The 72089-nt window shown below is 37.4% G+C and overlaps 1 protein-coding gene across 1 annotated transcript; it reads right to left on the bottom strand.

Moving 5' to 3' along the window:
* Positions 1-32030: 32030 nt before the first annotated feature.
* On the bottom strand, positions 32031-71657 carry SERPINI2 (serpin family I member 2). The gene is made up of 8 exons (XM_021934685.2): positions 67159-71657; positions 56426-56656; positions 54851-55045; positions 54578-54770; positions 42666-42763; positions 39063-39149; positions 36461-36550; positions 32031-32272 (listed from the first exon to the last, which is right to left on the bottom strand). The coding sequence occupies exons 1-8, from the start codon at positions 67403-67405 to the stop codon at positions 32196-32198; spliced, it is 1218 nt and encodes a 405-aa protein (XP_021790377.1). The 5' UTR covers positions 67406-71657; the 3' UTR covers positions 32031-32195.
* Positions 71658-72089: the final 432 nt, after the last annotated feature.

Below are 72089 nucleotides of genomic sequence, written 5' to 3'. Positions count from 1 at the left end.
TTGAAAATAGTAGAAAGTGATCAGCTAGATGTTTGACACAGGGGAGAGGTGGCAATAGGAAGACATCTAAAATGTTTAAGGGTTCTTGCTAGGAGACTGGATGGATGCTTTTTATTAAAAACATTGTGAAGAAGAAGAAGCACATTTGAGAGGAAAGGGAATGAGCTCTCTTTTGGACACCTTTGAAATGTCTGTGAGACATTGTTGAAAATGTCTACAAGGCAAGTCAACACGTGAGTATGACATCAGGAAAGAGGTCAGGTTAGAGGTAGTTGCAATGGTTGAAATCATTGAAATGGTAGATATACTCCAATGAGGATAGACAGAAGGTCAAATACAGAAGCCTTGACCTCTGACATAAACAGTGCAGACAGCAGAAGAAGAAATTGCAATGAAGACAAAGAAGAAAAGGATGAGATAATGAGACAGGAACCAGAAAAAGTGTGTCATAAAAAGCAAAGAGAGATAGGAATTTAAGAAGATAATGCGAGATAACTGGTACAGAAAAGGTGAATACTGAAGCACAGTCATTGCATTTGGTGAATAAAAGGTTACTCCTGACTCCAATAGTTTTAAAGATAGGAACATGGCTGCATTAAATTGAAAACAATAAAAATATGAAAGTGAAGAAAAACTTAGTATAGGTTATTCTTTCAGGGAGCTTGATATTTAAGCTAAATAGGAACTCTTAATCTGAAATTAGTAATTGAAGAAGGTATTAGTGGTAAGTTGGTATCACCAATAATTTAAAAGCCTATTGCTTGAGTTGTAAGCAAGAAGCAATAGGTATTCTCTTCAGCTTAAGAAACCAATAGGCCGAATGTGGTGACTGACGCCTGTAATCCCAGCACTTTGTGAGGTCGAGGGGTGGATCACTTGAGGTCAGGAGTTCAAGGCCAGCCTTGCCAACATGGTGAAACCCCGTCTCTACCAAAAATACAAAGTCCTAGCATGGTGGCAGGTGCCTGTAATCCCAGCTACTTGGGAGGCTAAGGCAGGAGAATCACTTGAACCCGGGAGGCAGAGGCTGCAGTGAGCCGAGAGAGCACCATTGCTCTCCAGCCTGGGTTGCAAGAGCAAGATTCAGTCTAAAAAAGAAAAAAAAAATTAATAAATTCTTCTCAAATAGATTATTGTAGTTTCTTTCATTATTGCAGTTCAGTTGATTTTCAACCTAAGCTGCATCTTCAGAGACAATAGTCTTCAATAACATTTTTTATAAGCAGTACTGTCTGTGTGAATGGTACAGGTAAAACATAAATCTATAAAGAAGAATGTGATAAGCCCTTAAAGGCAATTTGGACAAAAGCCTACTTATATTTTTCACCACAAACAGTGGTAAGGTTTGGCACAGAGTTCTTAGTAATTTATATAATTGGAGACACTCCCCAGGGAACTTAAGAGATTAAACAGTGTGTGGAAAAAATGTAAATGGTAGAGAAATCTAAATCACAGTCTTGTAAGATATTTCCCGTTGGGTACAGTGGCTCATGCCTGTGATCCCAACACTTTGGGAGGCAAAGGCAGGTGGATCACCTGAGCCTGAGTTCAAGACCAGCCTCGGCGACATGGCGAAATCCCATCTCTACCCAAAATACAAAAATAATTAGCCAGTCACATAACTCAGTCTCAAATAAATACATAGATACAAGTTAAAAATAAAATAAATTTTTAAAATATTTTCTCTTTAGAGTAATTCCCTGTTTGAGCACCATGGACATAGCAAGGAAAGTAGTTTACAATTCAAATTTGATCGCAAATGAGTAAGCCCTCTCAGTTCTCTACCATGATCTCCAGAAATGTAGGTGAAGGGATTGAAAAGGATCAAGGAAGTTGCAAACAAAGAGCCAAATCCTAATTCTATTCTTGAAAATGGGGGAAGAAATGGAAATAGGGCAAATTGGGAAAAATTTTTAATTTGTATGTAAGATTTGGCATTTGAAAAAATAATCTAACTCGAAAGATCAGTTTTATCCAAGTAGTTCCTGAATAGCCTGACTGCCTCCTGACAAGACCCGGGAGAACAGTCTGTTGTTTGGGAAGACTGACTCACCACTGTGAAAGCCACGCTTAGCCCGTATTTTTCAAGTTGCCGCAAAGTCAATGCTCACCCAGTCTGCTGGGTGGCACCAGATCATCATATAACTAAAGAATCCCAGCTGCATCCAGCATTTCAAAAACCTGAAATGAATAAATATAAATATGTGCTTATCATCCTCACTATGCATTTTAAATTTATCTAACAAAATCCAAATAAGGATGTGAAAAATTAAAAAGCAAAAAATATCTCAAGGGCAAATATATTAATTTTAAATGATTTTTTGATATTAATGCTAAAATATTTTATATGTAGAAATGTCCAATGCTAATGTCCATACCTCTATGTCTTTTCCAGTTGGAGAAACAAAAATAGGTACAATACTGTTTGCAAAAACTGAATATGGAAGTACAGATGCCCCTTGAACAATGTGGGGATTAGGGCTGCCAATCCCCTGCACAGTCAAAATTTTTCGTGTAATTTTTGACTCCCCCAAAACTTAAGTACTAATAGCCTACTGTTGAATGGAAGCCTTACTGATAGCAAAATGTCAATTAACACATTTTTTATTACAAAATACAGTATACACTGTATTCTTACCCACAAAAATCGTTAGGAAAAAGAAAGTGTTATTAAGAAAATCATAAGGAAGAAAAAAAATTTTTTTTCTTCATTTTTGTCTTCATTTTTGTCTCTACCTTGAGTAGGCTAAGGAGGAAGAGGAAGAGGAGGGGTTGGTCTTGCTGACTTAGGGGTGGCAGAGGTGAAAGAAAATCTGCCTGTAAGTGAACTCATGCAGTCAACTCTGTGTTGCTTGGGGGTCATCTGTATTCTAATTATTGATGTGCTCACAGCTCTGAGATGATTTTGACTTTGTTATATCACCAGCTCAGTATAATATCTCCACTGTGTTCCAAGATGATTCCTCATTGTGCCTTCGAGTTTATCTTTAGCTACCAAACTCTTCTCCAAGTTTATTTTAGGTGACTACTGTTTCAATTCTGCACCCAACTCACAATCAGGCCCAACTATCCTGCAGAGTGCCTACCGACTCTCCCCCTTTTAAGAATATTCCGTTGTATGTCTTATAACCTTGAGATTTTACTAGAACAATAGCTAATTTATTAAATGGACTATGCAGAAAATGCTGAAGTTTTGAGTGATTCTTTGGTGGAGACTGCTAGTTGGTTTTCTATCAAAATCCATACTGCTATTCTCTCAGAATAACAGAGTTCAAACAACGTATGTGGCCACCCAGCTGGAGCCTACATTTTCCAGACTCCTTTGCAGCTGTCTCTGCAATGTGACCTAGTTATCACCAAGGGAATATGAATGGAAATGATAAGCGCAATTTCTGCTTCGTTGGTTTAAAAGCAAATTTCTTGCCCTCAACATCTGTTCTTTTCCCCTGCTGTAAGCCAGAACATGGACATGCCTGCAATTCAACTTTGATCATGCAGATGAAAACATTTGCTAAGAAATTAAAGATCTTTTAAAGCCACTGCATTTGGGATCTACCTTTTTTCTTAAAGAGCAGCTTAACTTATACCTGACTAATATAGATTTTAATAGACCAGTGAGCTTCATCTCCTATGTTTGCTTTTTTAACATGGGCAGCGTGGAGACCCAGTTACTTAATGACAAGGAGCTCCTCCACTATGAGAATTCTCCACACTGCAGCAAGCCAATCATGTCTGCCACTCTCATCGCTCTAATGACTTGGAAGGCCAACCCTATGTCTTTCTAGCAGTAGCATTTAGCACAGGTTTTAGTACAATGATAGATGCAGAATAGATGTTTAAAAATATTAGGAATAGAAAAGCTTTGCAAGCTCTGAAATCAGGTCACAGAAGTAGCCACCTAACCTGCTTACACAGAGGGTGAGCCCGGGAAATATTAAGCTTTATGAGCACTAATGTTGCTGTGTAGCAAGATATAATATCCAACTTGAAAGTAGACCACTTGGATAATGCTTAAATCTGCCTTCAACATTTTGGCCTGCCGGAAAATATGGCAGTTCATTAAAAGATCAGTAGTAAGTAATACTGACTTTGCTAACTTTATTGACATCTGAACTGTGCCTTAATATTGAGTGTCACAAGATTGCAGAATGGTGAGATATCTCAAGGTTTAATTTTTTTAAAAAAAGAAGACTATGGAATTAATTTACCAGATGAAGACAAATAAATTTGAATATGTAGTATTCATGTTGTTGCTCAAATGCTGTGTAAAAGCAAACCTTGCTCTCCCTGTGGCATCATCTCAGACTGTGTTAGTGTAAGTTAGGGCACATCTAGGTTGACACTGACTTCATTGAAGCATTATTTTGTAAAGGGCACTGCTTGAGAGCATTTCTTGGCCTGCTCTATGCATAATAATCTTAGCTGTAGTTGAATGTTTGTCTGCCAAATGTAGATACCCCTGTAGAAGAAGGAATTCAACCTATAGCTTTTCAAACCAAATAAATATCCAAGAAATACAAATAATACCTCAGTGATAATATTTAATGCCTCTTCACTAAGAAATCATAGTCAAGTGTAGACAGATAAAATGTCTATCAGGAACCAGGGTAGTTCTCAGATAAGAAATCCTAGAATAGTTGGGTTTTATCTCCTGTTCTCTAAGTCTTAAAGTGAAACTTTTCTCCACCACACTTGTTTGGCAGGCATCTCTTTAGATTTGCCTCCCCTTGCTTTTGAAGATTGAATACAAAGGGATAAAATGTGGATCTGGGCTTGAGAGAGATGTAAGCAAACTGCTCTGCTTGATTTCATTCCAGTTTAGGCTGTCCTATCACAGGCTGGAAAATGTTTCTATCTCTTTCTGTCCAGCTCTGCCTATGACACAAATACTTTAGAGTCGGGACAAAAGTTATATATTAATAAAGCATTTGAATTTTCCTGGAAATTGTTAAGAATCTGGGTGTGCTGACCTCAAATATTTGTGGGTTACTGGGCAAGAGTACAAATGGAGGCCCACATATCATATATCTAGGTATTTAAAAGTTGTAAGTCAAGCAAAAAATGTAAAAGAAATATGTCTATTCTTCCACTTCAATAAATAAATCTTTATAACACCTGGAAGGCCAAGTTTGCATTTAGAACTCTTGTATTAGTTGGGTTTCTGAAAAAAAAAAAAAAATTGGTAGCATAATAAGAACCAATTCTTAATCCTCAGTAAGGTGTAACTTACCTCTTTGTCTTCCATCCCTACCTCCATCCCACACAAGAAAAGGCCTGGTCACATGCTCACCCCATACTGCAAGTCCAAGTTCTATCTCTGCCCTGTAAACGTTAGTCCTTTGGCTATTTCTTGAATTTTGGGATGGGTCCTTTCATAGTACAGTATTTCCTAAAGAGGATGCCCTCTAGGAAATGACCTACATAAACCTTGGAAGTTGGTTTGGGGCTGTTTGGGAAGCAAATTTTAGGGTTCCAGGCATTCAAAGAATGGTTATAGAGAGAGAGTCCCAAATTCTGAATAGACAAAATACCCTTGACTTTGAAGACTTTTAGCTCTTTGGAGAGAGGACATGGCTATAGGAGGGCCTGCAGAGGTTTACAATTGGAACACAGACTCACTTGCTTTGGTCTGAGGGTGACACTGAATCCAGAGCAGCAGTAGGCAGCCAGGAGAAGATTTAAGAGATTTGAGTTCTTGTCCTATTTTCTATTACCACCACCTGATGTCAACATTTGAAATAGTATTCTTTTAGGAACACCACTTGTTAGCTGTGTTATACAATGGTATGGAAGTTATTCCCATCAGATCAAGTCCCTAGATCTCTGAAAGACCAGAAAGATACAATTTCTGTGGACAGCTATGATAAGCATTGAGAATGGGGATTTTCAATGAATTTTTTATAAAAAGAACTATCACTGCAGCATATGTCATATTGCCCTAGTTACTAAGTTAGTCTGATTAAGATCAACTTTCCAGTTTCAAAAGTGGAGCTATAGAAATGATTATTTCCCTTTAACTAAGTGAATATCCACATAGAGACACATATGCACAGATGTTGGCAAGACATAGGCAAGCTTTAATGCCACTTCTAATTTCTCCCATTAACTATGAGGACAAAAGACATGGTTCATGACCAAAAAAGAAGAAATGTTACATTTTCTCAGCATTTTCTAATCAGGGTTGATGGGGAGCAGATTGCATTTCCTAGAAAATAGGTCCATCTTTTGACTGTTCCAGGAAAGTCCTGTTGTTGCATGTGAGAACTGGTGGTGTATGTCTCATGAACTCAGGCTATCGGGGAGGGATAGCATTTAGGCCTTCCATTGTGTGGATGCAGTTGGATATGGTTGTAACATACCAGTAGTAATCAGGTCTTCAAAGAACACTCCAGACACAGTACTTCAATATTAATCTCAATTCTAAGCCAACTGGGAGATTCCATTACAGACCTACGCATATCCACGTTATTTTCTCAGGTCGTATCAGCTCCCATTTATATACAGGTTAATTTAGGTGAGTCTACTGCCCAAAGAAATACAGTTCATTACAATGTAGCAATGGTTTCGGAGCCCCAAACTTCATAAAGAGAATTGTCCGGGGGACTTCTATCAAGACAGTTACCTAGCGTTATATGTAAAGAGAGTGTTTACACCAATCACTAAAGCTGTGGTGATTACGTGTTGAAATTAGGTTGGCTGAGACACTGAGTAGGGTAACTAAATTATCTAGAGATAAGTAGAAATTTGTTGGATATACTTACATATCTTTTATTGCTACTGAAATGCAATGTTTGTCTAGCTTACAAGTCATTTCTTTGAGAGCTAACACAGTCTTTCATAAGCTTCAGTGCCCAAACACTTCTAGGCAATAACTAACTTGATCAAAGTTGGACATATACCCTAAATTGGGCCAGTCTGACTATTCTAACCATTTGCAGTCAGAATTTAATGATACTAGCCAACCTCTGCTGGTGGCTTATCTTGTAAACATGAGAACTTGCATGGGTCACATTCAGCCATATGCATGAAGTAGCAAAATAGGCAATCTACAGAAGCAAATGAATTTATCAGGATCCCAGAGAGAAACTAAGATATTTTTTAAAATGTAGTTTTCCAAAAAGAAGGACAATAACTTAATAACCTCCTGAGGACTTGATGTTGGTCACCTCCAGGTTCTGATCCCTCCTGAAGCTTGGTTATACTTTCTCCCTTGGTAATCAAACACCCCTGTATCCTCAAATAAATTTTTCTTTCTTGTTTAGGTGTGAGTGAGTTTCTGTAACCAAAAAGCCTTCACTAAACATTACTTGAACTTCTTATTTACTCTGTAAAGATTTTTGTAAACACTGAGAAAATGAAATATGTCTTGCTCTTCTCTTAATTTATGTTCTCTAAAAACAATTTCTATGATTTTATATTCCCTAAAAAAATTTTGTTTTCAAATGTGCATTGATTCTCTGTGGACCTTCCTACGGCTATATTCTGCTTTCACCCATCTGTCTGTAGTCACACAAAGAATTTTATAGTTATTCTGTCTTCTTTTCTGGTGTGAGGGAGAAAAAAGGTTTTGATGCTGTAATGTCTGATATAGTTATTCACATTGCACAGATATCTTCTGTGATGTGTCTGTTTCAGTGTCATACACTCTCAGTTTTGCAGAAGTGTGCTTCCACTTCCCCCCCCGTTACTCATTAAGATTATTCTTTTAATGTTTAACTATTTAATGTCAATGTGGCAGATATATATATAAAATCAGGGTTTCACCAACTTTTTGGTATCAGGATACCTTTCCACACTTAAAAATTACTGGGCATGCCAATGAGTTAAATATTTCTCATATTAGATAATAAAACTGAGCAATTAATATTTATATTAATCCATTTCAAAATAACAGTAATAAATTCAATGTATGTTAACATAAGTAATATATTTTTAAACTGTGTTCTTCAAATAAAAATCACAAAGAGTAGCATTTCTTCATATTTTTCATATCTCTTTAATGTCATGTGTAATAGAAAATAGCTGTGGAGTCCTGTCTGTCTCTGCATTCAGTCTGTTGCAATTTTACACATCTTGTAGCCCATGGAAACTGCACTGTGCACTCATGAAAGACTGAAGGTGAAATAGGCAAAAAAAAAACTTTGAATAATATTATGTAAATAGTTTTACCTCAGAGAGTCTCAGGCACCCCCTAGAAATCCCCGAGCTATACTTCAACAAGTGCTGTACATTATACAATCACAACTTTAACCTAACAATTGAAAAGTAAATAATATTTTTACCAAAAGAAAATATTTTTTGTTGTGACATTTAACTGAATTGACCAAATTTAGATATTTTTGGCATCCTGTGCCAAAAAAAATTTTGAAGAGGAAATCACGGTCCTATTTTAAGATTGCTAGTGTGTAAAACACTGTGGTGAAATTTAAATTGAATCTGAAAGTATCTATGAACCATGCAGTAGACTGGTTTATTTTTTCATCATATTATATATCATTATACATCTACTTATAGTGTAGACATACTTAATAAATTAGTAACTGACTTTACTTAAATGCCTTATATTACTAACATTACATTTTCCTTTGAATGCCCACATATACAATTGGACTATTCTAGCATTTTTCAGTTTTAATATTTTTTATCTTAACTTACTGGTCTAATAAAATCTAGTCAAAATCAAATTACAGAATTCTACATATCTATAAAAGAAAAAGAAGGTACGCCATAATTTGGTATGTTTGAGATAGCTCAAATACTCCAACTTACAAATTATCTTTCTTCAATAATCTCTAGATGGTTTGATTAAGTAAAAATTTCTTTTTATAATCTCTTGAAAATGCACCAGAGTAGCACTCATTTAATCATATCCTATCTGTTCTTAGATTAGTAGCTCCATGTCAAATTCAGTATTTCCCATGATATTTAAAGTTATCTCCTTGTTCTTTTCTCCACTATGGTCATTCACAAACTTCCAAGGTAATGTTAAAGGTAGGAAAAGCAACTCAAGAAAGAGTTTGCCTGAATTGCACAGGGTGCTGGGAGACAATATGTAGCTACTTTTTCCTGGTTGGGGTCTAGATTTTTGCTGTTTTCTGCCAAGGAATGACGCTAATGTGAAGACATAATGAAAAAAAAATGTGTATGTAAAACTAAGGGGCTATTTATATTGACTTTAATAATCAGTGGGAAAAGAAATCGATCAGTAGTTCCCAGAAGTTCTCTCAAGACTTTACCCTTTTACATATAAATCATATCCTTTCCTTTCATGTTATCATTTTTTGTACATAGGTGAATTTTTTATCTTTGGCCTTGAAAAGATCAAGTTGATCCGAAAGTAATTTCACTAGCTACTAAAATAAAACTCAACTTTCTTTAAAGGCAATCAATAAAATTCAGAATCACAACATAATAATAATAGTAATAATGTCCAGTATCCAGACAAAATTCCTACATATGCAAAGAAATAAAACATGGCCAGGAGCGGTGGCTCAAGCCTGTAATCCCAGCGCTTTGGGAGGCCGAGACGGGCGGATCACGAGGTCAGGAGATCCAGACCATCCTGGCTAACACGGTGAAGCTCCGTCTCTACTAAAAAAAATACAAAAAAAAACTAGCCGGGCGAGGTGGCGAGCGCCTGTAGTCCCAGCTACTCGGGAGGCTGAGGCAGGAGAATGGCCTAAAACCCGGGAGGGGGGTTAACAGGGCAGAGAAACCCCCCCCACACCCCCACCCGGGGAAAAAAAGGGGAACCCCACCTCCCCAAAAAAAAAAAAAAAAAAAAAAAAGAAGTAGTAAAACTTGTGATCCACAAACAAATAAAAGAGAAATAAGTAAATAGGAAGACAAACCTTAAAATGACATTAATAGTAGATTTAGCTGATAAGAGCTTAAAATAGATTTTGTAAATACATTCAAAAATTTAAAGGATAACCTTAATAAAAATTGAAGAAAAGGGAAATATATTTTTTAAAATAAACCTTCTAGAACTCAAAAATACAATATCTAAAGTGAAAATTTTACTGGATGAAACTAAACAGAAATTAGAACCTACTAAGTTAAGATAAATGAACATAAAGGCACCATGAAAGAAACTATACTAACTCATACACAGAGAAAAACACAAACAAACTACAGTGTTCTGTGGAGGAATGCAATATAATTTATCATACAAGTAATTGAAGACCAGAGGAATGGAGAGAGAAGAAAAATATTTGGAAAAATAAAGGTCACAATACTCCAAATTTTATTTTAACTATTTACACAAATTTTATTTTAACTGTTTACTATTTATAAATCCAATAAAGACAACAAACCCCAAGCAGAGTAAACACAATGAAAATAACACTGCAGCACATTGTAATCAAATTGACAAAAAGCAGGTAGAAACTGAGACACACTACTTAAAGGGGAATAAAGAATACCACCACGCAGAACACAGTGCAGCAATATCTTTAAAGTGCTAAATTATCAACCAAGAATTCTATATCCAGCAAAATAAAATTTCAAAAATTTAGGCAAAAAAGAAAAGATATTTTAAGACACAGAAGCTGAATCTGTCATCAGTAAACCTTCACTATAAGAAAATTTTTTTAGGTTTAGGTGGAAGAAATGTTATACCAAAATGTAAATACACATCTAAATAAATAAATAGAAGAGCCTTGGAAATGGTAAATACATGGGTCAATATAAGAGATTTTCTTATTTTTTAATTTTTGACAAAGTTAATTGACAGCTTAAGGCAAACATTTAACCATATATTATAGGATTCATATTATGTGTAGAAGTAAAATGTATTAGTACTATCCACAAATAATGGTGAGAGTGAATGGAAGTATACCATGGTTAAGTTGTTACCTTATACATCAAGAAAGAATATTGGTAAGTGACAGATGAATGTTGTAAAGTAGAGTAACCACAGAAAAAATAAAGAGGTATAGCTGATTAATCTACACAATAATGTTTGCACAGGCAGGCATGCATCTAACCAATATGCTATACCTGGTGTTCTTTGCTCCTTGCTATGTACTGGTCTGGGTTCTTCTGGTCTCAGGTAATGAAAAAAAAAAAAGAAAGAAAGAAAGAGAAACGACTGTCTCTTAACTAAAAAAACGAGATACTGGGTCCTCCACACAGTCAACATTTTTGTCTCCAACAATCTCATAGCTGTACTTGGCTCTGTTTTACAGAGGTGCCTTTGGTGGATAGAAATGGCCATTAAGGAATCTCAGCCTCACATCCTTTCTATTTAGAAATCTCAGAAGAATGATATTATTTCTTGTTCAACATCCATATAGCAATCTAAAGGAAGGAATTTGTTGGGTCCTGCCTAGAATTATTATTTCCACTGAACCAATCTCTGTGTTTAGGAAATTATGACTGGCTGGGCCTTTTTTTAACTTTTGTTTTAGGTTTAGGGGTACATGTAAAGGTTTGTTACATAGGTAAACACATGTCAAGGGGGTTTGTTGTACATACTATTTCACCACTCAGGTAGTAAGCCCAGAGCCCAACAGTTATCTTTTCTGTTCCTCTGCCTCCTCCATCCTCCCACCCTCCCTCCTCAAGTAGACTTATTTTAAAAAGTCAAAAAATAACAGAGATGCTGGCAAGGTTGTGAAGAAAAGGGAACCAGTGTCTGTTATTTCCTTCTTTGTGTCCATAAGTTCTTATCATTTGGCTCCTACTTATAAGTGAGAACATGCAGCATTTGGTTTTCTGTTCCTGCATTAGTTTGCTAAGGAAAATAGCCTCCAGCTCCATCCATGTTCCCACAAAAGACATGATCTCATTCTTTTTTATGGCTGCATAGTGTTCTGTGGTATATATGTATCACATTTTCTTTATACAATCTGTCATTTTTGGGCATTTAGGTTGATTCCATGTCTTTGCTATTGTGAATACTGCTGCAATGAACTATGCAGCCATAAAAAAGAATTGAGTTCATATCCTTTGCAGGGACATGGATGAAGCTGGAAACCATCATCCTCAGCAAACTAACACAGGAACAGAAAACCAAACACCACACGTTCTCACTCATAAGTGAGAGCTGAAAAATGAGAACACATGGACACAGGGAGGGAAACATCACACATGTGCATGTGCATGTGTCTTGATGGTAGAATGATTTACATTCCTCTGAGTATATAACCAGTAATGGGATTGATGGGTTGAATGGTAGTTCTGTTTTTAGTTCTTTAAGGAATTGCCATACTGCTTTCCACAATGTTTGAACTGAAGTGTCCCCTTTTCTTCACAACCTCACCAGCATCTCTTATTTTTTGACTTTTTAAGAATAGCCATTCAGACTGGTGTGAGATGGTATCTCATTGTGGTTTTGATTTTCATTTTTCTAATGATCAGTGATACTGAACTTATTTTCATCTGCTTGCTAGCCATACGTATGTCTTCTTTTGAGAAGTATCTGTTTAGGTCCTCTGCCCATTTTTTAATGTTGTTTTTTTTCCTCGTAAATTTGTTTAAGTTCTTTATAGACGCTGGATATGACACCTTTCTCAGATGAATAGTTTGCAAATATTTTCTCCCATTCTGTAGGTTGTCTGTTTACTCTGTTGATAGCTCCTTTTGCTGTGCAGAAGCTATTAAGTTTAGTTAGATTACACTTATCAAGTTTTGCTCTTGTTGTGATTGCTTTTGGTGTCTTTGTCACGAAATCTTTGCTCATTCCTGTGTCCAGGACAGTATTACATTTTGACAGCTTTGTCAATCAGATGATTGTAGATGTTAGTCTTATTTCTGGGCTCTTTATTCTGCATTTTAATAAGTACCTTCTAGCCTTATAACACTTACCAAATTTGAAGAGCATTGTCTTAAAGTAGTAAAACTCTTTAAGAAATAATGCTTTTCCCATTATTATAATTAAACTGTAAGAAAAAGAGTAGGAGAGATCAAGAATAAAAAGTCTTGATAAATTGTGCTATGCTAAAGATAGAATATGATTTTGTTGAAGAAAATTCGAATACATTAAATTGTGATTTTCTAAATATTTCCTAAATACTGACAAATAGGTAGAACGTTAACTTTAAACCACGGAAATACAGACCATGACTAGAATTTTGATGATATCATGGCATATTATACTCCAAGGTTGAAATACAAAAATCATTTTTATGGTTATATCTTGAAAAGAATGTTAGAAAATGTCTTCTTTATTTTGGTAAAGTATGAATTTGAATATTGTAGCAGAGATTATTTGGTATGTTGCCTATCAAATCCCCATTCTTGCATTCTCTCAAGTTAATTAAACTCTGATTATTTTCAGTTTTGTACATTGCCTAGCCTTCCCCACACCCCTCCAAATTTAGGAGTAATGATGTGACTAGGAACTGCCAATGTGTTGTAAGGGCAGGTTTTGTATGGAATATTTTTAAATCTCCTAAAGGAAGGGTATGAACCTTTCTCTTCTGCTTCCATCTTACTTCTTAGAATATTGATTTGATGACTTGTGCTCCAAAGACCACCTCAGATCATGAGCATAAAAGCAACACCAGAGGGACAGTGTTACCAAAGGGAATTGAGTCTCTGATAACTGCTAAACCACTGTGCTGAGACTTCCTTTACTTGACAAAGTAAACTTCTGTCATTTTTAAGTCATTTTGGGGGTCGCTTTTTTGAGTCACTGTTACAGTTGAAAGATACCCTAACTTATACAATGTTCTATAACTTTTGGGCCCTTATACAGACTAATAAGGCAAACATGTACCTGAATTAGTAAACAAAGTTTTTTATTTACTTTTTTTAAATTTTACTTTAAGTTCTGGAATACATGTGCTGAACATGCAGGTTACATAGGTATACATGTGCCATGGTGGTTTGCTGCACCTATCAACCCATCATCTAGGTTTTAAGCTCCACATGTATTAGGTATTTGTTCTAATGCTCTCCCTCCCCTTGCTCCCCAAACCCAACAAGCCCTAGTGTGTGATGTTTCCCTCCCTGTGTCCATGTGTTCTCATTTTTCAGCTCTCACTTATGAGTGAGAACGTGTGGCATTTGGTTTTCTGTCCCTATGTTAGTTTGCTGAGGATGATGGTTTCCAGCTTCATCCATGTCCCTGCAAAGGATATGAACTCAATTCTTTTTTATGGCTGCAAAGTATTCCATGGTGTATATGTGCCACATTTTCTTTATTTACTTTGTTAAAGAAAAATAAAAATGGAAGCCACGGTTTAGATATACCCCAAGGTCAACTTCCTATAACCACGGAGCCAAAATTTAAGTCAATCTGATTCCCCAAAATGCTAACTTAAATTATAAACACAAAACATAAGCTTTGCATCCTTATCAGCATGATTCAGTGAAACTAAACGCTCTGTTTGCCTTAAAAAGAATGTTAATGTATGGCAGTCTATCACAAAAAAACAGTCAAAAATAGTTTTTCCTTTATGCTATAAAAACTGTGTTGTAATTGCTGTAAGGCAAGCCTCTTATCAAGTCATTTGAAATCTCCCAGATCACGATATATCCTTTCTGTTTGACAATAAACTAAGTTTCTCCTAACTTGATCTGATTTTGTTTTTGACAACTTCAATTTGGTAACCCACTGCTGAACAGTGTTTCCAGGATGCATCAGAGTCCTAGATCTTATGGGAAATGTAAAGATGATAAGATCTCATTATAATTCAGTTAGAAAGAAGATATTATTCATTCTTGTCTCATTGTGATATGAGCAGCTCAAAAAGTAACTATTATGAAATAGAGAGAAGTGTTAGAAGAAGTAAAGCTGACAACACCTTGGATGGCTTATTTGGAAAGGAAATATTTAAATTAGGTCTTGAACCCAAATTAGAGTTTTTTCAGAAAAATTTTGCAGAACGGGAAAGACAAGCATCCCAAGGCAGAGGAAGCAGCTTAAACAGTCACCCAATGTGGGAGATTGTGGGTGTGCTGTATACCAATCACAGATGAGTAAAGATGAGGTCTAGAAATGTGGGATAAAATTGTAGAAGGCTTTGGATATTGGCTAAAGATTCTTGCTTTTATTCTTCATGCAATAAGTAATCATCATCTTTATCATTTGTTTATATTCTTTCATGTGGATTTCTTTTTGAGACAAGATGTCACTCTATTGCTCCGACTAGAGTGCAGTGGTACAAACATGGCTCATTGCAGGCTCAACTTACCACGATCAAGCAATCCTCTCACCTCAGATTCCCAAACAGCTGGAACTATACATGTGAAACACCACAACTGGATAATTTTGGGGGGTTTTTTGGTAGAGATGAGGTCTCACTATGTTGCACAGGCTCGTTTCAAACTCCCAGACTCAAGCAATCCTCTCACCTAGGCCTCCCAAAGTGCTGGGATTACAGGCGTGAGCAACCATGCCTGGCCTCATACAGATTTTTAATGCGATCTTTTCTAATTAAATTTGTTTTCATTAAATTTTGTGCTCTGGTGGCTTTTCTTCTATCACTGATTATTAGATCATTTTGAGTATAGCAAATATATATACATATACGCATACATATATATACACATATATATATACATATATATATATTTAAAAAAATCAGATAAGAGAAGCAGTATACCTCATTTCAGTTGTTCCCAAAGTGTGGTTCCCAAACCAGTAGCACAAGCATCTCCTAGAAACTTTTTAGAAATGCAGATTTTTAGGACACATCCCAGACATGCCAAATGAGAAATGTGGGGATTGGGGAACAGCAATCTGTAGGTTTTTGGATTTTTTTGTTTTGATGGAGTCTTGCTCTGTGGCCCAGGCTGGAGTGCAGTGGTGTCATCTCCAGTCTCTGCAACCTCCACCTCCCAGGTTCAAGCAATTCTCCCTGCCTCAGCCTCCCGAGTAGCTGGAATTACAGGTGCCCACCACCACGCCCAGCTAAATTTTGTATTTTTTAATAGAGACAGGGTTTTGCCATGTTGCAAGCCCGCAGAGTGACTCTGACACACAGCAAAGGGTGAGAACTACTGGCTTAGTGATTGGAGATGAGATCTTGAGACAAAGAACCAGAGTTCAACAACCGATTCTACCATTTGTCCTGAAGCAAAGTTCCTTACCCTTGTGGAAAGTCAATCTCCTCATTTTATAAAGGGTGACAGAGATGTGAGGTTTATGTAAGACACTGTATGTATTACTCAGAAATGGTAAGTCTCTCTAAATATTAGCTATTGTTAATTACTAAAAAGGAAGCTTATTGCAGAAAATTCGCTCTGTATGTTTTCATGGATATAAGAATATGTACAATGTGATAAAAACCATGACACATCAAATTATTCAAATCTAATATGTGAATATAATCTAACAGAAAATCTGTTTTGGTCTCCACAGATCCCAGTTGAGAACTTGCTCAGATCAGCTTTTATTCTGTAATTTTCTGTGGAGCACTAAGCACATGATTTTAAATATCATTGGCAAATCAATGTCTTCACTCCTTGCAAAATTTTTTATATTAGTCAAAAATTTGTTCAAGATAAATATTTTTAAAAGATGCCACTTCACTTCCACCACGCACACACCCACACACACACACACACACACACACACAGAGAGAGAGAGATTGAGAGAGAGAGAGAGAAATGAGAAGGTAAATGTTGCTTTTTGCTTATGGAAAGAATTTCAACCAAGAGACCTGTATGGGTGTAGCCAGCAAATCATCACATTAGTGGGGCTTTTTGTGTTCTGTTCTTTCTTCTCTTTTGATGCAGATACATTATTATTATGGATCTGAGTGATTTTCATAGGCAAATATGCTGAAATATCACTCCTGACCTTCTTTCACAGAATTAGGCCAATTTAATAAGCATTCCAGAACTTTGTTTTACCATGTCCAGAACTAAGATAACATACACTACATGCTAATATATTTAAAACATGTATAAAGAATATAATTGTATTACTTATATGAGTACTAGCTATCTAGTTCCTATAGCCTAGCACTATCTGGTGTATTTCTTCCTGGAATCCTTGGTCAATGGTGGTGACACAGGGGATAGGATGGATGTCATCCACATAATCATTCAGGGACCATGGCTAGTGCAGCCTCCGCCATCTTCCATAAAGGGCTTCCATCATCACCCTTAATGCTGAAATTCAGCTAATGGAATGTGTTTTGTTTCTCTTTTACTACTATTAATAGACGCAAAGACTAAATATCAATAAAGGCCAAAATGAGCGAAGAAAGTGGCAGCCTTTTATTTGCAAATATGCATACACTCTTGGAGGAGGTTCTCTGGTCCTCAGGTGTGGGGGGCCAGGGAAGTCCCGCTGGGGCTCTCCGGTGATGTTCTCCGGTCCAGGAATGTGGGGGGCGGAAGAAGTCATGCCGGCTCCTGCCCCCGGCGGACTTTTATGCCTGGGAGCTGGAAGGGGAGGAGTTTGGGGCGTGTGTGTAGGAGTGGCTTCTTGTATTTCGGTGTCCCCGGCTTGACCTCATTCTGCGCAGGCTCAGTTGATTTGGTTCTTTTCCCGGGCGTGGGAAAATCTGTGATGAAGAACCCGGAAACAACAGGGACTGCTCCATCTTATTCACCTTCCTCCATCTTGTCCCTTTTCCCTCACCCAAACAGAATGGACAAAAGACAAAGAAAAGTAGGCAACTTCTCTTCCTAACCACTACAACCAGAAGTAACAAATATCATTTCTGTTTATACTTCACTGGTGAGAACTGATCAAGCAGTGCACCAGGTTCAAGGGAAATGGAAAATGTAGTCTCTGGCTGGATACTGGGTCAGTATTCACATGGTGTGTTTCCAAATTATCACAGGCAAAAATTTTACCAAATATCTCCACAACTAAATAGCTTTCCTGCCTTCTAGCCTGCTATTTCTTTGTTTTTGTTCTTGTCGTGGCTGTCCAACTTCAAATTATGCCACATATTTTGCATTTGGATATAGAAGCCCCTATTTAAAATACCAAATTACCATCCACTACTGTCACCAAAACAGCCCCCAAAATATCAATGAAAATATAACGTTCTCAGATTAAAGTCCAATGCAGGTGTGACTGATTTATTTTAGCCAAAGCTGCAGAGGGACTTTGTGACACACAGAACTAGTAGAAGGTCTGTCATCTTCTAAATATGGCTTACAGCGTCACCTTGAGCACTGGCATCAAGCTGGTACCAGAGAATGAAACAGGAAGGCACAATTGTTTCTTAGTCATTTGGGCTCACAGGTGACACACTCATCTCTACTACATTCCATTGATGAGAACCAATTATAAGGCTCCACTTGTGTAAAGGCAAGTATAGATGAATAGAATTTCCTGGTGAGCCCACCACTGCCCAGCAACAGCTCTATATTGCAAAATGGCAGTCAAAAAGTTTTACTAGATATAGGTCTCTGACACAAAAGTAAAATTGTGTATACATATATACGTGTGTGTGTGTGTATATGTATACATATGTATACATATACACACACACACGTATATATGTATACACACACACACACATATATGTAAGGTCTCTGAGCCCAAGCTAAGCCATCGTATCCCCTGTGACCTGCACGTATATGTCCAGATGGCCTGAAGCAAGTGAATAATCACAAAAGAAGTGGAAATGGCCGGTTCTTGCCTTAACTGATGACATTTCACCACAAAAGAAGTGAAAATGGCCAATCCCTGCCTTAACTGATGACACTACCTTGTGAAATTCCTTCTCATGGCTCAACCTGGCTCAAAAGTTCTGCCACTGAGCACCTTGTGACCCCCACCCCTGCCAGCCAGAGAAAACCCCCTTTGACTGTAATTTTCCACTACCCACCCAAATCTTATAAAATGCCCCACCCCTATCTCCCTTCGCTGACTCTCTTTTCAGACTCAGCCCGCCTGCACCCAGGTGATTAAAGAGGTTTATTGCTCACACAAAGCCTGTTTGTTGGTCTCTTTACATGGATGCAAGTGAAATTTGGTGCCGTGACTCGGATCGGGGGACCTCCCTTGGGACATCAATCCCCTGTCTTCCTGCTCTTTGCTCCGTGAGAAAGATGCACCTATGACCTCGGGTCCTCAGACCAACCAGCCCAAGGAGCATCTCACCAATTTTAAATTGGGTAAGTGGCCTCTTTTTACTCTCTTCTCCAAGCTCTCTCACTATCCTTTAACCTCTTTCTCTTTTCAATCTTGGCACCATCTTTCAATCTCTCCCTTCTCTTAATTTCAGTTCCTTTCCTTTTGTGGTAGAGACAGAGGAGACACGTTTTATCCGTGAACCCAAAACTCCGACTCCGGTCACAGACTTGGGAAGACAGTCTTCCCTTGGTGTTTAATCACTGTGGGGACGCCTGCTTGATTATTCACCCATGTTTCAGAGGTGTCTGATCACCGTGGGGACACCTGCCTTGGTCCTTCACCTTTAGTGGCAAGCACCACTTTTTTGGGGGATGAGCACCCCCTGCCCCTTCTCTCTGTGTCTCTACCCTCTCTTTTCTCTCCACTTTCCTCAGGGGGACAAGCACTCACCACCCCTTCTCCACTTTCCTGGGGTCAAGTACCCCCCTCCCCTTCTCTCCATGTCTCTACCTTCTCTTTTCTATTCACTTTTTTTGGGGGGCAAGCATCCCCCACCCCTTCTCTCTGTGTCTCTACTCTCTCTTTTCTCTGGGCTTGCCTCCTTCACTATGGGCAACATTCCACCCTCTATTCCTCCTTCTTCTCCCTTAGCCTGTGTTCTCAAACACTTAAAACCTCTTCAGCTCACACCTGACCTAAAACCTAAATGCCTTATTTTCTTCTGCAACACTGCTTGGCCCCAATACAAACTTGACAACGTCTCTAAATGACCAGAAAATGGCACTTTCGATTTCTCCATCCTACAAGACCTAGGTAATTTTTGTCGAAAAATGGGCAAATGGTCTGAGGTGCCTTACTTTCAGGCATTTTTCACACTTCATTCCCTCCCTAGTCTCTGTTTCCAATGCGATTCCTCCCAGATCCTCCTTCTTTCCCTCCCACCTGTCCCCTCAGTCCCAACCCCAAGCATTACTGAGTCTTTCCAATCTTCCTTTTCTACAGACCCATCTGACCTGTCTCCTCCTCTCCTGGCTGCTCCTCACCAGGCCAAGTCAAGTCCCAATTCTTCCTCAGTCTCTGCTCCTCCACTCTATAATCCTTCTCTCACCTCCCCTCCTCACATCCGGTCCGGCTTACAGTTTAGTTCAGTGACTAGCTCTCCCCGACCTGCCCAACAATTTCCTCTTAGAGAGATCGCCAGTACTGAAGGCATAGTCAGGGTACCTGTGCCTTTTTCTCTATCAGACCTCTCTCAGATCAGTCAGCAATTAGGTTCTTTCTCATTAGACCCCACTAAATATATACGGGAATTCCAATATCTAACTCTGTCCTACAATTTAACCTGGAGTGACTTAAATGTCATCCTAACTTCTACCCTCTCCCCAGATGAACGGGAAAGTTTTTTCTCCGGCCCAATCGCATGCTGACAACCACCAGCTCCATGAGCCAGACCTCCAGGAAGGCATTAGAGCAGTTCCCCGAGACGATCCCCCATGGAACTATCAGGCAGATTCCTCAGGTATAGCTAGGCGAGATTACATGATTTCCTGCCTAGTTTAAGGGCTTAAAAAGGCAGCTTACAAAACTGTTATTATGACAAGCTTAAAGAAACTACCCAAGGTAAAGATGAAAACCCAGCCCAGTTCATGTCTCATTTGGCAACAACCCTGACATGTTTTACAGCCCTAGACCCTGAAGGGTCAGAAGGCCATCTCATTCTAAACATGAATTTTATCACCTAGTCAGCTCCTGACATTAGGAAAAACGCTTCAAAAATTAGAATCCAGCCCTCAAATCCCACAACAGGAATTAATCAACCACGCCTTTAAGGTGTACAATAATAGAGAGGAGGCTGCCAGGCTGACTTACAATTACTTGGGGGACAAAACCCAGCCGCACCTCCAGCACACAAGAAGTTCAAAATGCCTAAGTCACACACAACTAAGCTGCAGCAGTCAAGCATTCCTACAGGACTTCCTCCATCAGGATCTTGCTTCAAGTGTCAGAAAACTGGCCACTGGGCCAAGGAATGCTCACAGCCCAGGATTCCTCCCAAGCCATTGTCTCATCTGTGCAGGAACCCACTGGAAATCAGACTGACCAGCTCTCCCAGCAGCCACTCCTAGAGCCCCTAACGCTCTAATCCAAGGCTTTCTGACTGACTCCTTCCCAGATCTTCTGGGCTTAGCAGCTGAAGACTGACACAGCCCGATTGCCTCGGAAGCCGCCTGGACCATCACGGACACCAAGCTTTGGGTAACTCTCACAGTGGAGGGTACGTCCATCCCCTGTTTAATCTATATGGGGGCTACCCACTCCACATTACCTTCTTTTCAAGGGCCTGTTTCCCTCGCCCCCATAACTGTTGTGGGTATTGATGGCCAAGCTTCAAAACTCCCTAAAACTCTCACACTCTAGTGCCAACTTAGACAACATTCTTTTACGCACTTTTTTAGTTATCCCAACCTGCCCAGTTCCCTTATTAGGCTGAGACTTTTTAACCAAATTATCTGTTTCTCTGACTATTCCTGGACTACAGCCTCGTCTCATTGCCACCCTTCTTCCCAATCCAAAGCCTCCTTTGTGTCTTCCTCTCGTATTCCCCCACCTTAACCCACAAGTATAGAACACCTGTACTCCCTCCCTGGCAACCAATCACGTGCCCATTACTATCCCATTAAAACCTAATCACCCTTATCCCACTCAATGCCAATATCCCATCCCACAGCACACTTTAGAAGGATTAAAGCCTGTTATCACTCGCCTGCTACAGCATGCGCTTCTAAAACCTATAAACTCTCCTTACAATTCCCGCATTTCGCCTGTCCAAAAACTGGACAAGTCTTACAGGTTAGTTCAGGATCTGTGCCTTAGCAACCAAATTATTTTGCCTATCCACCCTGTAGTGCCCAACCCGTTCACTCTTTTGTCCTCAATACCTTCCTCCACAACTCACTATTCTGTTCTTGATCTTAAAGATGCTTTTTTCACTATTCCCCTGCTCCTCTCATCCCAACGTCTCTTTGCTTTTACCTGGACTGACCCTGACACCCATCAGTCCCAGCAGCTTACCTGGGCTATGCTGCCGCAAGCCTTCAGGGACAGCCTTTGTTACTACAGTCAAGCTCTTTCGCATGATTTACTTTCTTTCCACCCCTCCACTTTTCATCTTATTCAAATATTGATTACCTTCTACTTTGTAGCCCCTCTTTTGAATCTTCCCAATGAGACATCCTCCTGCTCCTTCAATATTTATTCCTCAAAGGATATCAGGTATCCCCCTCCAAAGCTCAAATTTCTTCTCCATCTGTTACCTACCTTGGCATAATTCTTCATAAAAATACAGATGCTCTCCCTGCCGATTGAGTGTGACTGATCTCTCAAACCCCAACACCTTCTACAAAACAACTTCTTTCCTTCCTAGGCATGGTTGGATACTTTTGCCTTTGGATACCTGGTTTTGTCATCCTAACAAAACCATTATATAAACTCACAAAAGGAAACCTAGCTGACCCCATAGATCCTAAATCTTTTCCCCACTTCTCTTTCCATTCCTTGAAGACAGCTTTAGAGACTGCTCCCACACTCATTCTCCCTGACCCATCCCAAACCTTTTCATTACACACAGCCGAAGTGCAGGGCTGTGCAGTCAGAATTCTTACACAAGGACCGGGACCGTGCCCTGTAGCCTTTCTGTCCAAACAACTTGACCTTCCCGTTTTAGGCTGGCCATCATGTCTCCGTGCAGCCGCTGCTGCCGCCCTAATACTTTTAGAGACCCTCAAAAGCACAAACTATGCTCAACTCACTCTCTACAGCTCTCATAACTTCCAAAATCTATTTTCTTCCTCACACCTGATGCAGGTACTTTCTGCTCCCTGGCTCCTTCAGCTATACTCACTTTTTGTTGGGTCTCCCGCAATTACCGTTGTTCCTGGCCCAGACTTCAATCTGGACTCCCACATTATTCTGGATACCACACCTGACCCCCATGACTGCATCTCTCTGATCCACCTGACATTCACCCCATTTCTCCATATTTCCTTCTTTCCTGTTCTTCACCCTGATCACATTTGGTGTATTGATGGCAGCTCCACCAGGCCTAATCGCCACTCACCAGCAAAGGCAGGCTACACTGTAGTATCTTCCACATCTATCACTGAGGCTATTGCTCTGCCTCCCTCCACTACTTCTCAGCAAGCCAAACTCATTGCCTTAACTTGGGCCCTCACTCTTGCAAAGGAACTATGCATCAATATTTATACTGACTCTAAACACACCTTCCATATCCTGAACCACCGTGCTGTTATACGGGCAGAAAGAGGTTTCCTTACTACACAAGGGTCCTCCATTATTAATGCCTCTTTAACAAATACTCTTCTCAAGGCCGCTTTACCTCCAAAGGAAACTGGAATCATTCACTGCAAGGGCCATCAAAAGGCCATCAAATCCCATTGCTCTAGGCAATGCTTATGCTGATAAGGTAGCTAAAGAGACAGCTAGTGTTCCAGCTTCTGTCCTTCATGGCCAGTTTTTCTCCTTCTCATTGGTCACTCCCATCTACTGCCCCACTGAAACTTCCACCTATCAATCTCTTCCCACACAAGGCAAATGGTTCTTGGATCAAGGAAAATATCTCCTTCCAGCCTCATAGACTCATTCTATTCTGTTGTCATTTCATAACCTCTTCCATGTATGTTACAAGCCACTAGCCCATCTCTTAGAACCTCTCATTTCCTTTCCATTGTGGAAATCTATCCTTAAGGAAATCACTTATCAGTGTTCCATCTGCTATTCTACTGCCCCTCAGGGATTGTTCAGGCCCTCTCCCTTCCCTACACATCAACTTGGGGATTTGCCCCTGCCCAGGACTGGCAAATTGACTTTACTCATATGCCCTGAGTCAGGAAACTAAAATACCTCTTGGCCTGGGTAGACACTTTCATTGGATGGGTAGAGGCCTTTCCTACAGGGTCTGAGAAGGTCACCACAGTCATTTCTTCCATTCTGTCAGACATAACTCCTTGGTTTGGCCTTCCCACCTCTATACAGTGCAATAACGGACCAGCCTTTACTAGTCAAATCACCCAAGCAGTTTCTCAGACTCTTGGTATTCAGTGGAAACGTCATATACCCTACTGTCCTCAATCTTTAGGAAAGGTAGAACAGACTAATGGTCTTTTAAAGACACACCTCACCAAGCTCAGCCTCCAAATTAAAAAGGACTGGACAGGACTTTTACCTCTTGCCCTTCTTAGAATTAGAGCCTGTACTCGAGATGCTACAGGGTACAGTCCATTTGAACTTTTATGTGGATGCACTTTCTTGCTCGGCCCCAACCTCATCTGAGACACCAGCCCTCTAGGCAACTATTTTCCAGTCCTCCAGCAGGCTAGACAGGAAATTCGCCAGGCTGCTAATCTTCTCTTGACTACTCCAGATTCTCAGCCATATGAAGACATCCTAGCTAGATGATCAGTTCTTATTAAGAATCTGACCACTCAAACTCTACAACCTCAATGGATCAGATGCTACTTAGTCATCTTTAGTACCCCAACTGCCTTCTGCCTGCAGGATCCTCCCCACTGGGTTCACCGTTCCAGAATAAAGCTATGTCCATCTGACAGCCAGCCTAATTTCTCCTCTTCCTCCTGGAAGTCGCAAGCACTTTCCCCTACTTCCCTTAAACTCACTCACATTTCTGAAGAACAGTAATCACCCTTATGAGCCTAATAAATCCCTTCATTTTATTAGGTCTGTTCATCCTTACCCTACTTTTTGCAACAGGACTTTATGCAGTCACCCCCACTACTTGAACTGAGCCCCCAAAACTAGTCATCCCTACTATCTTCTGTCTAGTCATACTCCTATTCACCCTTCTCAACTACTCATAAATGCCCAACTCTTGTTTACACTGCCGGTTTACACTGTTTCTCCAAGACATCACAGTTGATATCTCCTGGTGCTATCCCCAAACTGCCACTCTTAACTCCCTCTTAGAGTGGATAGATGATCTTTGCTGGTAGGGCACCCTCCAATACTTTCACCCTGATGAAGTTCTATTCTTTACTTTCATACTCACTCTTATTCTCATTCCCATTCTTATGCCAACCTCTACCTCTCCCCAGCTATCTCCACCACACTATCAACCTGACTCACTCTCTCCTTTGCTTTTTCTAATCCCTCCTGAGCAAACAATTGCTGGCTTTGCATTTCCCTTTCTACCAGCACCTACACAGCTGTCCCTGCCTTACATACAGACTGGGCAATATCTCCTGTTTCCTTACACCTCCGAACTTCCTTTAACAGCCCTCACCTTTACCCTCCTGAGGAACTCATTTACTTTCTAGACAGGTCCAGCAAGACCTCCCCAGACATTTCACATCAGCAAGCTGCCGCCCTTCTCTGCACTTATTTAAAAAATGTTTCTCCTTATATCAACTCTACTTCCCCCATATTTGGATCTCTCACAACACAAACTACTATTCCTGTGGCCACTCCTTATGTATCTCTTGGCAAAGACCCACTGGAATTCCCCGGGGTAACCTTTCACCTTCTCGATGTTCCTTCACTCTTCATCTCCAAAGCCCAACAACACACGTCACTGAAACAATTGGAGCCTTCCAGCTCTGTAATACAGATAAGCCGTCTATCAATACTGACAACTTTAAAACATTAGCAGTAATTATTGCTAAGGAAGATACTTTTTCACTCCATCCTTGCTTACTTTCCCCTTGCTCATCAGACTCTCCTCCCAGGCTCTCTTCTTGTTTACTTATACCCAGCCCCATAAATAACAGTGAAAGATTCCTCATAGACATTCATACACCATGAAAATCGAACCTCCCCCTCTACACATTTACCCCATCAGTCCCCATTACAACCTCTGATGGCTGCCACCCCAGCTGGATCCCTAGGAGTCTGGGTACAAGACACCCCTTTCAGCACTCTTTCTCATCTTTTTACTTTGCATTTCCAGTTTTGCCTCACACAAGGTCTCTTCTTCCTCTGTGGATCCTCTACCTACATGTGTCTACCTGCTAACTGGACAAGCAAATGCACACCAGTTTTCCTTACTCCCAAAATTCAATTTGAAAATGGGACTGAGGAGCTCCCTGTTCCCCTCATGACACCAAAGCAACAAAAAAGAGTTATTCCACTAATTCCCTTGCTTGTCAGTTTAGGACTTTCTGCCTCCGCTATTGCCCTCGATACTGGAATAGCAGGCATTTCAACTTGTCACGACCTTCTGTAGCCTCTCTAATGACTTCTCTGCTAGCACCACAGACATATCACAAACTTTATCAGTCCTCCAGGCCCAAGTTGACTCTTCAGCTGCAGTTGTCCTCCAAAACTGCTGAGGCCTTGACTTACGCACTGCTGAAAAAGGAGGACTCTGTATATTTTTAAATGAAGAGTGTTGTTTTTACCTAAATCAATCTGGTCTGGTGTATGACAACATAAAAAAACTCGAGGATAGAGCCCAAAACCTCGCCAACCAAGCAGGTAATTACACTGAACCCCCTTGGGCACTCTCTAATTGGATGTCTTGGGTCCTCCCAATTCTTAGTCCTTTAATACCTATTTTTCTCCTTCTTTTATTCGGACCTTGTATCTTCCATTTAGTTTCTCAATTCATCCAAAACTGTATCCAGGTCATCACCAATCATTTTATATGACAAATTCTCCTTCTAACAACCCCACAATATCACCCCTTACCACAAAATCCTCCTTCAACTTGACCTGTCCCACTCTAGGTTCCCATGCCACCCCTAACCCCATTCAAACCAGCCCTAAGAAACATCGCCCATTATCTCTCCATGCCACCTCCGCCAAAAAAGTGTTTCACTGCCCCAACACTTCAATACTATTTTATGTTATTTTTCTTATTAATATAAGAAGGCAGGAATGTTAGGCCTCTGAGCCCAAGCTAAGCCATCGTATCCCCTGTGACCTGCACATATATGTCCAGATGGCCCAAAGCAAGTGAAGAATCACAAAAGAAGTGAAAATGGCTGGTCCCTGCCTTTCCTGATGACATTACCTTGTGAAATTCCTTCTCCTGGTTCATCCTGGCTCAAAAGCTTCCCATTGAGCACCTTGTGACCCACCACCCCTGCCAGCCAGAGAACAATCCTCTTTGACTGTAATTTTCCACTCCTACCCAAATCTTATAAAATGGCCCCAACCCATCCCCCTTTGCTGACTCTCTTTTCAGACTCAGTCTGCCTGCACCCAGGTGATTAAAAAACTTTATTGCTCACACAACGCCTGTTTGGTGGTCTCTTCACATGGACATGAGTGAAAAAATATATATGCTGTTTTTAAAAAATAAATCTCAAACCTATAAAGAGACAACTATTAATAAAGAATGTAAAAGATCAAGATCCTTGTGAGAAATAAATGTGGAATGTACTTTTGTTTTGTGCAAAATAACTGCTTATAGACAATAAAAACTCAAAAGATTATTTCAAAGGTGTGTCTTTGAGGAGAAGCCCAAGGTTTGCCAAGATAGAACTTTGGAATAAAGACTTGAAATAGGATTAGTCCAACCAACCCTTCATTTTATAGGTGAGAGCATTGAAGCTCCAGAGAATTGATGTGACAAGCCAAAAATTATAATGTTGGACAGTGAAAAATATCTCAACTTTTGATTCCTTTTTTATCATCAGAGTGATCAGTTGAGGAATCAAGAGGAGAAAGAAAAGAGATTATTGACATTTAGAATTTTAGGCTTCAGATTTAGAGATTATCCTATGAGGAACTATGAAAATAAGGGGAGAAGGGAATCACAAAATCAAATGCTCTTGCAAGCAAACAAATTAAGTAGGCCCACACTTCTACCATGTGCATGTAGTCAGACTCAGGCCAATCCATGGCTCGCGGGTTAGTCCTTCATAGAATATGCTTCAATGGTATAAGGCTACACAGTGAGGAAGTATCTTATTTCCAGAGGTCTAAGACACAGACTTTTAATGAAACCTGCCTAAAGTTTTCTCTGTACTTTTGAAGGTTTCCATCTCATCATTACCCAATTCAGGAGATTTTATAAGCCTCTCCAAAGAAAGAAATTGTTCCTTTTCTCAGGTCTTTGGCCTTTCAGTTGTACTGCGTGATGTGGCAGATTCTGAGATGAAGCAGGGATCCCTCCTACGGGCCTGCCACCCACAAAGCATGGAAATAAAGGAAAATTTTGAGTTCTTTCTGGGGAAATTCCAGTCACTGACCTAGCCCTGAGAAGTAAATGAGCAACCTGATAAGGAAGAATACAGTAATATCTGAAAACAATAGCCAAGGAAGCTAGAGCCACAGTGTTTGCTTCTCTGTAGAAAGTAAAGGTAAAGTCTTCACACATGTCCCTGAGTTGTTTTTCAGAAACCTGGACCCCTCACCACATGGAAAAGCCATCTGCTGGCACATAGATCTCAGATGGGGGGAACTGAGGACTAAACTTTGTCATTCTTTGTTCTTAATTTCTTCCTGAGGGCCCTGAAGGAAATTATACTAACAGGCCAGAGCTCAACTCTCCTTTCTGCTGGCCCAAAGCCAAACCAATCACAAATCAGAAAATATTTGAATCCACCTGTGATCTGTGGGCCATGCCATCCTCCCCACTCACCTGCTTCGAGATGTCCCACCTTTTCAGGCCAAACCAAACTATAGCCTCCATGTATTGATTTATAGCTTTGCCTGTAACCTCTGCCTCCCTGCCTTTAAAAACTCTTACAGTTAAGCCACTGGGAAGTTCAGATCTTAAGCATGAGCTGCCTGATTCTCCTTGCTTGTTGCCCTGAAATAAATGCCCCCACTTTTTCTTCTTGCAAATCCCAATGTCATTGTTTGGTCTTGCTGTGCCAGGCAGGCAGACCCAAGTTCAGTCTGGTAACCACTCCTCTAGAATATGCCATGAATTATAGTTATGTGAAGTCAATAAAACCCAAAGTTTCCAAAAGAAACATTACTATTTTAATAATTATTTTGCCTCCGTGAGGAATAAAAATATTTCCTATATATGATGTACTGGACTTTTACAAGGGGTATTAATTTGACAGCAATTTTATCCCATATTGATTATGGACTGTTGTGAATTCTACAGATTTCATATAGTTTAGCAAAGAAAATTATTTCATACTTATTTTCCTTCATAAATAGATGTATGTTTTGTAAATGTATTCCAGGCACTTGTAACCTTTATGATACAAAATTGCAATAACTACTGAGTTACTTTCAATTGAAGGGAAAAATTAAATGTTTTAATTTTGGAAGTGGTTTGGCAACAGTATTTCCAAAACATGGTAGAAAATGGTGTCTTTTAGTTTGAATTCACACCAGAAGGCTACTCATTCTTCCATAAAGAGCTTATGGAAGACACTCCCATTTTTAAGCCAAATGGAAGAAGAACATGAAACCAGAAAAAAAAATTACCCAACTTCTGTATAATGCTCTCAGGATCCTCAGTAGGGAACTCGAGGCAGACTTTTAGCAAATCTTATTAAAGAAAACAAATATATTAGGAACACATTGTAAGAATATGTGCTTAAAGTGAAACTTGGGTAGTGATCTTATCACATTATCTCAATTATTGAACTCCTCTTAGTTTCTTATTCTTTTTTATTAATGTCATCAGTTATTACCATTTGAAATTAACTCGTTTTTGAATTTGTTCACTGGTTTACTGCTACCAGTAAAATGTCAGCTCCATGAAGACAAGGACCTTGTCAGATTTGCTCGCTGATATATCCTTTGTGCTTAGAAAACTACCTGGAACATAGTGGAAGCTCAATATTTGTAGAATGAATGAATGAATCCCGAGAGCATGACATCTAATGCATGAAAGAAGATCAGAAGAATTCAGCCAACCCAAGAGAAACAGGAATGTGGACCACACCTGAATAAAACTACTATCCTCTTAACTCGTTATTCTCGCCTTCCTGAATCAAAGACTCATATTTTTAAAACAGATATGCTGTGAGGAATTTACACCACAAATGTGTGTCACTAACATATAGATTAGTATTTACTGTGTTATATCTTAAGTATGCTCAAATTGAAAGTAATGAACATTGCTTTCAACTATGTTATGATTTTTAAGCAATCACAATTCATTCTAAAGTTGGCTTCATAATGTTTTGAGTACTGCTGCCGGTTTTTCTGTAGATGGATACCTAGACTTTGAAAATTAAAGTAGAAGATGAAGGACAGCAGAATATGCCACTCCAAAAGATGCCACTTTTGCATAAGGATTATTTTGAGCTAAAGGCAACTGAGAAGAAGCAGATACAGGAAAAGTTATTTGCCTTGCCTGAACAATTTGCCTAAAAACAGGATACAAATTCACAAAGTTATCCCTCCTCCTCTCTCTACCAAGTGGGACAGAATTTGATCACTGAAGATGACTTAAGATGCTTATCATCCTGGAGATATCACCACAGGAGTCTACACAACAAATTTTACAAAATAGCCTTTATCTACCATATATTTGCCTTCCTACAATTTACTGCCCTTAAAAATCCAAGGTCCTTTTCCTTTGTCATTTCTTCAACAATGTATTATTCTTTGTCAAAGATGCTATGTAAGCCAGAGTTCTAAGCCACTTCTTTGAGATTTACTCATTTTTTTCCTGGGTATCTTCTATGTGTACATGTGGTATATGTGTTAACAAATGTCTGTTTTTCTCTTGTGAATCTTTTGTTTTTTGAGATGAGGACTCACTCTATTGTCCAGGCTACAGTACAGTAGCATAATCATAGTTCACTGCAGCCTCAACCTCCTGAACTCAAGTGATCTTTCTGCCTTATCCTCTCGAGTAGCTGGGACCACAGGCATGTGCCACCAGACCTGGCTATTATTTTTAACTTTTTTTTGGACAGGATCTCACTATGCGGCCCAGGCTGGTCTTGAACTCCTGGCCTTAAGTGATTCTCCCACCTAAGGCTCTCAAAGTGCTGAGATTACAGATGTGAACCACCACACCTGGCTATCCTGCCTTTTGTTACAATGGATACTAGCTCAAAGCTACGAGAAGTAGAGAGAAAATTACTTTTTCCTTCCCTGCAAAGGGAATATAATTCAGTAATTAAGGTCATAGACTTCTAGCTCGAGTAGTTCTGAGTTCAAATCTACCCACCATATTTATCAGTTATGTGTCTTTGACTAATTTTATAACATTTTTGAATCTCAGTTTCTTTATCAGGAATTTAGATAATGCTGTTTCATAAAAATTTTAGTACATTTAGCATAACGTAAAAAGTGCTTACTTCAGTGAGCCCAACACACAATTAGGGCTCAGTGAGGTGTAGCCATTATCATTAAGCTCTCTGCCAAAATTCCCAAGACAAACAAACAAAAGGCATTTTACAACATTAGCTTGAAAAATCGAAAAACTATGAAACATGCTACATGAAGTAATATTGGAATGTAGTTTTAGCTTTTGATATTTAGATGTGATGTTTCAGAGTATTCAAGGGAAGGGATCTGCATTTAATCTTTATAGTGCACAATCTTGACTCTAACACTTCCTTGGCTCAGTATTGTAAAATTGTGGAAGTTCAGCTTCCTAAGTCACACTAATTATGCTGCCACTTTCACCTATAAAAAGAGGAATGCTTTACAAAAGTACTCAGTATTTCTATGTTGTATACATTTTAAAACCATAAATCAGTAGAAAAAAAACTGGTATGTCTCAAAATTATTAAATGTAACATGTCAAATAACAAGTGAAGATTAGCGAAATGCCCAAAGCTCCTCTACTGCAAGGAATACTGGATCTCTGTGTCTTAAGCGACACCCCAGAGAGGCATGTACCATGGCCACGGTCTCTTGACCTTACCTCCCCATAGCTAGATAATGGTGCTATGTGTGAGTTTAATAGTCCAATATTTTAGGATATAATAAATTTGATATATAAGACAAGAATTTGATATTTAAGATATTATAGACAGGATTATTCTAACATGTGAATGGTAATATTTTATATACCCTCAAGGCTTTAGGTGCACATAGATTTTCTAAAACATACAAAAAGAACAGAAACAAATGCATAGCTAACTTTACTTATTCATCAAGACAGATGTCTATTAACACAGGCACAGTTTAAAACAGAAAAGATATAAGATATAAAGCAAATATTGTCAAGATGATGATATTTAGCCAATCAACTATTTTCGAGAAATCATCTTTTATTCTGAGGCTGTGTTTTCATTCACAGTGAATCTAAATCTCTTCCTTTTATCTCTTGGGTGTCAGGATTTGTCACTCTTCCCATAAACAAAATTGATTCTAGGGAAACAAACAAACAAACATATTTTAGGAATTTCTGGAGAAAACAACTGACAATAATTAGTTTTTCTTAATATTTAACATATTATTTGGTCTTTTTTCTCTGTAAGATAAATAAGCGGTGTCCAATAGTAAAGCCTTCTCCTTTGTCTCAAATTCATAATTATATCATTATTAATCATTTTCTGGTAATTTATGAAGTAAATTAACACCCACTACAGCTTGTCATGGAAAAAGCATTAATCCTGTTTTTCATAGAGGGAAGCAAAAATAAAAATAAAGTGACAGAGAGGTGTTCTTCTAAATATAGAGACCCAGTCTGGAGAACATAGCATAATAAAATGGTGATAAGCATGGTAGAGTTTTAAATTTAAGGCATTAGCAGTCATCATTTTATGCATATAATGTAACGCTTCAGGGTTAAAAGTGCAACTTCTCAGTTCTCCTTTTTCAGCGCTGAATCAAAGCTTACTTTACTGCCAAAGACAATATTTTTATATCTCTAGTATTTTCAAATCCTCACCAAAATGATATAGTATACAGCATAAATGCAAATACCTGTTTTCAACCATTCTGTGTTTGCAAGTGAAAAGGAACTAAGAACTGAAGGACAAAACAGAAAGAATGATGTACCAAAATCTATTCACCGTTCTTTTCAACTGGGTTATGAGAAGTGACCTAAATCAATCAGTGTCAAATGTTGCCTTAAGTTCCTTACGCTCAGATGTAATAAAGGTTAATTTCCAAAGTGATCAATTTTGCATAATGTTAAAGCTAATGAAAATGATATTTAAATGTATTTAAAATAATAGTAAGATGGCCCTTTTTTATTAACTCTACTATTCAGTCCAAAGACACACTCTTTGAAGAACCAATAACATGAAAATAGATATAAACTCCAGCAGATTTTATATATTTTGTTTGTTTGTTTTGTTTTTGTTGTTGTTGTTGTTTTGTTTTGCTTTTGAGACGGAGTCTCGCTCTGTCGCCCAGGCTGGAGTGCAATGGCGCGATCTTGGCTCACTGCAAGCTCCGCCTCCCGGGTTCACACCATTCTCCTGCCTTAGCCTCCCAAGTAGCTGGGACTACAGGCGCCCGCCACTACGTCTGGCTAATTTGTTGTATTTTTAGTAGAGACAGGGTTTCACCATGTTAGCCAGGATGGTCTCGATCTCCTGACCTCGTGATCCGCCCTCCTCGGCCTCCCAAAGTGCTGGGATTACAGGCGTGAGCCACTGCGCCCAACCCAGATTTTACTTTTTATTATGAATAATTATAGTCAACAATGTTTTGTTTCAAAATATTAAAATAATTATGGGAAAAAGAAAACAAATACCCCAATATTTCAGATAGATAAAGATACATAAATACATTTCACAGAATAGATATTTCATTTAGTCACAATAGGAATAAGCAGTGACTCTTTTATCTTCATAATACTAATGCCATAATGCTATGGCATTAAAATGTTCATTAGAATAGTTTGCCTGGAAACATTTTAAAGTAAATTCTATAAACACTAACTTATAATTGAACACAATATCTTAAAATATTAAATACCTAGAAGTGTAGAATGTTACATAAAAGCCATTAGTACCAGCCTTTTCAATCTGTTTCTTCAGGAAGAATCACATTTTGAATTGAGTCTTCACGCCATCATCAATCTACTCACTACTAAATTGGGCAGATTAACAAAATGTCCCTTGACATAATAGTGAAGAATTTAGAGGCAGACTGAAGCAAAAATGATTATTATTTTTTATCTTCATGCTTCCTTTCTAAATAGGTATCCCCATATTTAATCAACATATTTATACAACATCTTCATCAGATGTAAGCAACTTTTACCTCCTAATATTACAATACAATAGCATTACCAAGCTAATGGCTAGAAAAAAAATTCTTAATGGATATTCTACAATCTGCTCCTCCCCTCAACACATGACCCAAAAGAGTTCTAAACGCAATAACTTTCATTATATCTGGAGTCCTGTCAATTTCAAAATCGTAATTGACTACTTTTTCAGGAATGGTACCTTTCATGAGTATCTTTCACAATTTTCTTCTCAAAGCCTATAAAGTGGGCCTATATCCTCAACCTTAAAAAGGTGCTTTATTGTTCTAGAAGTTTAGCTTTGTAAGGGCTTTAGATGAATATACCGCAGTATAAAACTCATCTGATAGGAAAATCCAAATAATGTATAGATTTTACACAAAAGGACTGTTTGGATAAAAGAAAATTTCCAGGCTACGTAAAAATTGGTTGTACTAAACCTGAAATCATTCATCCTCATACTTCAGAAATCATCAACAGAATACATTTTATGTATACCATGAAGCCATTTAATAGTTCACTATGGTGATGCTAAATCACTATCTTCATTAATCTCAATGATTTCTTGAGTTCATTTGCAAGAGAAAAATTGATAAATCACTCAATATGTATTATCTTAAGATAACAGCCCTTTCTATATTTTATTAGGTAACAATGAACAGTCCCTGATAAATGAATGTCCATTTATTTTAAACAATACTTTAAAGGAGCAACCCTAGTTTAGAAAGTCTCATTACAATAAAGAACATAAAACAGTTCAAACTGTCATTAAGATCTGCTAGTGAAGCATTATCATAAATAAACAGATAAGTGGGTTTTGAATTTTTGCTGCTGTTTTACTGATAGCTGTTACTTGGCCTTCGCATATAACAAGTCATCAACTTGGAAAATAGAGTAAAACATAATTATTCTAAATGCCATTATTTACTTGTGCATTGATGCCCAATGAAGTTCCATACTACATAATTATATATTAATTCTGAAAAATTAGAATTATCTAAAGGTTAGATGTAGAGATCAAATGACATACTTAGAATACATTTGAACACTGACATATCCATTACTAGAATTGAAGTTGTGTTAATGCAGTCTCATCAATTCTAAAACTTTCATTGTTTTTAAAATATGACTTTCAGAAGGGTCACTCAGCATGAGTTTCATGGAGCCAAAAAAAGAGTGATGTATCCCTTACTGGGCCAATAATATCAGTATCCCTAGTTAATCTAACAGATTCAGATTCTGCAATTAATTTTGTCTCTTCTCCCTGTAAATGACTTTATACTTTTTCACTTGCCTTTCTTCTTTTATTCACTCACTCATTCATATTAATTTATTCATAATGAACACTTAGTATGTGCCAGGCACAGTGTTACAGCCTTCAAAAATTCTTTTATGTAACTCTATGAGATAAGTACTACTATTATGTTCAAATAAGATACAGGGGAAATGTGGCTTAGAAAGGACAAGCAACTTGTTTCACAACTGTTAGTGAATTCACTGGAACTTGAGCCCTACCCAATTTCACACCCTGTGTCTATAGGGAAACTGATATTATGTGAAAGGCGTTTTGCCAAATATTGGCCTGAATACAGAGATGAGTAAAATGCAATTTCTACTATCCTGTGGCTTGTAACTCTCACATGAGCATTATGACTGCTGAAGGATCCTAAACATAAACTTGACAGTTTTCCCACTGTATTCACATTTCTGGCTTTTCTTATTCCCAGGAGAAAGTGCGGAAGCATCCATCCAGACAATCTGCATTTCTCTGTGTTGGCATTGTGCCCAATGCCAACCCAATCCACTACTTCCACGCTCCCTTTTTTACTTAACTGCATCATCTTTCACCAGTTGACCAAGTTGGAGATTTGACTCCTTCCTTCCCCTCAGAACCTACACTAGTCACTTACTGTTTTGGCATCCACCTCTGAGTTCTTTCACAACTCCACACCTCTCGATTTCCATCCCCAATGTGGCATCATATACAGACAGTGGACCGGCATTCCCACTCTGACACTTTCCAGTTATGTAACCTGAGACAAACTATACAATCTTTCTCTGAGCTTTTGTGTCTTTACTAGTCAAATATCTAATCTTTTGGAGTGGTTTCAGCTTTAGTGATGGTTATATGAAATGGTTACCATATATAGTAGCCATGATGGCAGTTATTATTACCTCTGCCCTATTTTAGGCCTCTGTCTTCTCTTAAAATACAGTACCTGGTATATAAAAGTGCACTTAACAAATATCCATTGAAAGAACAAATGACTTCAGATATGTGCATTGCAATTAGAAACTGGAACTAGTTCTGCCTAACATAATCAGTTCCCCCAAAGAATTTGCAAAAAAGGTACCTGTTGGGTTATGCTTCATAATAAACAGAAATGGATGATTTGCTACAAATTGGTTTTGAGCCAGACTCATGATCACAGGGATGTGTATGCCTATAAAATAGAGACAACAGTTATTTAGATACTTGCATTAAAAGATCAGTAAAGAAAGTATATTCATAATACATTTTGTAGATAGGAAAAGTCATTTTGTGTAAGGAGTTAACATGTGGAAAAATAACCATTTTCTACATACGGAGGAATTTGCAATAAATTTAAAAACCAAAGTACTGAAGAATAAATATTAGGTCACTCACAGAATAATTCTAACTTTATATTTATGCTCAGTGAAGAAGAAAGCCAGATACCAGATTCAATTTAGTGAAAGCAGTTGAAAAAATTTATCTTTTAAACAGTAATTTTCTGTTCACTTTTTATTTGCATTATATGATTTATTTCTACAATGTTTGTAATTCCTAATTCCTATTTAGGTATGTTTGCACTTCGTTTTTATACTTCGGGTTTGTGGTAATCACATCTGAGCTCAAATTAATTTTTTTTTTACTTACTCTTTCAAAATTATTCTGTGAGCTCAGAGTTTTTAGGATTTGGCAGTGAATGTGTGTGAGATTTTTATTTGAGATTTGAAGCAGAAATCTGCTGCCTTAAAAATTACTTTCTGTGATAATTGATATTATGCTGCTCCATTATATCATTTGTCAATATTTAGAATGGGAAAATATAAAAATTTACATATTTTTCCTATCTAGATTAAATGTTTTATGCTTAATTCAGATACTGTCTTTACCAATAATATAGTTATTTTGTACTGTTATTTTCAGACCCCAGGAAAAATAAAATCACTACATATCATTAGAATTGTAAAACAGTCAAATATAATCTTAGTATGATAACATGATTGGCACTCTCCTATCCAGAATAGCAAGAGTATGTTACCCAAATAACCAGTGAATATAGGCTCATGTACGAATTATTAAGATAAATCCAAAAGCAAGGTCAGTTTTACTCCCATTCCCATTCACAGTGAATACTTGGACTTTTTCTGCTTTTGAGCAGTCCCTGAGTGGATTTCTGGAAGTCAAAATATCCAGGCTGACAACTCTGAGGAGTTTTACTATTGATTCATCTGTTTTCTCTTAGTGATTGTTACAGAATCCTAGAAAAGTTTAGACTTAAAATGAGAGACAGTGGGCAATAACATAAAGAGCTCTGAACTTAAAGTCAGGGAACATGAGTTGTGTTCAAATGCTGCTGTCAATCAATAGTATGACCGCAGGTAAGCCACTTTACATTGCTGGGACTGTTTCCTCACCAATATAATGAGATCAAACAAAAATCTACAAGGACTTTCTCAGTACTGTTTGAAAGCAGCTGGAAAATTTGTCTACATGATCCAGCAATTTCATCCAAATATAACCTTTTTACTTCTCCAAAGATTAATATAGTTCATCCCCTACAATCCAAATTCCTTGAGCACAGCAATGCAAAATCTTTCAGATGACAAAATCGTAATGGAGTCCAGTGTGTTTCATCCAGATGTCAAAATCCATCGGCCCAATGCAGCATTGCAAATTAATCAGGAAATTAATAAATGAATATCAATTTTTATATATTTATCAGTAAGACATTTTAAATGATAAATAGCTTTTAAATATTGATTAAAATCCAAATAGTATGAGGAATTAAAATAGACTTACAAGGAATTTATTTAAGTTGCTTGTCCATTTCTAATTGATTTTAGGGCTTTTTTTCTAATTATTTTTCAAGCATTATTTACATGTAGCACAGATGCTATTTAAAATGTCATTTGTTCAAGGAAATATGGCCTAGAAGAGTGGTTCTCAAACTAGAATATACATACAAATTTCCTAGTGATCTTGCAAAATGCAGATTCTGATTCAGTCGGTCTAGGTTTTGGACCTGAGATTTTACATTTCTAACAAGCTCCCAAGTGGTGCTGTTGTTGGTCGATGTACCACATTTGTAATAAAAAGGGCAAGCTGCAAACCACTACGGAGCACTGGTTCTTCGATGCACATTGGTATCGCTTAGGAAAACCTAAGAAAATATTGGAGTCTGGATTTCACTTCCAGAAATACTGATTTAATTATTTTGGGGTGTGGACTGGGCATAGGAGTTTTTAAAGCTTCCCAGGTGATTTTTATGTGCAGGTTAAGTTTGAGAGCCACTGCCACAGAGATAATAACAAGAATCAAATTAGCAAAGTGGGGACTAACTTGGTGTAGTGAAAGAATGAAATAAAATACAATTATGTAAGGGTGAGCATTCCTAAAACATAATGATTTTATATTTGAACCCCAAAATTTTCTCCACAGGTCCTATCTGCTAATTCGCAGGTAATCCAATTCACAAGTGAGCAAATATCAGTAGACAGGCCTCAACTCCTCCTCCTTCCCTTCCTTTTTGTATCATGCTGTGACTGAAGAGAAATATGAACAGCGTATACAACCATTTCCTTTTTTTCCTCCGGAAGTGTATTAGATAGCAGAAGAAAAAGATTACAATACTTCAAAAGGGTCAGCACCGTAATATTCATCCTCTCCCCATCTTTCCTTCTAGCTTGGCCAGAAATCATTCACCCTACCAGTTGATGTTGCAGCTTCACTGCCATCTTCATTTATCTCAAAGAAAACTTTCTGCATGACTTGGGAAACATACACTTCAGATGAATCTGGTTTAAAAAAAAATACACAAAAGTGTATTTAAGAGTTAAAATCAAAAGCCATTACCTATTAGGTCCCAGATTAATTACTTTTTTTGGAGATGGAGTCTTGCTCTGTCACCCAGGTTGAAGTGCAGTGGCACGATCTCAGCTCACTGCAACCTCTGCCTCCCAGATTCAAACCATTCTACCATCTCAGCCTCCCAAGCAGCTGGAATTATAGGCGCCTGCCACCACACCCACACTCGGCTAATTTTTGTATTTTTAGTAGAGATGGGGTTTTGGCATGTTGGCCAGGCTGGTCTCGAACTCCTGACCTCAGGTGATCTGCCTGCCTTGGCCTCCCAAATTTCTGGGACTACAGGCATGAGCCACCACGCCCAGCATCATTACATTTTCAAATGATCAAAGGCAAGGAGACAAATAAATGAACTTTTTCCTATTTAGTCAATTTGCTACAGATAAAGGTGATTTAGACTTAGCTCTTCCAGACATGACATATATACAGAAAGAGAGAGAGAGATCAAGTTTTTCTGTGATATAAAAAGTAAATGATGTAAGCCTCAAATCACGTATCCAACTAAGTGAAATATTTGAAGGGACAGAGAGCTTTTCCTCCCTTAGCCATTGTCTATAGACAGAATGAAAGAGGCTTTCCAGATTTGAATTAATCTCACTCTATATATTTAACCTCAAAGCCAAAGTGCCTTTTATATTCTGTATTTAGTTTTGATCTTAGTTTAAAATAAAATGTACTTGCCTTCAAATCTGGGGAAGCTATGAAATTCTAAGGAACTTCTGTGTCACCTGTTACAAAATCACTTCAGAGATACACTTTAAAACCTGTTAAAGTTTTCAGCATAAGATCGTGTCTTACAACGTTTTGTTCTGGTGTGGATACAAGCTGAGAATGAATGCTCCTTTTTCTCCCCTTGGTGGAACTGATGTGTAGGTGAAGCGTTTCTGGTAGAATGACTTGCAAGTATAATCTCCTCAAGAAGGAAGAAGTGAAACTGGGAGCCCAGAAGGCATGTCAAGCTGGCCTTGCAAGACAAGATAGATCTGACAATGTTCCTCAGAGGACAAAGGAAGCATGCTCTAGAAAACTGCCTGGCTCATAATTGGCTTGCTATAAATATTTGTCATATATAAGCCAATAATAAATAAGTCAATGCATCTGAGTATGTCTAGTGATAGAAACCTGCAAAATGGAGAGAGACGGGCATCTACTCTATTAGTGTGAATTAACTGAAATGCAAGAGAATGTTCTCTCAAGGTCCGGCAAATAAGCACCTTCTTCTCCCAGGATTGCCTGGAATAAGACAAATAAACACAGAAGGAATGACCTAGTGGCCCACACCAAGAGGAAAGACCACAAAGCAGGTTAGGAAGGAGTAAAGAATTTCACCCAGTTTAGCAATGGCACGAGCCCAAATGACTCCCTCGCTATTAGGCTACACCACTTAGTCTCCTTTGTTCCATCTCACTGCAGACAAAACCCAGTCTTAGGAAAAGAACAGGCCCTGAGATATGATAGGTTAGAAGAATGTGAACTCTATAAACTCATTCATTGTACCTTCATAATAATTATTTCTTTTAATTTTTAAATAAAAATTCTAAGTACATTGTTATTAAATTAAGAGAACAAGAAAACAATACATTTGCTAGATGTGCAAGTAATATTAATATGATACTTTTCCCGCTTGCTGTTTCATATTTAACTATGTGCCAAATGTTAAAGTAGATGATTTACATACATTCTTTTATTTATTTCCCCAGTCACTATATTGTCTCACTTAACAGATTGGAATGCTTACACTCAGAAAGGTTAAATATTTTACTACGGGTTACACAAGGAGTAGTAACTGAGTGAGAAGTCAAATACTTTTCTCAAAGTTTCCAAAGTAACTCTGTACAATCATTTCATTCAAAACTTGTGAACTATATAAATATAAGGTAGTGTCCCTTTCACACTGATGGCCCATAAGACTAGTGTTGGGCTGTTTCACAGTAGCCTTTAGTGACTGTTTATTGTACAAATGATAAGTAGAGATAGCAGAGAATTTACTGTGCTCCTAGCTACCAGTAGAGATATCAGCATTGGCTATGACTATTCTATTCTAGGCAATAAGACAGAACCAAAATGGTTAAAACAGCTCAAATAGGTAACTCAAGAGGGAAAGAACAGAAAATGCTAGACATTTATTCTTTTCTGCACTGGGTTATTTTCTTGAATAAAGTCTTCTATGAAACATTTTGGAAGTATTTTCTTTAAAAATCTGCCTGTAACAGGAGATTTTTTAGAAGTCACAAATTGCTGGGAATTTGCAGAACAAGTGGCTGTTTGAAGTGTCTGAGGCATATTGAGTGATCTCCCTATGGCTGGAAAGAAGTTTAAGAAAAGGAAGTGCATGACAAATAGTTTGGATTATTGGAGGTTGAAGAGGTGGTTGTGTCTCAGGGCACACAGAGCATCCTGTTGCAGTATTTAATGTTGACCATCTCATACCTAGTGCTGATAAAATTGTCAGTGAAGTCAGATCTATCTGTCAGTGTGAGAACGAGTAGCCACATCATGTGTGAAGGTGATAATGAACATTTTGATATTTGTGACCTCATTCACTTCCTCCATCAGGAAAATTTTTCATTCTATTCATTTGCCCACATAATTGACGAATGATGACTAAATTAACAACATGTTTCCAAAGCCCAGATAGCTATATAGAAATAAATACATAAAACATTTCTGCAGTATTTCACGTTATGATTTACAACCTCATCAGACAGACACGCCTAGGCCCCTTTTTATAGAACAGAAGACTGAATTTAAAAGAGGGTAAGTAACTTGGGACAAATTGGCTCTCTTCATCCATTTTTTTTTAGCTAGTTATTTTTGAATTACTGAGTACCACTGAAACTTGAAGAATTCATAGACTGTGTTGGCTTTGTTGTGCAAGTGAACGTGTTAACCATGCAGGATTCCCCCAGCGCAAGTGAGCATAAAAGCTCCATCTTCTCAGATTTGTTGTCAGCCCAAAAGACACCATTGCTAAATCTGCAAGCTGTAGCATTACAATTTCTTGATTGCGCTCATCATCCAGCAGCTTATGGATGACTATTGCATGTGTTCTCATATTAGTGAATTAACATTTGCAAATTGGTTTCTAAGAGTTGTATTAGCTCTGCTTAGATGAGAGACTCAAAGTTGTAATTCCCATTATTCAGATGAGGAAATCCAAACAGGGCAGAAATAAAAACCTATATAACACTTTTATGTAGTTTTATTAGAAGTATAGCCAGAGTGCTTATCTAACATTCCAAAATGCTTTTTGACTTTCATTAAGAAAAACTACTTAAATATAAAATAAAGTACTTGTTTACAGACAGCTCAACATGCTATGACATTTATTCACTGTGTGTATATTTACCAGAGCTGAATGCTCTTTCGGTTTTAAGCTCAGTTAGTTAATGTAGTCCTAACAAAACAAATTAACATGATAATATAAGAATTATTTATCATACTACCTGTTATTCCAGAAAGGTCGCAGCCACCACTAAATATCTCGGTTATGTTCAAAGAATATAAAACATCTTTGAAGTCTACTTTTTGTTCTACTTTAAATCTGTTATTTAAAAGAAAAAGAAAAAGAAAAGTCTTGAAACACTGCACATTTTTGCTATCAATTTTTTTAATGGATGTCTTGGAGGATAATATATTGTAAAATCTTTTGTTTGTATTATCTCAGTTACATTTTCTTACATCTCACACCATTTTTCCCCAGCTCCAATAATCAGTTCTGGGTTGCCAATAACTTGCTTCCCAGATAAATGGTTGGAGGAAAGAAAGAACAGAAATTGCATTTTTTTGAAGTAACAATTACCCAACAAAACTAGGTGAGAATTCTAAGTTCTATCTAAGGTCTCAATTGCTTGGCTCCTTTCTAATAAGTCTAAAATTTCCCTCTTAGGTATTCAAGATTTTCACACCATCAAAGATGGTTCCTGGCAGATGTCCATGACATGATGAGCAGAGAACAGGAGTCCACAGTCCTTGGAGAAGATTGTTAGCTATTAAGCAATAGAGAAATATTTATAACCTATCATTCATCTCGCCCATTGTCACAGTCAATGAGATGTTCTTCAGTTTATGGACAGGCATAATATCTTCAGAATAGGTCCTGTAAAAGGATAAAGGAAGGGGAACCAGATTTCCGTCAAAGGAAATAAAAGACAAAAATTACAGGAAAGGAAAAAAAAAAAAAAAAAAAAAAAGCAGCTAGCCAGTGCTTCCAACACCGAACCATAAGTTAGGAGGCTAGTGTCTAGCTCACCTATCTGTGCCTTAATTTGCCTCACCTGTGAAAAGGGAACTTAACCAGATAATCCCAAAAGATTTTCTCAGTCACTGATCTTCTGTGATTCCAAATCAAAAGCAATCACTGAACCTCACTTTCCCATTTAAATAAAAGCGGGTAGGGGGCAGGGGGAAGCTAGTACTTATTGACTTCATAGATGCTTAAAGCATTAATTTGCATTTTAAATACAGATTGGAAACCTGGTTTATGAAAGAAAAGACATGTATAATAATCTTAAACAGGGAGCTATATATATTTCCGACATCAGCAAAATTCCAGGCAATTTCTACTGAGGAGCTTTGTCTGTGCCCTCTGGGCATTGGCCCCTGTGCTCCCGTTAGAATGCATACACTAGTGCTCAAGGATATGTGTTCATTCAGCAGGAGGCCCATATCTGGAGCTAGAAATTAGATGGGGCGATCAGTCTAACTAGATCATTGTTTTAACTGGCAAATACTGAATGAGCTTCTTAATTATAATTCTCCAAAGCAATGAACATGGTGTGGCAGAACTCTACTGGGACTAAATTATTTCTTGGCAAAACAATATGTTTTTTTGGAAGATGGCAACTCATTCAGAACCCTATCTACCTGGGAATGGACACAACATGCACATTAAAATCAGCTGATAATGAAAATAGCTCATTCTGCGCCCACTGCTTTCAACTTCTTCCTTGTAACTTCCTACTAAGAAAGATAATATGCAGCATGATGGTTTGGGAGATTTGCTTTTTTCCTGTTTTTATTACCATAGTCTTTAAACTGAATGGAGTATGGGCTTTTAAAGGGTGGAGAATATATGTTCTAATCTACCTATAAATGGGCTATAATAGTCCAATAATTTTAGGATAATGACAAGAATACCACAAGACTTATTACAACTTCTAATAATGCCTAATTATCACTGGAGAGTCATTTAAGTAACAGTCCTACTCATAATATAGTCCGATGAAACCTATAGCAATAGAAACACATTCAGCCATCTAATGAAAGTATAATCTACAGCCAATTCCTAATTATCCTTAATTATTGGAGCCATGAATAGTCAGGTGTGAAGAAGCACTGCCATGTGTTAGGTACTTAATATAAATTACAGTTTTTAATCTTTACAAAAATCTAAGGAAGTCGGCATTATTATTTCCATTAATGTATGAGAAAATAGAAGCCTGAGGAGGTTAATTTCCAGGCTGAAGGTTAAGGTAGGTTCCAGAGGTATGATTTAAACTCAGGTCTATTTGAAGTCAAAGCTAATGTGCTAACTGCCACTACCTTCTAATCAAAATATAATTCAACACCACCATATTGGTCAATATATATAATGTCCCTCTTCCAAAGTTTACAAGTCTTCATATTTCTCCCAGTTGTGGTTCATTTTCCCTTTTCCTTAATCCTCCTCTAAAATTGTCAAAAGAACAGCAGGCAAAGGTAAAAGAATGAGCAGCAAAATGTTAGATAAACAATTAGCAACTAAATCATGAATGGAATTTTTAGCATATACAAATAATATCTATTTGTTTAAAAGACAGTAATTCACTCCCAAATGTAACCATTGTGCTGAAACAGATCTCACATAGATAAAAGCTGCAGAAAAATGAAAAACAATCCCAATTTTTGTTTTAAGAATGACCTACTTCTGGCCTCCAGGCCCTGCTGGGGAATGGTATTGGCCCTTCCTTTCCCCTTATCCCCAGAGTTCTTGTTTAATGAAAAAAAGCCTTGGATCAATTTCCCTCTGGGTTTGTGTCCTTATTATCTGAAATCCCAGCTTTGATACAGTGGGCTTGAGTCATTCTTGGTGTATTAGACTATTCTCACACTACTATAAAGAAATACCTGAGTCTCAAAAAAGAGAGACAGAGAGAAATACCTTAGACTGAGTAATTTATAAAGAAAAGAGGTTTAATTGGGTCACAGTTCCAAAGGCTGTACAGGGAGCATGATGCTGGCATTTGTTGGTTACCGGGGAGGTATCATGAAACTTACAATCATGGCTGAAGGCAAAAAGGAACAGACATGTCTTACACGGCTGGAATAGGAGGAAGAGAAACAGGGAGCAGGGACTACACACTTTTAAACAACCAGATCTCGTGAGAACTCTACTACCATGAGCACAGCACCGAAGGGGGAAATTTGTCCCCAAGATCCCATCACCTTCCACCAGGCGCCATCTTCAACACTGGGGGTTGCAATTTGACAGGAGATTTGGCAGGGACATAAATCCAAACCCTATCACTTGTACTGTTCAGAGCTGAAATCAACCAAACCAAATCTTAGGGTTGCTCGTGAGGAGAATAATACAACACAATCTTTGACAACGGTGGCCCTAGATGGTTATGTGAGTACACAGTAAATTCCGGTCACTTTCCAATCAGTTACCTCAGAGTGTGTGTGTGTGTGTGTGTGTGTGTGTGTGTGTCTGTGTGTGTGTAAAATAATTAAAATAATCTATTAACCTCACAGACTGAATTTAAAATACTTTCTGTCACATACGAAACATCTGGATGCATAATGTATGCCTAGTATTCCCATTTTTATCCATGTCCAATAGGTCAAAGTAAATGAACATTTTGTAATCACTACTGCAGCTGGTCACAATGTATCTATTCTCATATGCAGTCTCATTTTCCTTGCCTTCCTCCCACCCACACACAATTTACATTCACCCACTTATAGATCCAATGCTGGTCAAGCCTAGAATTAATTTCTAACCAGCAAAAAGATGACCCTTTATGTCCTGTGGTAAGTGCTACATATTTTGAAAAGTTTCCTTGGTACAGCTACTCCAGATCTCTCATCCTACTGCTCACTCTATCACTGACTGCTTCATCTGTTCTGTGCTCCCTCTCATGCTTGCCCTATAATCACCTGTTTTCAGATGCCTGGCTGACCTCTTCTAGTACTGGCTCAGCCATTAATTAGCTGTGTGACCACAGGCAAGGTATTTGCCTGTCTCCATCTTGTCTGTAACTTGAACATAAAACTAGATCTTCATCAAATTGATTGAGGAATTAAATGAGATATGATGGGGGGGTCACCTATTACGATGTTGGCATTATAATATATGGCCACTGTTAGAATTAAATGAGTAATAATACAAATAATATTTAGCTAACATTGAGTACTAAAAATTGTATACACATTATCTCATGGAGTCCTCACAACAGTAAGAGGCATGTATTATCATTACTGCATTTAATAGAATAGAAAAATCTTAGAGAAAAGTAATTTGCTTAAAGTTATATAGTAAGAAAGTGGCAGGGCTCTAGGTCTTCAGTATTATTTTCAGTAATCTGATTTCAACAATTGACAAAAGATACTGTGAGGTGCCACATCAGTCAATATTTTTAAAGAATGATACGTCTCAGAAAGACTATGGCTATTAAGATAAATACTTTTGAATAGAACTGTAGTGCTTAACAAGTTTAAAGGCCTAGACTTCCAAAAATTTAGTGAGAACTATAAAGCCTCTCCCAAGGAAAATACATACCTAACTTTACATGCATAAACTTGCAAATAATTTCAGGGTTTCAAAGACCCTTGGAAGTATATCCTAGACCTCTCTAGAAGTCCATGGTGCCCAGATAAGGACTACTACAAAAAAGCAAGAATTCACAGCCCTCTTGTTTTCTAGTAAGTTGAGCCTGAAACCCCAAAACAACCTATTTCTTCTTAACTCATTACTAGTTAGTCACACATTCCAATAACTTCACCAGTTCCTTACTATTCCCAGTGAAGCTGCTCCCTTTAAACACTCTTTACTTAATGTCTGAATTGTTGCAGTGGTTTTTAAACTGATCTTTTAGGCTTTAGTCTTTCCCTCTTTATCAAATCTGGGATATTACCACTAGATCAGTTTAAAGCAACAAATGTTCATTGAATAGCTACCTTTTTTTTATAGACATGCTTTTTGCTGCAGTCACAGAGAGAAAACATGCACAGCTCTTCACCTCAAGTAGCTTATGGGTCAGAGGGGAAGACAAACAATTCATTTTAATGCAATTGCTATGCAGAAATAAACACAAGGTACTAGGAGAACTTTTCCCAGGGGGAGAAGGGAAGATGCTTGTATGATATTGCATGGAGAGATCAGAAAGCCTTTGTAAAACTCATACTTAATTTTAAGGACAAATAAAAGTTATATAGAAAAATAGGGACCTTAGGCAGGGGTGGGGGGTAAATGAGGAACAGGGAAATTTTTCAGACAAGTTATCCAGGGTGAACAATTCTGACTACTACATATACCTTTTTAAAACACTGACTTAATCATTTCATCGCCTTACTTGGACATAGTCAATAATTCTTCATTGCATATAGGATTTATTCCTCAACTCTTTTAAAACCGAACTCAAGTCCTTCTTTCACGAAGCCTTTGTTTACAATTCCAGTTTCCTGTGCACTCTCCCTTTTTGTGAACCTTCTAATGCTTACTGATTATACCATTCTTTTAGTACTTACTGTACATTGCTGTGTAGTGAATTTTTTTTTTTTTTTTTTTTTTTTTTTTTTGAGAAGGAGTCTTGCTCAGTCGCCCTGGCTGGAGTGCAGTGGCATGATCTCGGCTCACTGCAAGCTCCGCCTGCCGGGTTCACGCCATTCTCCCGCCTCAGCCTCCGGAGTAGCTGGGACTACAGGCGCCCGCCACCAGGCCTGGCTAATTTTTTGGGTTTTTTTGTTTGTTTGTTTGTTTGTTTTGTTTGTTTTTTTTTTAGTAGAGATGGGGTTTCACCGTGTTAGCCAGGATGGTCTCCATCTCCTGACCTCGTGATCCACCAGCCTCAGCCTCCCAAAGTTCTGGGATTACAGGCGTGAGCCACCGCGCCGGGTCAATCGTAGTGAATTTCTTGCACAAATCTAGTACTATTCCATTTTATCAATAGGTGGTAACCATCTTATCAGTGGAGAACCTAATGCTTTACATCTATCCCAGCCTCTTGCCCACAGTAGAATCCCAATCAATGTTTTTGAACAGGAAATACACTTTCTAATAATTATCAAACTAATAAGGCTGTGACAAACTAATAAGGCTGTGACCCAACAGACATGAGAGCTAATCCTTCCCTGTCAATACTCATTGAATGGCAATCAATTTATCTTCTCAGTGTCTCAGCTTTCTTATCTGTGAAATGGGAGAATAACCAAGTCAGATGATAAAAATCACAACATTTACTATTAAAATATAAATGCTAACACTTCACAAAGCTAAAAGTTATGTGTTTATTTACCTTATATGTATTAAACTATCATTTTTGCCCATACACACAATTTTTAAACTATATTTTCAGAATGTTTCTTCTACAGAGAGAATCTGGCGTATAGCAATTTTGTTTTAGACTCTTCAACCAAAGGAAGCTTTATTACTAAAATTTTTAAAGGATCTCATACTACATTTAGACAAAGTAATATAATTATTTTAGCTGACATTCAATTGCAGGATGATGTCCAAAATTATATATCTAGTATATTACAGATAATAAATAATGGAAAGCACTCTAGTATTTTTAGATATCTTATTGGCCTCGATTCTAAACTAGTTATACACAATAGAGGGGAAGGGGAAGTATTTCTTAAGCAGTAACTAAAAATAGTCATTCACATGCTCCTTTCTACTGTAGCTTAAATATAAGCATTCTTATGGGTTGGTTTTTTGTTGCTGTTGTTGTTGTTGTTGTTTTTCTTGGCATGTACTAAACTTTGCTACCAAAGAGCTATTTTGTTTTACAACAATATAGATTTTATTACAGTTGGTGTTACGGGTTGAATTGTGCATACCCCCTTTCCCAAATTCATGTGTTGAAGCCCTAACCCCCAGTATCTTTTAATGTCACCTTATTTGGAAATAGGAATGGGCCTTAATCCAATATGATTGGTATCCTCAGATATGAGAACACCACACAAAGACAGATGGCTACATGACAACAGAAGAAATAATTGGAGTGATTTATCTATAAGGAGAGGAACACCAAGGACTTCTAGCCACTATCAGAAGGTAGGAAGAGGCAAGGAAGGATTCTCCTAACAGTCTCAGTGAGAGCCTGTTGTGCTGACACCTTGATTTTGACATTTAGCCTCCAGACTGTGAGAGAATAAATTTTTGTTGTTCTAAGCCACCTACTCGATTGCGTTGTGCTGTTATAGCAGCTCTAGGAATTAATGCAGTTGACTAAGCTGTTCCAATTTTATCAAAATATTTAGTTATCAGTTTGAAAGCCATTACACATTTATTCAGATGTAAAAGAACCACAGTATTCAGTAATAAAATATAAATCTGCCAGTCTACCGCAAACATTCATTGAGCCTACATTGTTTTCTCTCTTCTCTACCAAACACATATTTTCAACAGGTATTCTTCTGTTGTGAGGAAATTGTTCCTTTTGGGAGAAATGTATTTCAGAATTTTTAATCCATGATTTTAGTGCTCAGGAAACTTAATTCATAAACGTGTTCTGATAAGTTAAAATTGTTAATGAACTAAATACATAAGCAAATTGTTCCTTTAACAAATCAGAAGACATTAAAAAGTGAACACATTTTACATGTAATTCTGTATTAATGTGATTAAACAATAACAAATTTCTGTCCTCTGAATTTAGAAAAAAAATCTCACTTTTCCTTCTCTAGAGAGAAGTTTTGAAGTAAATGTCTAATGTCCTATTTTTCATGATGCCATATGTATGGAAAGGGGGGAAAGCTTCATTCAGGGTCCTCAAAGAGAATACATTAGAGTGACTGGAAAGTTTAATTCTGGTTTTGAAGATATTTAAAATTAAATAAAGAGAAATAATATAGAATTTCTTTCCTTGAAATTATTTGTGTACTTTAACTCAGTAATACTCATTTAGCACACACTATATACCATGAAGCATGCTAGGAACAACAGAAACTAAAGTGAACGAGACCTAACCCGCTGTCCCAGAAATCACATTTTAATAGGACAGACAGGAATGTGAGCAAGAAATAAAAATGCCGTGTAACAAGTGCTATGATGTAAATTTTCCTGAAATGTTCTAGAAATGTAGGTAAGGAGTGGTTCACTCTAACTAGGCATATTTGAGTATATCTACATGGAAGCAATAACTTCAAGGGAAACCATGGAGGATTAATGGGAAGTTATTGGTCAGACACCACAGAGAAGGGCCTGCCACACAGAAGAGAAAGGAGTGGAGTCAGAGAATTCAGAGAAGACATTGTTTCTAGTTTGGTACTGACTAGGCAGTGATCTTCTTAACAAAGAAAAAAATAAAATAAAGCTGTCATTTATTTAGCACCTTTTAGTTGCCAGACTTTGTGCTATGAATAGAAGTATGTAATGAGATACTGTAACTGAAACTGCCAAGTTTTTAAATATCATTGGTGGCTGGAATTTGTATGGAAAAGGGGGATACAACTGCCAACTATTGTTTCTGTTTCTATATAAATGAAGATTCAAATTCAGGTTTTAAGGCAAATTGTTCTTTTGTTTGGGGAAAGCAATACAATGGGCTTTTTCATTTTGCAAGCAGAACCAGTGGGAGGGAGATGGAGTTTGAGATGACGAGGGCATAAGCTATTTTATATGATATGAAAACATTGTTTTCACTGAAATCTCTGCTATAGATTTTTTTTTTTTTTTTTTTGGAGATAGGGTCTTGCTTTGCTGCCCAGGCTGGAGTGCAGTGGCAGGATCACAGCTCACTGAAGCCTCAAACTCATGGGCTCAAGTGATCCTCCTGCCTCATCCTCCACAATAGCTGGGACTACAGGCACACACCACCATGTCCAACTGATGTTTTGTTTTTTGTTTTTTTTTTCTAAAGACAGGGTCTTTCTTTATTGTTCCTGCTGGTCTTGCACTCCTGGGCTCAAGAGATCCTCCTGCCTTGGCCTCCCAAAGTGCTGGGATTACAGGCATAAGCCACCACACCTGGCAACTATAGATTCTTGTCACAACTGGGAAACTGGCCTTAGAAAGCATGGAAGAAAATCTGGGTCACTTTCTCTTTATACGGGGAAATGGTGAAAGACTCTGAATGCTGAATAGGAGGGAGGTGTAAAGATAACTCTTTTGGGTGAAGGTGGGTGCTAGTACCGTTGCAATGGTAGGCTAAATATAACAACGGACAGAAGGGGACTCTTTGGTACAAGAAATAGTCTACACTCAAGGAACTGTCATGATTGGTACCTGGTTTTAAACTGCTTTCTATGTTGTAAGCCCCTTTCACTATCACCAAGATTTCAGTAAAATTTGCTTAAACATTGAAGTCGTTCTTCTTGTATTAGTTTGCTAGAGCTGCCATAACAAAGTACCACAAACTGGGTATCTTAAATCACAAATAGATTGTCTCACACTTGCAGAGGCTAGAGGTCTAAAATCAAGATGTCAGCGGTACTGGATTCTTCAGAAGGCTGTAAGTGAAAAATTTGTTCTATGCCTCTCGTTGATTTGTAGATGACCATTTTTTCCCGTGTCTCTTCACACCATCTTCCCTCCATGTATATCTCTGTCTAAATTTTCCTTTTTAGATGACACCAGTCATGTTGGATTACAGCCCGGCCTAATGACTTCACTTTCATTACTCTGTAAAAACCTCCAAATAAGGCAGCATTCTGAGTTACTGGGTGGGGGGATGCAACTCAACCCATAACAGTTGTGCGTGGAAGAATTAAGAGAGAAGTCTGTGTCTACACTGTGAGGGTAGGTGTATGGGAAGTGTGGAGTGTGGCCCTGTGTGGGGATGCTGAGAATAGGGCCAAACAGTTCAAAGTTGTCTACACTGTGGGAGTAGTTGTATGGGAAGTGTGGCCCTGGAGTGGAGATGCTGAGAATAAGGCCAAACAGTTCGAAGTTGGCTACACTGTGGCAGCTTGGACAGATTTTTGGACTGTGAAATTTGCCTCTAAGGATTCCTGAAAATGCCGTCAAAGGAAATTCTGGTGAAAGCTTGTATTTCTTCTTGTCAATTGAGGTTGGGGCTTATGCATTATTACTTAGACTGAAAAATCTGGCAATCAGTATCATTATCCACATTTTACATTGATAAAACCGCAATTCAAAATGGTCAAGTGACTCTCCTGAGACCCCACTGGTGGTAGCTGTCACAGACAGTTTTCAAACTCAGTAATTTTGTTTTTGTCTCCAAGAAAGTGATCATTTCAAAGCTAAGAGAAGCAAATTTGAAAATAAACAATTTAATTTCAAAAAATATTATTTCATTATTAGAAGGTAAACAATCTGTCATACACACCATTAAACTCCAGTGTTTGGCACAGTAGGTGCTAAAAAAATTCTTTGAAAAAAGGAATAATGTCAAGTAGAGATATTCAAATGGCTGGGAAATGAAAGAGAAGTTGGGGTTAGAGATTCAGATTTTAAAAACCAGAATAACAGGGGATAAATAATATTTCTCAGAGAGAGTAAGAAGAGGAAAATTCTGAAGATGAAACTGATAAAATTTTTGCTTGGGAACAGAAACAAAATAAAAGTCAGTCAAGGAACAAGGAAAATTTCCAGAAAGAGAGAAAGAAATAAATCAGTAGTGTCCTGGGGACTAAAGGAAGAAAGCTTTTCTAGAAAAAAAGGGATGCTTAATAATACTTTGATCAAGATCCCAGAGTTAGGATGTGAGAAGTAGAGGATACTTCTTTCTCCACAATATCAAAGAAGGTAAAGATTAATAAAGATTTACATAAAATTTGAGATGACTTCTATAAATAAAGAGGAGAAAGTTTACCTGATAATAGGTTTTCTTTAGGATATAGGAGACTGGCACACTTGATGGAAGTAAGAGAAATCAACCTAGAGTAGTAAGTGAAGGAGAGAAGTAACGTCCTGGTATGGTGTGGGTAGGAGTAAAGAAAGTTCTCAAGAGTAAGCAAGGAGTGCTGAGCTCTAGTCTTGGTGAGGCCAGAAGTTACTCCTTTCCAGGTTTTTGCTCCAACAAAATCAACAGTTGCAGTAGTTGCAGTAGTTGAAGAACAGGAGCGGCTTTCACTGCAAACCTCCATGTTCAACTGTTTCTCCTGCCTCAGCCTCCCAAGTAGCTGGGATTACAGGCACCCACCACCATGCCCAGCTAATTTTTATATTTTTAGTAAAGACAGAATTTCACCACATTGGCCAGTCTGGTCTCGAAATCCTGACCTCAGATGATCTGCCCGCCTCAGCCTCCCAAAGTGCTGGGATTATAGTCATAAGCCACCATGCCTGGCCAGGAGTGGCTTCTTGAGTGTACTCAGAATTGAGGATAATTGAGAAGAGAATTAGGAAAGGGATAAAGACAAGGAGGCAAAAACATTAAAAATGTTAATGAGACTATGATTGAAATAACTAATGACTAGATCCTGGCTTAGTGGAAAAGGAAGTAAAAACCAAGAGGTTTAAGAGACCAATGGCCAGAAACAGGGGAGCACAAAATAATTAGGGATTGATGAGTCTGAAAGAAAATTTAGAAATAAAACGACAGTATATAACCTATTGGACATAAATCTCTTTTTAAAAGCTTGGGTAGAGTGTGAATTGAGTCATTTGGGCACAACTTTCTCTTTGAATTTTCTCCTGTCCCTTAGACGCATGATGTTAAAAAATTAGTTCATAATTACTGCCTCCTGAGATAACTCTGCAATTTCCATTTTGTACTAACTACCTAAAATTGACTATAGGATTCTGTTTATAATTCAGTGATTAGAGCACTATCTGTCAAAGTGATATGACATATCTTTCAATTGTATAAAACACACCATTATAATTATTTTTTCTTAATAAGAGATAAATATTAAAAATTCTAATCAGGAAAAAAGTGGAGAAAGATAAATTAGCATAATAAAAAGACAATAATTCCTTCTAATCCCAACATTCTAATTTTAAGACATATACTTATCTTTTTCAGAGAAAACTAAGCCCTTAAATTCAGTTCTTCTCACAGTAAAGCAATGCTAGCACAGGTAAGCCCTGCTTTAGTATCCAAAAGTAAAGTAAAATTTCCAAATGCATTTGTATTTTCATTTGCGTCAATAGACTTTTCAGGTATTTGCTACCTTTCAGCTGACTGCTCAAAATCCTACGTAAGTGGAAACGTAAGAACTCGTATAATAAAATAACATCACTAACCTAGGGAGGCTTATTTCCACTTCCTCTTCTTGCATCTCAGAGAGCCATTTTAGGATTTGCTGAGCAGTAATTAGTTTTTCCACTTCTTCTATATCCATACCTTCTGCAGGAAGTATGGTAATTAAGCTAAATTCATCACCTTTATAAGACAATTCTAAAACTTGGTAGTTCACAGAAGATTCAGAAAAATAACCTGGAATGGACAAAATAAAATATCAAATATACTTGGCAATTCTCAAGACTGTGCTTAGGAACTGTGGTTTCTCACATTACCATATTTTGTTCTCAGAAGAGCCTTCATCATTGGAATTTTGACAGTTGAACCATTTTTCTTAGTAAAATTTATCAGCTGTGTGTCCTCTTTTCTGAATTTCTGTTTCCAATCTCCTTTGAAATAAATAGCATTCACCAGGACAAGCCGAGTCAGAGGGCCAAATTCTTCCCCTGAAAACATGTCTTTAATTTTTCCTAGGAAGTGGGTGGAGGAGGAGGTAAGAAGAAATGTGCAATAGTGATTCAGTGGAATCGCTTTGAATAGAATTAAAGCAAAAGTGTCTTTTGCAGATCAGTTTTGGATAGGGCATGTTATCATCTAAATATGGTAAATTTGAGAATAAACAGGATTGCTGTTAAATATTTCATGAAGAAACAGGTGCAAATGGAATTTCACTACGAAATTAGAAATATGAGACTGTTTTAGGCAAACTTAGATATACGTAGACTCTCTTCAGTAAGATCATTTGTATCCATTATATGTCAGACATAAAGAATAAAGATATTTATTCTTCCATATTTACTGTTATTATTCTGTCTATTTCAAGGTCTTCTAACATGTCAGTCATCATAAGTAAGTTAATGGTACACCCAAACTTGCCACTCTGACAGCTGCGTCCACTGACCATTGGAAAGGGAAGAGAATGGAGGTTACTAGCATGATTATTTTCCTCCAAATAACCGATCTCCTACTTCTATGTCCAGTGAGATTTTCCAAGTTATGAGAAATAGGCATGACTGGGTGCCATGGAGCTGTCTAGTGATGTCCTCATTTCCCACAGCTGTGAACATGACTCACCACACTTATCTCACACTTTCAACTTATGCTTCCCCATATAAGGCTTCCTATAAGGCATATGTCTTATAACAACAGTTTTCGTAGCTGATTAAATAAAGAAACAAAGTACTATTAATTGAGGGCTTGGTATATGCTTGTCACTTCACATACATTATTATTAAAATTCCAAAGAATTCTGAAATGTTTTAATAATATCTTCATTTTAAATGGAGCATAGCTTATAACTTTCCAAGATTTCAACTGAGATTCGTATGAATTTAAATTTACTATATCCCTCTGTAGTAAACTATGAAATTTTTGCTAGCTTGCCTTTAAAGTTTAGACTACCATGTTTATGATAGAACTATTAACATTTATTATTAAATATTAACACATTCAACTAAAATGTGTTAATCGTTTTCAGCATCTGTGGGAAAGAAGTCATTTGGGATTGACAGATTTAACTTCTACCTAGCCAAAGAGATTATTTCTGCTTTTATACCTGAAAAATCTAGGTTTTAACAAAAATTATTATTAAAATTATTTCATTAAAAAGTCTATAAGCAAGTATCTCTAAAAATAAAATAAAAGAATCAGTATACTTTTCAAAGCAGCTTACAATTTCTTTCCAGTTTTATAATTTATTATTAATTTAAATAACAATGAAATGAAATAGGACATTTGATTTCTCTGATCCATAGTGCAGTAGGAAAATATTCAGCCATTCTTTACTTTAGGATATTAAAAACCATGAATACAATGGCAAATAATAATTTTAGAAAAATGGGAAACTTTACCATCTGTTTTTCTTTCTACCCAGGTACTTATCATCTCTGCACAAGCCTTTGCATCTTGAAAATCCACCAGTTTTATAGCACTCTGAAAAAATTCCTTGTTGCCATGGAGATACTGTTCTTTCACAGTGAATCCTTCTTGAAGGTAGAGGGCATTGGCAAGATTAAATGTAAATTCCTGTTTTTTCTCTGAGATGGCAGAGAAAAATGACTCCAGTACAAAAAATTCTTCCCCTAGAAAATAATTTTAATATATATTGGCATATTGAACAACATAAAAACAACAGATTTTCAGCTTTGCTCTCTAAGCACTCTGATTCATATCACCATTTTTTGCACCCTTAGGTATAACTCACAATCCCTTCAAAGTTAATATAAATATTTTAAGGATGTATCTCCTGTAGAATATGCATTTTGTAGAGAAATCATCTTTTATATGGAAAAAAGAATGTCCATGTAAATTTGAAATTTGTCAAAAACAAGAATATGCATTTATAGAAGCTGAAGGGAAGTCCCTCTTGATAGTCACATTTAGCTCATTTTTAGTTGTTGAAGTTTATGTTTAGAATCTTATTCTTTGCATAACGTGAGCATGTGATTCCTATGAAAAGGGAATGCTAATGAATGCTGATGGGGATATGACAGTGATGAGCAATCCTTTTCAATATTACTTTTATTTCAGCTGAAGAAAAAAATTGTTCTCTTATAAGCAACTGCACCTGTACAGGTTTTAAAATTTACAAGGCAACCTCTGTAATCATCTCTAGAGATGCATAAGAATCAGAATTGCCTATTTCTACAATTCATGAATTTATATACTTTGGCTGTCGACATCAACCATAAAAATCTTTAGCCATTTTAACTCTAACCACCAGCCAAAATAAGTCAGTCAGAGTCAACTGAAATAATCACTTTAGGCCTATTGTTTATTTTTGGACTGTTCTGACTGCCGTGTTGTCCGGAAGCTATATATGCCTATGAGAGAAGTCTACCCTGATATTTGGTTCAATAGCTTCCTGTTCATTGCCAAAGTGTACTGACAGTTTTCATTTCCTTCTGGCTTAATCTTAGAACTCAATCATTAAGTCTTGTAACTCTATTTCAAACAGGTTCTTTCAGGGCCTTCATTATATTTTCAGTTAAATACTGCAAATGCCACTTTTCATAACGTAGAAGTTGATATATTTAATTAATCTTTATTCAAGAAAACTGGGTATTACTAAGAGGGATTTACTACTAGATTTCTATTGGAAATAAGGAGGATGTGTGTGTGTGTACCTATGCTTGTGTAAATACATTTTTTTAAAATCAGAAAGCTAGCAGCCCATAGGGCATCTTTGTGCAAATAAAGATAGTTCCCTCTCTGGGGGCTGGGCAGCTCCATGGCCTCTCATCTTGTCTAGCTGGGTAGAGACTACATTTCAGTCCCTACTTGCCTTTTTGGCGTGGCATTCTCACAATCTCACAGGAGGCTTTATGAAGTATATTACATTATATTTCAAACTCCAGGATTCTCTGTTAACTAGTATATAGACACAGGTATAAACAATTTCAGATATTAAAAAAACTTGCTTCCATATGATTAGATCTGAAGAATTTCAGTCATTCTTTATAACCCTGAAATTCCTTACATTAGGAAGAGAAGAAAGTTAAGCCATTTTACGATTTATGTAATGATTTCAGATGTAACCATTTATTGCTATTTGAAGCCTGAAACAAATATCGCCATCGCTAGGCGGCTCCAGAAAAGCCTTTCTGAGTAAAGACATGAGAGCTTTTCCAAAAGAATTCATTAAGGTCAGAAATGAAGTGACAGAATCTGAAACTAATTTTCAGAAATCTGAAATACATGAACATTTTTAAAGGAATAAAAAAAAAATAAGGGGAGAAAAAGTAGTTCCAAATCATTTGTCAAAGCAAACAGTACATGTCATGTACTTAAGGTCTAAGTCTAGGTGACAAACAGCTGCCCTTTGATAAATCGTTGAACTCAGAAGTCAATGAAAAAAACGTCACCAAGCAGTACAAGTTTGGAGAAGAATATAACATTATCTGCCCTATAAATTTTATTTGGTTTCTAGATTAATGACATTTTTAGCACAGATCAAAAAAGAATGTATATATACACATATGTATATATACGTATATGTGTGTGAGTGTGTGTATATATATCTCCTAATAAGTAATGAGAACAAGTTTATTTCATTTTCTTTTTTTTTTAAATTAATTTATTATTATTATACTTTAAGTTGTAGGGTACATGTGCATAACGTGCAGGTTTGTTACATATGTATACTTGTGCCATGTTGCTGTGCTGCACCCATCAACTCGTCATTTACATCCGGTATAACTCCCAATGCAATCCCTCCCCCTCCCCCCTCCCCATGATAGGCCCCGGTGTGTGATGTTCCCCTTCCTGAGTCCAAGTGATCTCATTGTTCAGTTCCCACCTATGAGTGAGAACATGCGGTGTTTGGTTTTCTGTTCTTGTGATAGTTTGCTAAGAATGATGGTTTCCAGCTGCATCCATGTCCCTACAAAGGACGCAAACTCATCCTTTTTTATGGCTGCATAGTATTCCATGGTGTATATGTGCCACATTTTCTTAATCCAATCTGTCACTGATGGACATTTGGGTTGATTCCAAGTCTTTGCTATTGTGAATAGTGCTGCAATAAACATACGTGTGCATGTGTCTTTATAGCAGCATAATTTATAATCCTTTGGGTATATACCCAGTAATGGGATGGCTGGGTCATATGGTACATCTAGTTCTAGATCCTTGAGGAATCGCCGTGCTGTTTTCCATAATGGTTGAACTAGTTTACAATCCCACCAACAGTGTAAAAGTGTTCCTATTTCTCCACATCCTCCCCAGCACCTGTTGTTTCCTGACCTTTTAAGGATCGCCATTCTAACTGGTCTGAGGTGGTATCTCATTGTGGTTTTGATTTGCATTTCTCTGATGGCCAGTGATGATGAGCATTTTTTCATGTGTCTGTTGGCTGTATGAATGTCTTCTTTTGAGAAATGTCTGTTCATATCCTTTGCCCACTTTTTGATGGGGTTGTTTGTTTTTTTCTTGTAAATTTGTTTGAGTTCTTTGTAGGTTCTGGATATTAGCCCTTTGTCAGATGAGTAGATTGCAAAAATTTTCTCCCATTCTGTAGGTTGTCTGTTCACTCTGATGGTAGTTTCTTTTGCTGTGCAGAAGCTCTTTAGTTTAATGAGATCCCATTTGTCAATTTTGGCTTTTGCTGCCGTTGCTTTTGGTGTTTTAGACATGAAGTCTTTGCCCATGCCTATGTCCTGAATGGTGCTACCTAAGTTTTCCTCTAGGATTTTTATGGTATTAGGTCTAACATTTAAGTCTCTAATCCATCTTGAATTAATTTTCGTATAAGGAGTAAGGAAAGGATCCAGTTTCAGCTTTCTACTTATGGCTAGCCAATTTTCCCAGCACCATTTATTAAATAGGGAATCCTTTCCCCATTTCTTGTTTCTCTCAGGTTTGTCAAAGATCAGATGGCTGTAGATGTGTGGTATTATTTCTGAGGACTCTGTTCTGTTCCATTGGTCTATATCTCTGTTTTGGTACCAGTACCATGCTGTTTTGGTTACTGTAGCCTTGTAGTATAGTTTGAAGTCAGGTAGCGTGATGCCTCCAGCTTTGTTCTTTTCACTTAGGATTGTCTTGGAGATGCGGGCTCTTTTTTGGTTCCATATGAACTTTAAAGCAGTTTTTTCCAATTCTGTGAACAAACTCATTGGTAGCTTGATGGGGATGGCATTGAATCTATAAATTACTTTGGGCAGTATGGCCATTTTCACGATATTGATTCTTTTCCCTATCCATGAACATGGTATGTTCTTCCATTTGCCTAGGTCTCCTTTATTTCACTGAGCAGTGGTTTTGTAGTTCTCCTTTGAAGAGGTCCCCGATCCCTGTGAGTTGGATTCCTAGGCATTTTATTCTCTTTGAAGCAATTGTGAATGGAAGTTCATTCCTGATTTGGCCCTCTGTTTGTCTGTTACTGGTGTATAAGAATGCTTGTGGATTTTTGCAATACTAATTTTAGCATCCTGAGACTTACAGAAGTTGCTTATCAGCTTAAGGAGATCTTAATACTGAGACAATGGGGCCTTTCTAAATATACAATCAAGGCCATCTGCAAACAGGGATAATTTTGACTTCTTTCTTTTCCAACTGAATACCCTTTGATTTCTTTCTCTTCTTAATTGCCCTAGCCAGGAACTTCCAACACTATGCTGAATAGGAGGTGAGAGGGCATCCCTGTCTTGTGCCAGTTTTCTAAAGGAATTTTTCAGTTTCTTTGCCCATTCAGCATGATATTGGCTGTGGCTTGTCATAAATAGCTCTTATTATTTTGAGGTAATGCCCATCAATACCGAATTTATTGAGGCTTTGAAGGGCTGTTGAATTTTGTCAAATGCCTTTTCTGCATCTATTGAGATAATCATGTGGTTCTTGTCTTTGGTTCTGTTTATATGCTGGATTATGTTTATTGATTTATGAATGTTGAACTAGCCTTCTATCCAGGGATGGTAGCTTCCACTTGATCATGGTGGTGATGCTTTTGATGTGTTGCTGAACTGCCTACAAAGTATTTTATTGAGGATTTTTGCATCGATGTTCATCAGGATATTGGTCTAAAATTCTCTTTTTTTGTTGTGTCTCTGCCAGGCTTTGGTATCAGGATGATGTTGGCTCCATAAATGAGCGCCAGGGAAAGATTCCATCTTTTCTCATTGATTGGAATAGTTTAGAAGGAATGGTACCAGCTCCTTCTTGTAATTCTGGCAGAATTTGGCTGCGGAACCCATCTGTCCTGGACTTTGGTTGGTAGGCTATTAATTATTGGCCCCACCCCACAAGCTCACTACTGGTCTCATCTCACGGATCCAACTCTCCTGGTTTAGTCTTAAGAGTGTAAGTGTCCAGGAAATTATCCTACTTTTCAGATTTCTTCATTTTATTATGTGAGGTGTTTATAGTATTCTCTGGATGGTAGTTTGTATTTCCTGTGGTCGGTGGTGATATCCCTTTTATCATTTTTTAATTGCATCGGGATTTTAATTCTTTTCTCTCTTTTCTTTCTTTGTTAGTTCATAGTGGTCTGTCAATGAGTTAGATCTTTCAAAACCAACTCCTGGATCTTACTTATTTTTGAGGGTTTTTGTGTTCTCTATCTTCCAGTTCTGCTCTGATCTTAGTTATTTTGCCTTCTACTTTCTTTCTTAAATGTTGTCTCTTGTTTCCTCTAGTCTTTTAATTGTGATGCTAGGAGGTCAATTGTAGATCTTTCCTGCTTCTCTCTGTGGGCATTTAGTGCCATAAATTTCCCTCTTACACACTGTTTTAAATGTCCTAGATTCTGTATGTTTGTATCTTTGTTCCTATTGGCTTCCAAAGAATATCTTTATTTCTGCCTCTCTCATTTCCTTATGTACCCAGTAGTCATTCAGGAGCAGGTTGTTCAGTTTCCATGAAGTTGAGCTGCTCGGATTGAGTTTCTTAGTCCTGAGTTCTAGCTTGATTGCATTGTGGGTCCGGAGAGACACAGCCTAAGCCATGCACCCCTGTTCCTTGCACATCTGGCTGAGGCTGCCTTTACTCCACCACGCACACCTTGTAGGGAGCAAGCAATGGCGTGGCGCCGAGAAGAAATGCATGTTCTGCTGATCTTTGGGGTGGAGAGTTCTTACAGATAGCCTGGCTGGTCTGTTTAAGGTAGAGATGAGTTCAATTCCCTGATATCTTTAGCACTTTCTGTCTCAAGTGATCTGTCTAATGTTGATAGGAGTGCTTGGAAGTCTCCCATTATTGATGGAGTCTAAGTCTCTTTGTAAGTCTCTATGACTTGCTTTATGAATCTCGTGCTCCTGTATTGGGTATATATTTAGGATAGTTAGCTCTTCCTGTTGAATTGATCCTTTACCATTGCGTAATGGTCAGTTTTGTCTCTTTTGATCTTTGATGCTTCAAAGTCTGTTTATCAGAGACTAGTATTGCAACTCTATTTTTTTGTTCTCCATTTGCTTGGTAAATCTTCTCCATCCCTTTGACTTGAAACCTATGTATGTCTCTGAGGTGAGATGGGTCTCCCTGAATACGTGCAGATCTGATGGGTTCACTCCTTTATCCAGTTTGCCAGTCTGTGTCTTTTAATTGGAGCATTTAGTTCATTTACATTTCTATACAGATTGTTATGTGTGAATTTGATCCTGCCATTAAGGGATATTAACTGGCTATTTTGCTCGCTAGTTGATGCAGTTTCTTCCTAGCCTCGATGGTCTTTACATTTTGGCATGTTTTGCAATGGCTGGTACCGCTTGTTCCTTTCCATGTTTAGTGCTTCCTTCAGGGTCTCTTGTAAGGCAGGCCTAGTGGTGACAAAACTTAAGCATTTGCTATCTTGTAAGGATTTTTATTTCTCCTTCACTTAAAACTGGAGTTTGCCTGGTTATGAAATTCTGCTGAAAATTCCTTTCTTTTAAGAATGTTGAATATTGCTTCTACTCTCTCATTTGTAGAGTTTCTGCCGCAGAGACTGCTGTTAGTCTGATGGGCTTCCTTTGTGGGTAACTCTGACCTTTCTCTCTGGCTGCCCTAAGATTTTTCCTTCATTCCCAACTTTGCAGAATCTGGCACCATGTGTCTCTGGAGTTTGCTCTTCTCGAGGAGTATCTTGTGTGCCCTTCTTGTATTTCCTGAATTTGAATGCTGGCCTGCCCCTGTTAGGCTGGGGAAGTTCTCCTGGATGATATCCCAAAGAGTGCCTTTCCAAGTTGGTCTCCATTTCCCTCACTTCTCTGTATAGGCACCCTAATCAGACGTGATTTGGTCTTTTCTACATAATCCTACTTCTTGCAGTGGCTTTGTTCATTCTTTTTTCTTCTTTTTCTTTGTTTCTTTTCGCTTATTTCTATTAATTTATTCAATCGCTGATACTCTTTCTTCCAGCTGGATTGACGGTTACCGGAAGCGCTTGTGCATTTGTCACGTATTTCTGCGTCATGGTTTCATCCTCTTTCATCTCCGCGCTTATGACCCTCTCCGTACTAATACTCAGCCATCAATTCTTCCACTTTTTTTCTAAGATTTTAGTTTCCTTTATGCTTGGCAATGAATTCCTCCTTTAGCTCTTGAGAAATTTTGATGGACTGAAGTTTCTCTCATCTCACAAAGCTACCTCCGCCAAGCTTTGATCCTATTGCTGAGATGAGCTGCGCCCTCTTTCTTGCTGAGATGCACTCTATTTTGAATTTCCAGCTTTCTCTCTAGTCTCTGCTTTTCCCCTCTATCTTTGTGGTTTTATCTGCCTCTGGTCTTGGATGATGGTGATGTACTGATGGGGTTTTGGTGTGTCCTTCCTGTTTGTTGATAGTCTTCCCTTCTACCAGCCAGACCTCAGCCAGGTCTGCTGGAGATTGGCTTGAGGTCCACCCAGACCCTGTTTGCTCTGGGTATCAGCAGCAGAGGCTGTGATGAAGATAGAATATTTCTGAACAGCGAAAGTGTAAATTTGTCTGATTCTTGCTTTGAAGCTTCCTTCCAGGGGTGTACTCCCACCCTGTGAGGTGTGGGGTGGCTGACTGCTCCTAGTGGGATAAATTCTAGCTAGGCTACTCTTAGGGGTCAGGGACTCACTTGAGCAGGGAGTCTGTCCTTCCTCTCAGATCTCAACCTCCGTGGCTGGGAGATCCACTGCTCTCTTCATAAAAAGCCGTCAGACAGAGCTCGCCATGCCCGCAGAGGCTTCATGTATCGTTGTTTACTGCAGCCCCTGGGTCCCTAGAGTGTGAGCTCCACAGAGACAGGCAGGTTTTCTTGAGCTGTGAGCTCCACCCACCCTCGAAGCCTCCTGCAGCCTTTGCTTTACCTACTTAAGCCTCAGCAATGGCGTGGCGCCCTCCCCCAGCTTGGCTGCCCTTGCCGTAGGATCACAGACTGCTGTGCTAGGCAATGAGGGAGGTTCCAGGGCGGGACCCTCCGCCAGGTGTGGACATGATCCCCAGGCCTGTTTGCTTAAAGCCAGTGCATTGGGGTGGGAGTTACCCATTTTCCAGGTGTTGTGTGTCCAGTTCCTGGCTAGGAAAAAGGATTCCCTTCCCTTATGCCTCAGGTGAGGCAATGCCTCAGCCTGCCTAGCCTTCTGCTTGGTCGTGAGCCAGAAGCTGACTAGCACTGGACTGTCTGGGTGACTCTCAGTGGGATGAACTCCAGTACTTTGAAGCTGAAAATGGTGAAACGCCTGCCCTCTCTGTGTCGTGCCTGCGGGTTGGGATTGGAGATCGAGTTTGGTTCCTTATTCGGCCATCTTGTTCCTCTCCAGGGCCTTCATTTTCTAAAATAGAGCCATGGATAACCTACAGGTCATGGGTGAATGTGGCTCTTGATTTGATTGTAACAGACCTCCAGAAAATGTTCTAAAATTCAGTGCATGTTCTCTTCTACTAGTGAAAGTCTAAAAGCCAATTTTGTGTGCATATGGGAGATCCAAGGATGAAAACAAAGGTAGTCATAGAATTATAGATTATTTCAGCCAGATGGTCCAAATAAATTACCGAACCTCAACTTTTCTTTTTACAATGAGGAATCTGAGGCCCAGAGAGATTAAGAAGCTTCACAAGTGACATTACTTGTGCCAAATCACAAGGTCATTTAGTTGCAGAACTGGGACAGGAATTCATGTCCCGTTCTCTTTTCAAACCCTGTGTAAAAAAGAAGCACCTTCAATTTTGCCTTTCATTCGTCATCAGCACTAACAGAGGTAAAGTAAAAGGGAGTATTAACAGATGTTCAGCAAAACGGAGGAAGTAAATTCAGAGTAGATGTTTTGACAATGAAGTAAAGAAGAAGAACTGAGGACACTGAGAGTCTTACATAATATATAATAATTCATATTCTTATTAATGTATTAATGAGAATATATTGCTCTTATATTCTTAATTGTCACTGAATTATTTTAGGAATTAGTGCTGAGAAAATTATTTAACCTTTCTTTGCCTCAATTTTCTGAGGTTTATTAGAAGGTTGTTTACCTAACAAACTAACTATAAATATTAAATGAGAGAATATACATTAAGCACGTGAAACAGTGGCTGATATGCTATCTGTATTTTTGACAGTGCATTATTATTATTACTTTGATTATCATGTTCACAATTCACACTTGTTAAAACTTCCGTGTTTCTCTATATGATGTATCCATTTGAAGTCATTTAGTTTCCACAGACTCTAATTTATGTATCTTCACAAATATTGTATTACTTGTTCAAAGCTATAGCATGTGATTTAAACATGTCTGGGAGTGGTGTAGTGGGATTTGCTGAAATTAATCAAGTTAAATCTGGAATACATTGACTTCAGTATGCACGATTTGCAAAGAAAAATTCTTACAATTCACGATCACCAACTTCTTTTCTGTATAAATTGTCTTTATTTAAAATGAAGCAAATAAAATCTTGTAAATAGTATTTTCAGGAAAGCAAATTTATAAATACAGCTACTCTGTGACAAGAAAAATATACTGAAATTATAGTTGTAGCAACTAAATTCCCAAATCAAAAATCTATATTTAGAACACAATATCTCAGAGTAATCCAAAAGTTGAAAATTAAAACAACTGCAGAAACTGAGAGGACGAGATAGCTAAGGAGATGAGCAACAACTTTTTTTTTTTTTTTTTTTTTTTGAGATGGAGTCTGTTGTGTTGCCTGGCTGGAGTGCAGTGGCACGATCTCAGCTCACTGCAACTTCTACCTCCTGGTTTGAAGCACTTCTCCAGCCTCAGTCTCTTGAGTAGCTGAGACTATAGGCACATGCCACCATGCCCTGCAAATTTTTGCATTTTTAGTAGAGATGAGGTTTCACCACGTTGGCCAACCTGGTCTCGAACTCCTGACCTCAAGTGATCCACCCGCCTCAGCCTCCCAAAGTGCCGAGATTACAGGTGTGAGCCACCACGCCAGCCGAGCAACAATTCTTTCAAATGGGATGCCAGCACAAAAGCACAGTATCCCAGTAAGAGGGATAGACACTATCCCAGACAGACCATGAGGAGACTCCAACAAAACAACCAGCATTCACAAGCACAAAGGCCTCTGATGATTTAAATCCCTTTTTTTCCATTTTCCTTTTAAAACTACTAACAAGCTCTTAAAATGAACAAATTAATGTTTTTTCTTGGTCTTGTTACAGATAAGGTGCATTTTTTTAAAAAGAAATGTTGGAGACAACCTACTGAAGAAAGGCTAAATAAGTAATGGTATTTCTAATACGATACAGTAATTAAAATTGTATTTTGAATCAGTTCCATGACATGGGAAAATGATCACAACATAGTGATAGTGAAATAATATGTATGTATATAGATGTATATTTTATGACTAAGTACATACACACACATATGCACGCCCAATATAATCTCAAGTAATTAAAACTGGCTAAAACAAACCAGAAGAAAATGTACAAATATATACTGAATTTTACATTTACACAGATGTCAATTTCTCAATAATTTTTGTAACTTTTTAGAGGAAATAATTCTAAACAAATGAAAATTATATTTACAATTCTCCATTTTATTACAATTTTCTACTTTTCATTACATTTTCACTTATTAAAACTTTTTTATCCTGAACTTCTAATATTAAAAAATGAATGTGTCCTTATCTTATCCAGTATAAGTAAGGAGATGTAAGGGTCTCACCAGCTGAGGTTTCCTGTTGTTTTAAAGTTTGTCTTATCTGCTGCTGTGCTTTTCCTTTGGCTCCCAGTTGTACCATCTCAAGAACCAAAGTTATTCCAAGGGGTGAAAATATAATGTTGTTCTTATGAGATAAGGAAAGCTCTTGATAAAGATCCACTGCAAATTCGGTATTTTTTTGAGCTGAGCGTCTTGAGGCTTGACTTCCAAAAAACAGCAATAGGAGACTCCACAACAAGATTGTGTCCATTTTGACTCCTCTGTATCGTTTAAATCAAAAAGGATTCATTTTCAAAATAGAGTTTTCCATAGAGAGCTCAACAGAAAACTTTCTACCTATTGTAGCTTTCTATCTTAATAGAACTTACTAGCACGAGTGAACTCTATACAATTAGATTTCTAAGTATCATCTGTTTAGAAAAAATGGTTCAAGTGCTAATGGTATTTCTTATATATCTTCAAGAACCAGTAGAAAATTTACTTGTAGCTTTGTAACAAAAATCAAAAAATACACTGCAGTGTCGGAATGTTATCAATGGCAATGGAATCTCCAAATAGTTATACAATAGTTTTTTCTATCTTTTCTCATGCTTTTTAAGTGGGATAACTGTAACTCTGACATCAGGTAAACCTTCTGTGCAGTCTACTCTACAGTAATTTATACATCACGAGGAGAAATGGAATAAAGACAGACTTACTCCAGTGTGATTTTAGACCTATAATATTAGAAAATTAATGTATTCTAAAATAACTGAGTAATCGGGCTAACTTTTTACAATTTTCCTCACTCTTTATTTCTTAGGACAAAATAACCCAAAGCCCTCTTCCTGCTTTTCCAAAAGAAGAAAAATGCAATGCAGAAAACCTGCAAAGTTTGAGACAAAATGGCAATCAAATATAAACGATACGATACAGTACTATGCTCACTACCTGGGTGATGAGATCATTTATACCTTAGTGTCAGGCCATATACCCATGTAGCAAACCTGCACATGTACCTTTTAATCTGTAATAAAAGTTGAAATTGTAAAAGAAAAAATATAAATAAATGAAATATAATATCAAAGAATTGACAAAAATACTAACAAACATAAGAGTAGCAGCAATTGAAAACCGTAAACAATTCACAAGATTAATAATACCCTATTAAAGTGCTCTCCACTAAAATTGCAGAAAATTCAACCATTTGATTATACCTCAAGCAGAATTAGTTTTGCAATATTACCACATATTTGGTAGAATGCTGACTCCAAAGCCTCATAAATTTTAGTAACAATAATTTTGCCTTATAAATAACACATGTTAGTAACCCTTAAAAACATATCCATCAGTAAGTTACCAGAAAGTAACCATTAATTAGTGGTAAAGATGAAAGTCTTCAGAATAGTGTTTTGTCAGCCTTAAGTAGAGACTTACATTTCTAGAGTGTTTTGCAGATCATTAAGGGGGCCACCATGACCCACAAATGGGTAGGAGTCCCTAAGAACAACTGTATTTATATATAAAGATTACTAATAGTCAAATTTTCTTCCAAACTAAACTATGGAGTTATTATTTAGATATTTCAAATTATCTTTCAATGTATTTTGTTAAACTGTATTTGTTTAGACATACATTTGCAAAAGACAAAAATCTCAAAAAACAATCCAAGGCAATTGTTACAAAATGTGTTGGTAAACTTTAGATGTAGACATATGCTATTAATATCAAGCAAATGTTTCATTAGGGATTAATTTAGCATACAAGCTTGTAAATGACAGTGCAATAATAGTTAAAAACCAGTGAGTAAGAGAAGTTTTACATGCAAAATAAATGTCTATGTATCATTATCTTCTAATATATTCAATTTCTCAGAAGACTTCTGATCAAAATATGTGCTTGTAGATACTCAGTCAAAATGTTATTAGTACTTTTAAGTTATCAAGTGGAAATACATTAGATATAGCTTTATATATTTAGTTTATATTAGAATAATGAACAGTATTATTAAAAATGTAAGTTTTTCTTTGCGGTAGAATCTCAGTATTAGAGTTTCCTTCTCAATATTATTAATAATCTTAATAATTAAATTTGTATTATTTGAGCATCCATTTTTTCTAGAAAATTTCTAAGCACTTAATAAATTATAACCTCAGACAAATATCTGTTTTAAAAATTCACTTGCCTCATTGGGTTTTGGATCATATCTTATCAGAAAGCACAAAGTACTGCTGAACTAAACAACCTGATGAATAGTCCTGTAAGAACTGGGTCTTCTGATTTGTAGTGAAATCATTTAAGGAGAATAAAAGCGATATGTTAATTAAACAAATTCAAATGATTTTTACACCAAAGCAAATTGAAATGCCATTCCTTACTTTACTAAACACTCATACACAATGTTATTTCATATATACTTATTCAACAGCTATTTATTTCTAAGGTACTTACCCCAAATTGGCTTCTGATTATTCACCGGAATGTTACAACTAAAATATGCTTGCAGGAAAACCCTTGTACATAAACACCTGAGCAATCAAGGCCAACTCCACTTATCTTGAACATTGCTTGATTAATTACTCTAGAACCAAAGCAGGTGTTCACTACATTTGAATTCAGAACTAACATGATCGGGTTAATGATCAACTGATGAAATGTGCAAGAATTGAGAAATAAAACAATTATAGAATTTTTTAAATTATTAAGTTCATATTATTATTTTATCCATTATTTTACTTCTTTTAAAAGTTGCACAGAATTTGAAAGGATGTGCTGGTGGTTGTAAATTTGCTAGTAATTAGTTCTTTTTGTTTCTCACAGGACTCCCACATCAGATTACCAATGCACTTCGTCATAAATATTTCAGAATGCCTATGAGAAAAAGAATAAAGCTAAATCAAGTCCGGAATACAGAGACAAATTACTACTGCATGTACAGAGTTCTCAACAATTTGTCAAATTATACAATAGTCAGAGGATTTTCCTGTGGATATAAGGTGCATTTGAATTCTTAAGAAAAAGAGTGGATATTGAAGAAATAGGTTCTTTATTATGAGTAAAAAGGCCAGCAAAAAAGATAATGGATTTGCCAAAATATATCGGGATAATACTATTAGCCGTAGGTAATTTAATGATAAAAATTGGTGTTACCTTTATATACTTTTAAAACTCTACACGATTTTCTTTGCAAAAAGGTCATTAATAAAAAGTCATTAATAAAAAAATGCATAATTTAATGGGTTTCATCTCACTTTTGTAGTTCAAATCAATCACCTCAATGGCAATCAGATATTAAGCACATTGTATTATTTATCCATGGCCTTTGAGAAGAGAAACAAATTAGTCCAGTTTTAATTAAACAAATATCTGTTGATCCCCAAATTTAATACTATTGCTGATAAACTCATGTAAAAGAAATAAAGCGAGTGTAGATAGCTTTAAATGGAACTCATTTTATTAGTTAATTTATTAGTTAATAAAATGAGTTCCATTTAAAGCTATCTACACTCGCTTTATTTCACGGAGGACCCTGTTAACATCTTTCCGTGTCCTAACATGACTATAACTTAAAATAGGCCTGAGAGTAGATCATTGCAGGCCATAATCTACTAATCAACTAAAATTTTTGATTTCCCATATAGGCATCTCCAAATATTTTCTAGATCTTGAGTTTTATTCTAATATTTCCTACTCTAACATAAGCATACTCTAGTGTAGCTTTAAGTTAACACAGAGATAATTTTCCAAAAAGAGTTGTGCAACACAAGAATACTATCATTCTACTTGCTTCACACTGCAATACATAAATATTAAGTCTGAATGTCAAGACTATCATTCAATCAATGCTTTTCTACCCATTTACTGACACCAGCAAACATACATCACCAGTACCCTTGGCTACCACATTATTATGTTTGTACACTGCTCAGATCACAATGTGATTTATCCAGAAATAGGCCATTACTTTTCCTACCAATGGCAGAGACCATCACTCTGTCCTACTAAGACCATTTAATGAAATTGTTCTGCAAGGACGTTATATTAGAGCAGTTCAGGCAGAATGTTCATTTTCCTGTCTCTTGAGGAGTAAAAAAAGCAATAGCCATAAATTTATTCTCCCTGGTTTATACTCTTTTAATAGACAATGAAGACAATACAATTTTCCATAAAATATTGCACAAATTTTTAAAATATTTTCCCAAACCTCTTCTTTCTGCAATCCTATTTTGCTCCTAGAAAATCAGGGGGTCACACTCTCACTAACACAGAGTATCAGAGAACTTTTAAATTTTTGGAAATCTGATGGTTGAGAAGAATTGTGTGTAAACTGAGTAAATGCTATTCTATGTTTCAAGTGTATACAGATGCTGTTGTGATTGTCGAAATATACAATCTTGTCAAAGTATTACTACATTCATTTGACCTACTTATTATGTATTTTCTCAATCAATAGCTACTTAAACCACTATCATGTAGAAGTTTGTTATTTTATTTTAAAAATGGGGTGCTCATATTAAAAAATGTTTGGAAGCTTAAAAAAAAAAAAAAAAAAAAAGAAAATCAGGGGGTGGGGGGAATTATTCATTAATACAAGCCAAGGTGTCTTAGTATAAGGTTGATTGCCATTACTGCCCCACTGTAAAGTATAAACCTGGGAATAGATATAAAAACCACACAAGGGGTTACAGTTATTATCTCATCATTTTTCTTATCTTTTTATAGTTTTTTCAAGTAAAAATGCACCTAATTCCAAACTTTAAAAATATATAAGCAAATGCCCTCAACAGTAAAGAACTTAAAAGTTAATTCTTCCATTTAAGCAAGGACTCATTTCAGGCAATTTTTCTTGGTCAAGATTGTTCCTAAATTTTGAGTGATAATAGGAAAATGTTCTGTCAAAAGAAAAGGTTAAATTATGTTTAGTGTAAATATAAGTAATACAAACAAGGTAGCCT

The sequence above is a fragment of the Papio anubis genome, chromosome 2 (genome assembly GCF_008728515.1).
Source record: "Papio anubis isolate 15944 chromosome 2, Panubis1.0, whole genome shotgun sequence".
NCBI classification, from domain to species: Eukaryota; Metazoa; Chordata; class Mammalia; order Primates; family Cercopithecidae; genus Papio; species Papio anubis.
The sequence above is the reverse complement of the archived record's forward strand: the minus strand, read 5'-3'. Positions and strand labels throughout refer to the sequence as shown.

What these genes read in the sequence shown, in the direction of transcription:
- SERPINI2 (XM_021934685.2), bottom strand. Translation starts at nt 67,405, where the DNA reads ATGGACACAATCTTGTTGTGGAGTCTCCTATTGCTGTTTTTTGGAAGT. An exon ending in GTGGAAATAAGCCTCCCTAG is followed by an intron (nt 42,764 to 54,577) that starts GTTAGTGATGTT and finishes TTTAAATAACAG; the next exon opens with ATTTAAAGTAGAACAAAAAG. An exon ending in CGACCTTTCTGGAATAACAG is followed by an intron (nt 39,150 to 42,665) that starts GTAGTATGATAA and finishes TTTTTAAACCAG; the next exon opens with ATTCATCTGAAGTGTATGTT.